The following is a 72,089-nucleotide window of genomic DNA, read 5'->3' as shown; positions in this document are numbered from 1 at the left end:
GGTTGAGGTACTCAGATTTGTTGTTAGAGGATCGGGAAGGTTTTAAATTAAAACCATTTGAACAAATTAAAGATAAAGTGAATTGGTTGCAATATTATCAAATTAATGAATTATATAAGATGGATAAGAGAAATGGTTTTGCAACAGAAAAAACCAATTTGGAAACGGAGTTGTTAGATACTAATGTTAAGAATATGTCTAAAATGTATAATTTGTTGTTGGAGTGGCATACAAAGGATGAACAAGTTAAATCGGTTATGATTGATTGGGCAAAAGATGTGGGACATAATATAATGATGGAGGATTGGGAGACGCTATGGAAGAAAGAGGTTAAGTTCACTGCATGTACGATGTTAAAGGAAAATATTATGAAGATGATGTATAGATGGTACTTGACCCCTGTAAAACTAGCAAAGATTTATCACAATAGTGACAACCTTTGTTGGAAATGTAAAGAAAAAGAAGGTACTTTTTTCCATATGTGGTGGACTTGTCCCAAGGTGAAAGACTTCTGGGAGAAGATTTATAATGACCTGAAAAAAAATGTTGAAATATACATTTATTAAGAAACCAGAGGCCTTTCTTCTTGGAATAACAGGTTTGGAATTGCCCAAGAAAGATGTTAAATTATTTTTGTATGCCACAACGGCCGCCCAAATATTACTTGCTAAAAATTGGAAAACACAAGAACTACCAACAGGGGAAGATTGGCAGATGAAGATGATGGAATTTTTGGAGCTAGCTGACCTGACTGGAAGAATCCGTGACCAGAAAGAAGAGGAGTTTCAAGAGGACTGGAGGAAATTTAAGGACTATTTGAATAAATATTGTAATATAAAAAATTAGAAATTACTTGAAAGAAACAAATAGGCCTAGGATTAAACTAAGTTATAATTAAATAAATGGGATTTAGAATGTTAAGAAAAGTGAATAAGATGGACTATAATTGGAAATTGTTTTAGTTTAATAATGATATTGGGAAGCTGTTACTTTAACTACAAGGGAACTCAGAAGGGAGGGACTAGAGGAAGTCAACCAAGATGTTTAAAAGGTTGGATTTGTAAAGAATTAAGTTTGTTGTTATTGTTTATCTGTTTATTGTTCCTTTTTTCTTCTTTCGTTCATTGATGTATTCTTCTTTTCTTCTTTTTCTTTTTTTCTGTTTTGTGTGTCATTCTGCTCTGTGGTTTTTGTTATAATTGTGGAAAATCTAATAACATTTTAAAAAAGAAAAGAATTTATTCCGCCAGAAGGGGATACGTCACAGGTTGATGGTTCTGAATTCTCCCCAGGAGAATGGCATTGCCGAACGCAGGAACAGAACGCTCCAAAAGGCTGTTGCAGCTATGCTTTGCCTGTCCAGAAGGCAATCAGTCCAGGCTTCTAGTCAGCAGGAGTGCTGAGTTCTGTGATCAAAGTGGGTGGACACGCATACATGGGAAACCAGATGTACTTTCAGAGAGTCTGCTTGACTCTGCTGATGAGGAAGAGGTAGAGACTGATCCTGCGGCTGAGGCACAGAGTCCAGAGCAGGAGCAGCCAAGAGCCTCTCCTAAAGCTGTCAAGTTAGAGCCAAGAAGTGCACTGTCCTCACCCACAAGTCCAGTTGAGAAGTCCAGAAGGCACAGCAAATCAGAGGGGGAGCTCTCTGATGCCAAGGACGTTCTGGCTGGCCCTAGTGGGTCAGAGGGGGTACCTGAACTTGCGCTGAGGAGTTCAACTGGGGCCACTAAAGGTAAACCACCCGACAGGTTTAAGGTCACAAGTGTATGTGTTGGTGTGGCTCAGTGTGAACCTGAAAGCTTTGAGGATGTTCAGAAACTGCCTCAGGAAGAAGCCAGGAAATGGCATGAGGCAATGCAGAAGGAGATGAGCTCTATGGAGTCTCTAGGTGTGTTCTCCCTCACAACGTTGCCGGCTGGCAAACAGGCTGTGAGCAGCCGCTGGGTTTACAGGCTTAAACCCACGGCAGCTGGAGAACCACAGTACAAGGCTAGGCTAGTAGCCAGAGGGTTCACGCAGCGAAAGGGGTTGCAGTACACCGAAGTGTATGCTCCTACTTCCTGAAGTGAAACCCTGCACATGCTCTTAGCCATTGCACAAAGAGGTTTTCTGGTGCATCATTTTAATGTGGATGTAGCCTACTTGAACTCAGATCTCCAGGAGGATCTGTACATGCTTCCTCCTCCAGGGTTTGAGGGCAATGGGCCAAATGTTGTGTGGAAACTGCACAAATCCATTTACGGGCTGAAACAACCAGCCAGGAATTGGAACTTGTGCCTGAATGAAGCCTTAGAGAAGTTAGGTTTCACGAGGAGTCTTGCTGACAGCTGCCTGTACCTGAAAGGGTCAGAAGAGTCACAAGAAATCTTTGTCTTTGTTGACGACATAATTCATGTTTCACAGTCAGACAAACAGGTGCAGAAGTTTATCAAAGAGCTTGGAAAGCGTTTCGAACTCAAGAACTTAGGTTCCGTGAAAGTTTACCTAGGGGTGCAGATAGAGAGGTCTGAAGACAGTAGCTTCTTGCTCAGTCAGAAAGGCAAGATTGAGCAGTTGCTTGAGAAGTTCAGAATGTCTGAATGTGCAGGGGTCAGGACACCCATGGAGACAAGCTACGTGAAAGACAGTCCGCAAGTAGAACCCGCTGAGTTTGAAAATGCTGAGCTCTTTCAGTCAGCTCTGGGTAGTCTGTTGTATCTGTCCCAGTGGAGCAGACCTGACATAGCGTTTGCTACCAATCTGCTTAGCCAGGAAGCTACAAACCCAAGTGTACAGGCCTGAAATGGTATTAAGCAGGTACTGCGTTACCTGCAAGATACCAAAGACTTCCATCTCAAGCTGTCAGCCAAGGGCGACATAAAACTGACGTGCTGGGCGAATCTGACAGTGATTGGGTGAATCTGGAGGACAGGAAGTCCGTCTCTGGTATGGTAGTGAAGTTTGGGGACTCTTTGGTTGGGTGGAAGAAAGCAAAGTCTCATAGCGCTCTCCTCTACTGAGGATGAGTTCAGTGCGCGGTCTGAGATTTTTTGGGAATTGGAGTTCTATGTTTGTTTGGTTCAAGAGATCTGTGGAGAGTGTTGCTTGCCTGTCACGGTGTGGGAGGACAATCAATCCTCTGACGTTGGCTGAGTCTGGGCAGTTTAAGGCCAGAACCAAACATCTAGACATCTGTTTCCAGAATGTGTGTCAGAGTATTCAGTTGGGATTGGTGCAACTGCAGTACTGTCCCAGTCATAAGAAGTTGGCAGATGGGTTCACTAAACCTTTGAGCTTCCAGCGTCATGGGGAGTTCTGTGAAGGTCTGTGTTTGGGGTAAGTGGTGAAACTTACATGCCTCCAGCAGTGCAGGACGAGAGGGGGTGTGAGGGGAATCAGAGCTTACAGGGTTAAACAGCTCAATTCCATTCGTCCTGCCTCTGAGGGGCAGAGAGATCCTATATCCGGGAAAGCTGTTTCTTTGTCTGTGAGTTACTTTCGTTTTCTGCCGAGAAGCCGAGACACCATGCCTGCTGTCTCGGATGGTCTGTTTGTTATTTTACTGTTCTCCTGTAAATAAAGCTGTTACCGTATTTTTTGCTCTATAACGCGCACCCGACCATAACACGCACGTAGTTTTTAGAGTTTGGATTTGATATCCCGCCTTTCACTCCCTTTAAGGAGTCTCAAAGCAGCTAACATTCTCCTTTCCCTTCCTCCCCCACAACAAACACTCTGTGAGGTGAGTGGGGCTGAGAGACTTCAAAGAAGTGTGACTGGCCCAAGGTCACCCAGCAGCTGCATGTGGAGGAGCGGAGATGCGAACCCGGTTCACCAGATTACGAGACTACCGCTCTTAACCACTACACCACACTGGCTCTTTTAGAGGAGGAAAACAAGAAAAAAAATATTCTAAACGAAACAGTGGATGTATGATTTTTGTGGTTTATGCTGTGGCCACAGACATGTGATCTGACGGTGAGTTTCGGGTAGCCCAATGCAAAAATCCTGAGGATCCATGTGGATCCATGTTTGTAACCACATTTTTGCACCACTGCGGCCCCAGGCAACAGTGGGTGCGTGATTTTTTTGGTGCAAACTGTAGCCATGGACATGCTATGTGATCTGATGGTGAATTTGGGGTGACCCAGTGCAAAAATCCTGAGGATCCATGTGGATCTGTGCTTTGTAACCACGTTTTAAGTGGGGAGGGAAGGAAAAGCACTCAAGGGACAAGGAGCACGCGTGGGGTGGGTGGAGAAGGATGCTGCTAATAATGCAGAAGAGGGGTATAAGGGGAGAAGGCTCCTCTCCTCTCCCGCTTTGCTCCTTTAAAGCAAGCAGGCTCTACTTCTCTCCCTCCTCCCCCCGGCTTAGCAAGCTGAAAATCTTTCCTGCTATTTAGCGAGCTGAGTGGGGAGGAGGGAGGGACAGAGAGCCTGCTTGCTTTAAAGGAGCCAACCAGACAGGAGCCGCTTACATGAGTGGATTTTATTACAGACTGGATAACTGCAGTTGAGTTAGAGTTCTCACTGCGTGTTAAGAGCTTTCAATCAGATCGTGGTGGAGAGTTCACCGGGTCTGCGCTGCAGACTTTCTTCTGCCAGAAAGGGATATGCCACAGGCTGACTGTCGCACATAGTCCCCAGGAGAATGGAATTGCAGAACGCAGGAACAGAACGCTTCAGGAGATGACGGAAGTGATGCTTTTTTATGCTGGGCTCCCCCAGAGGTTTTGGGGGGAAGCATGGCAGGCCGCTTTGTTCACTCTGAACCATTTGTACAGTGTTGGGTTGAAATAAACGACAGACGAATGACAAGTGTCATATGGGAGGCATCTCCCGAGCATGTCTCGGGGAGTCCCTTTTATTGAATATTACAGCATTGCCACATATTTGCTTGTTGCTGATTGGTTAACACAAATACAATGCAAGGGTTGCATATAGACATTAATCATCAATAGATTAAAGGTTGGGAAAGGGAACACAGAATTGGACAGGCATGAAAACCTCCTTATTAAACTATTACTAGTGATTGATATAGCAAAACATAAAAGAGCATATAAACTATTACTAGTGATTGATATAGCAAAACTTAACAGAGCATAACTATTGTATTCCGTAGATGTGGTCAACCATGCATTAAGAACAGGTCAGGGTACGATGTTTCATGAACTCAATGTGAACTGAACATTCTAGGGTGGGTGAGGAAGGAATGCTTCAGCTTAGATGTTTGCCAGAGTCATGTGCAGAAGCAAAACTTCCCATCAGTACAGTTCTGTTATAGGGGACACACCCTATTTTCTGCTGCACAGTAAGAAGCCCAAGGTGCATTTCTTCCTTGTATTTGGCTGTGAGGCTTGGGTCCTTGTGCCAAAGGCCAAACGCAGAAAGGGTGGAACCAGGTTCCGAAAGATGATCTTCTGTAGGTATGAGCCAGGAACCAAGGGGTGGAGATTTGCCTATCCAGAAGGCAATCAGTCCAGGGTTTTAGTCAGCAGGACTGCTGAGTTCTGTGAGCAGAGTGGGTGGACACACATACATGGGAACCCTGATGTTCTTTCAGAGAGTCTGCTTGACTCTGCTGATGAGGGAGAGCTGGAAACTTATACTGCTGCTGAGGCACAGAGTCCAGACCCAGAGCAGGAACAGCCAAGGGCATCTCCTAAAGCTATCAAGTAAGAGCAAAAGAGTGCACCGTCCTCACCCACAAGTCCAGTTGAGAAGTCCAGGAGGCGCAGCAAATCAGAGGGGGAGCTCTCTGACACCAAGGATGATCCAGCTGGCCCTAGTGGGTCAGAGGGAGTACCTCAAGTTGCGCTAAGGCATTCAACTCGTGCCTCTAAAGGTATACCACCCGACAGTTTTGAGGTCACAAATGTGTGGGTTGGTGTAGCTCAGTGTGAACCTGAGAGTTTTGAGGATGTTCAGAAACTGCCTGAAGCAGAAGCCAGGAAGAGGCAATGCAGAAGGAGATGAACTCAATGGAGTCTCTAGGTGTGTTCTCCATCATGATGCTGCCAGCTGGCAAGCAGGCCGTGAGCAGCCGCTGAGTTTATTGTCTTAAACCCGCAGCAACTGGAGAACCACAGTACAAGGCTAGGCTAGTAGCCAGAGGGTTCATGCAGCGGAACGGGTTGCATTACACCGAGGTGTATGCTCCTACTTCCCCTAGTGAAATTCTGTGCATGCTCTTAGCCATTGCTGCACAAAGAGGTTTGCTGGTGCATCACTTTGATGTGGATGTAGCCTACTTAAACTCAGACCTCCAGGAGGATCTGTACATGCTTCCTCCTCCAGGGTTTGAGGGCAATAGGCCAGATTCAGTGTGGAAACTTCACAAGCCCATTTATGGTCTGAAACAGTCGGCCAGGAATTGGAACTTGTGTCGGAATGAAGCCTTAGAGAGTTTAGGTTTCAAGAGGAGTCTTGCTGACAGCTGCCTGTACCTGAATGGGTCAGGGGAGTCACAAGAACTGGTCTTGATTTTTGTGGACGATATAATTTACATGGCAAGAACAGAGAAGCAGGTTCAAGGCTTTGCCACAAAGCTTGGAAAAAGGTTCCAATTCAAGAACCTAGGTTCAGTGAAAGTTTACCTAGGGGTGCAGATAAGGAGGTCTGAAGACGGGAGCTTCTTGCTCAGTCAGAAAGGCAAGATTGAGCAGTTGCTTGAGAAGTTCAGAATGTCTGAATGTGCAGGGGTCAGGACACCCATGGAGACAAGCTACGTGAAAGACAGTCCGCAAGTAGAACCCGCTGAGTTTGAAAATGCTGAGCTCTTTCAGTCAGCTCTGGGTAGTCTGTTTGATCTGTCCCTGTGGAGCAGACCTGACATAGCTTTTGCTACCAATCTGCTCAGCAGGGAAGCTACAAACCCAAGTGTGAGTGCCTGGAATGGTATCAAGAGGGTGCTGAGTTACCTATAGGATACCAAGGATTTCTGTCTCAAGCTGCCAGCTAAGGGTGACATCAAGCTGACGTGCTGGACAGGTAGTGATTGGGCGAATCTGGATGACAGGAAGTCCGTGTCTGGGATGATAATTAAGTTTGGGGACTCTCTGGTTGGGTGGAAGTCCCAGAAGCAAAGTTTTGTTGCGTTTTCCTCTACTGAAGCTGAATTCAGTGCGCTGTCTGAGCTTTGTCAGGAATTGGAGTTCTATGTTTGTTTGGTTCAGGAAATCTCCGAGGATTGTTGTTTGCCCGTCACGGGGTGGGAGGACAATCAACCCTGTCTGAAGTTGGCAGTCTGGGCAGTTTAAGGCCAGAACCAAACACCTAGACATCCGTTTCCAGAATGTGTGTCAGAGTATCCAGTTAGGCTTGGTGAAGTTGCAGTACTGTCCAAGCCAGAAGAACCTGGCAGATGGGTTCAAGAAACCTTTGAGCTTCCAGTGTCATGGGGAGTTCTGTAAAGGTCTGTGTTTGGGGTAAGTGATGAAACTTATGAGCCCCCAGCAGTGCAGGATGAGAGGGGGTGTGATGGGGAATCAGAGCTTACAGGGTTAACAGCTCAGAATCCATTGCCCTGCCTGCTGGGTGGAACTATCTCCACTTCCGGGGAAATGTTTCTTTGCCTATCTGACTTTCGCTTTGCTGCCGAGCAAGCAAGACACGATGTCTGCTGTGCCGGATGGTCTGTTTATTTTTGCTGTTTCGCTGTAAATACAATAAAGCTGTTAGTTTAGAACAACAGCGTGTGGACTCTGTTTTCTGCAAGCTTACGCACCAAACGGCTAGCGCTGTGCACGTTCTGCTACAAGTCCAGAAAGCTGAATGGAACACAGGGAAGTGTGCCGGACACAACATATACCATGTATAACACCAACCCACCACCACCAACTATAAGACGACTCCTATTTTGGGGGACTCAAAATTGAGGAAATGGAGGGAAATTGCCCAGAGTTGTTAAGCCTTTTTTAGGGGGCGTTGCCTCGTCTTATACATGGAAAAATACGGTAATACATTAAATTTTTTACTTTTTTTGTCTAACTTCTTGTTCCGTCTGTTTTATTATGAATCGTACTTATTTTAATTTTTGTAACCTGCCTATATAATATTCATATTGTAATGTAATATTTATGATCAGTTGTATTGGATTGTGGTAATTTTTCATGTCCTGAGCTCAGTAGATATGATACTGAGCAAATAGGCTGAAAAAGACCACCGATCTGCATCACTGTTAAGGTGTAGCAGCAGTGCTTTTTTTCTGAGGGTACTCAAGGGTATGCAGTGCTGGCACCTTTCCCCCAAAATGTTAAAAGTATAGCACCTAAAGTAACAACTTCATGGTGAATACTGGCACCTTTTAAATTTTTATTTTATAATAATAATAGTAATAATAGTAATAATAGTAATAATAATAATAATAATAATAATAATAATAATAATAATAATATTTAGTATTTATACCCTGCCCTTCTGGCTGAGTTTCCCCAGCCACTCTGGGCGGCTCCCAATCAAGTGTTATAAACAATACAGCGTTATATATTAAAAACTTCCCTGAACAGGGCTGCCTTAAGATATCTTCTGAATGTCAGGTAGTTGTTTATGTATTTGACATCTGATGGGAGGGCGTTCCACAGGGCGGGCGCCACTACCGAGAAGGCCCTCTGTCTGGTTCCCTGTAACCTCACTTCTCGCAATGAGGGAACTGCCAGAAGGCCCTTGGCACTGGATCTCAGTGTCCGGGCTGAACAATGGGGGTGGAGACGCTCCTTCAGGTATACAGGACCGAAGCCGTTTAGGGCTTTAAAGGTCAGCACCAACACTTTGAATCGTGCTCGGAAACATACTGGGAGCCAATGCAGATCTCTCAGAACCGGTGTTATGTGGTCCCGGCGGCCACTCCCAGTCACCAGTCTAGCTGCCGCATTCTGGATTAATTGCAGTTTCCGGGTCACCTTCAAAGGTAGCCCCACGTAGAGCGCGTTGCAGTAGTCCAAGCGGGAGATAACTAGAGCATGCACCACTCTGGTGAGACAGTCCGCGGGCAGTTAGGGTCTTAGCCTGCGTACCAGGTGGAGCTGGTAGGCAGCTGCCCTGGACACAGAGTTAACCTGCGCCTCCATGGACAGCTGTGAGTCCCAGGCTCTGCACCTGGTCCTTCAGGGGCACAGTTACCCCATTCAGGACCAGGGAATCCCCCACACCCACCCGCTCCCTGTCCCCCAAAAACAGTACTTCTGTCTTGTCAGGATTCAACCTCAATCTGTTAGCCGCCATCCATCCTCCAACCGCCTCCAGGACCTTCACCGCCTTCACTGGTTCTGATTTAAAGGAGAGGTAGAGCTGGGTGTCATCTGCAGACTGATGAATACCCAGTCCAAACCCCTTGATGATCTCTCCCAGCGGCTTCATATAGATATTAAAAAGCATCGGGGAGAGGACAGAACCCTGAGGCACCCCACAAGTGAGAGCCCAGGGGTCTGAACACTCATCACCCAAACCACTTTCTGGACACAGCCCAGGAGAAAGGAGCGGAACCACCGTATAACAGTGCCCCCAGCTCCCAGCCCCTCTAGATGGTCCAGAAGGATGTTATGGTCGATGGTGTCAAAGGCCACAGAGAGTGTTGAATGGTTTCTTTAAATGTAAAGGTTCATCATTGTTCCACCCGATGTGTATGTCTTTAAGGGGCCAGAGCAAGGGCCAGAGTAAGATAACGAGACCCAGCTTTACAGCTGTGAAACGTAGCAGGTGCTGCTGAGTTGTATTTGATTAAGGTGTGTCAGCATTTGGGTGTAGTATATAAGGAGCAGCACCTAGCTCTCCCATTACCCTGGGGGATGGGTTGGTGGTTGGGTCTGGTTTGTTGATGTATTAGTGTAAATTGAGTTTTTGTTTTTCTTATTAAAACCTTGTTTAAGTTATTTTTGAGTCCTTTCTTTTTAATGCATGGTCTCCCCAGCAAGCTCTCTGCAGCGTTACTAAACTGCAAACAGCCAACATCTTTGGTTATGGGCCCAGCTGCTGAGTGGATGACTGCATATTTTTGGACTCTGAGAAAGGTTTGAAAACTCCTTCTCCTGTTAGCGTAGTTCTGTGGGTCTGGAAGAGTTCCAGAATGGTTGACCGGGTTCCTGAAGCTGAGAAGGCTCTGGTCTTCCCACAGCTAACAGATGAGAACTATAGTTTATGGTCTTTTCGGGTGGAGGCGCTTTTGACCTCTAGAGAAGTATGGACCTGTGTAACTGATGACCCTCCTGACCCTGTGACTAATGCTTGGTTGAAAGGAGATGCAAAAGCCAGGGCGATAATTAATTTGGCAGTCAGCGACCAGCAAGTAGTCTTTATAAGAAATAAGAAAACTGCCAAAGAAATGTGGGACAGTCTTGCAGCAGTGCATGTTAGAAAAGAGTCAGCATCTGCATTGACGTTTTTCAAGCAGTTGTACCAGACGAAGTTGCAGCCTGGTGGTGATTTGGCAGCACACTTGAGACGTCTGGAGGCAATACGCGGCGAATTAATTCGAAGGGACATGGAGATACCTGATATTCAGTATGTTTTTATCATTCTATGTTCCCTTAATGAGGACTTAATGAGGACTTTGATGGTATAGCTAGCCAGATATCTGCCGTTCCACCAGCACAATTTTAACTGTGGAAGGGGTAACGGCAAGATTAATGGGCGAGTTGGATAGAAAGGAGGCTTGTGCCATAAGCACTCCTATTTCCAAAAAGAATGAGGAACACCATATGCAAACTTGTGGTGATACAACTGCATTTAAAGCTGCAAAGCGTTGTTGGTTCTGCAATAAGCAGGGACATTTTGCAAAGGACTGCAGATCCAAAAGAAAGCAAAGTACTCCCAAGTCTGTTTCTGTTCGTCAGTCACGGTCGTCAGCCCAGCAGCCGACATCGTATCGTAAAGACAGAAACGAGCCACGAGTTTTTCATGCTAGGACAACAGATTGTAAAAGACTTAAAGGTGCCAAGTGGAAGTCTTTTATTATCGACTCAGGAGCATCTCAGCATGTTTGCAATGATCGAAGCTTGTTTATTTCTTTCGAAGAGGAAATTGGTAATGTACATTTAGCCAATTCACAAGTCTTGCAGTCGCTTGGCAGGGGTACTGTTAAACATGACTCTTTAAACATTACAATAGCGAACTGCATTTACTGCCCGTCAGTGGACAATTTATTATCAGTAAGGTGCTTTGCTCGTCAAGGCATAACTGTGCGTTTCTTAAAGTCAATGTGTGAGTTTTTCGATGGGAACAAACGTCTATTATATGCCCGGGAATCTGATGGTTTATATAGACTGTATTTTCGCACCTACTCACAATCGCCTATAAATTGCAGAGCAGCACAGTCAAGCCAGGGGTTGAGGAATGTAAGGCCACATTCTGGGTGTGTCCATGAGGCGCACAGAATTCTGGGACACCTGAATTTTGCTGATGTAATTAAGACAAAGAATATTGTTAATGGCCTCAACTTAAAACCATGTAAATTCTTTATGCAATGTCTATCCTGTTGCAAGAACAAGATCAAGGTTGCACGCAAGGGTAGGTGCTCAGATAGGAAAGTAACTGAGCCATTTGAGCGTGTACATCGTGATTTAGTTGGGCCACTACCACCATCATTAGGAGGTTCTAAATACTGGCTTACTCTGATAGACCAGTATAGTAGATATTGTTGGACTTATGCAATAGCTGAAAAGTCACAAGCATTAGAGAAGTACAAAGTTTTTTGCAACTGGGTAAAAACGCATTTTAACAAACCAATTAAGAACCTGTTTTCTGACCGGGGCGGGGAATTTGTTTCTGAGGATTTTGAGAATTTCCTGGAAGCGCAGGGGACTACTCATGAGTTATCTTGCCCCCAAAGTCCCTGGCAAAATGGGCTTGTTGAAGTTGTGCAGCGTGACCTGCAGGCAGGGGTTAAAACGTATCTGCACGATGCTAATCTGCCCAAAGACTTTTGGGCTGAAGCGCTTAATGCTTTTTGTTATGTTAGAAATCGCAGTTATCATTCTGGTTTAGATGTCACCCCCTATGAGAAGTTGTTTAAAAAACGCCCTAATCTGAAATACCTACGCATTTGGGGTTCAGATGTAATTATGCATTATCCCGCTAAGCAGAAATTGGGTGAACGTAGTGTCCAGGGAAAATTAATGTGCTACCAGCAGGGGGCGTACAGGATTTACATACCAGCAACTGGCAAATTTCATATTACCAGAAGCATGATACAAACTGTAAATTGGAATGGAGTTGCTGTCTTCCAAGATACTGATGGTATAGATAATAAAGAGGAAGAAGAGGAAGCAGCAGCAGCAGCAGCAGGAAATGGTGCTTCTGAATTAATGGAAAAAGACAAAAAGTCTGTTGAATCTGATTTGTTTAATGATTTAAAGTCACAGGCACCCGAGGGGAGGTTAGATTCTCTTGAGTTTTCTGACCGTGAGCTTAGCTTACAGGCATCTCTTCAATCTGACAATGATTTACAACCTGAAACTAGTGGTTCACTTAGTCCCATTAAGTCTGAGGAGTCTGACTCTCCTTCCGGACTGAGACGTTCAGATAGAAAGAGACAGAAGCCACAATGTTTTGCAGATGAACATTTTAATACTGTGTATGCCAATAAGGCAGTTTTTGAGCCAAAAAGCTACAATGATGATCAGAATTTACCTAAGCACCCAGCTGCGAATTGGTATAAAGCTATGGACTCTGAGATAGCTTCTTTAAAAGAGCATAACACTTGGTCTCTTGTACCACAAACCCCAGATATGAGACTTATTGATTCAAAATGGGTTTATAGAGTTAAAATGAATGACAAAAATGAAGTTGTAAGGTACAAGGCTAGATTAGTTGCTAGGGGTTTTCAACAAGTTCCAGGCGAAGATTATGATTTGTGTTATTCACCAAGTGTAAAATATGAAACAGTTAAACTTTTGTTAAAAGATGCATCACAATGTGGAAAAGCCCACTAAGCAATGTTTCTCTGCTCTTAAGAGAGTGGTAATGTACCTTAAACATACCAAACATTATAGGTTGCAGTTTACAACATGTATTGACAAAGGTTTTGAAATTTTCTGCGATGCATCTCATGCAGTGGAACAAAATAATTGCAGGGGTGTGTCTGGTATGGTGTTTTGTTATAACGGTTGTCCATTTGAATGGAAGTCCCAGACACAAACCATTATTTGTCTCTCCACAACAGAGAGTGAATTATGTGCATGCGTTCAGGCCACTCGTGATGTAGAATGGTATCTGCAAGTATTTGCAGACCTACAGATGCAAGTAACACTACCAGTAAAAGTTTACCTTGATTCCCAGAGCGGACTTGCTATCCTGTGTTCAGAGACCAATACGCAGCGCACTAGAGTCTTACGGTTACGTTTACAGTTTGTAAAGAAACTAATTGCTGACGAAATGATTGTATTTGAATATGTTCCAGGTGACAATCAAATTGCGGACATTTTTACTAAAGCACTACCAAAGGTTACACATGAAAGACATGTACAAAGTATGCTTTATGTTTTTGTTCCACAATGATGAACCACAGGGGAAATGTTGAATGGTTTCTTTAAATGTAAAGGTTCATCATTGTTCCACCCGATGTGTATGTCTTTAAGGGGCCAGAGCAAGGGCCAGAGTAAGATAACGAGACCCAGCTTTACAGCTGTGAAACGTAGCAGGTGCTGCTGAGTTGTATTTGATTAAGGTGTGTCAGCATTTGGGTGTAGTATATAAGGAGCAGCACCTAGCTCTCCCATTACCCTGGGGGATGGGTTGGTGGTTGGGTCTGGTTTGTTGATGTATTAGTGTAAATGGAGTTTTTGTTTTTCTTATTAAAACCTTGTTTAAGTTATTTTTGAGTCCTTTCTTTTTAATGCATGGTCTCCCCAGCAAGTTCTCTGCAGCGTTACTAAACTGCAAACAGCCAACAGAGAGATCCAGCAGAACTAGGAAACAGCTCTCACCTTTGTCGCTAGCCCACCGGAGATCATCAACCAGCGCGACCAAGGCAGTTTCAGTCCCATGGTGAGGCCTGAATCCCGATTGGAAGGGATCCAAATGGTCCACATCCTCCAGGCGTGCTTGGAGTTGTTCGGCAACCACCCGCTCAATCACCTTGCCCAAGAATGGCAGATTTGAGACTGGGCGATAGTTGGCCAAATTGGCCGGGTCTAAAGATGTTTTTTTAAGAAGCGGTTTAATGACCACCTCTTTCAGCAGGTCTGGGAAGGCTCCCTCACAGAGGGAAGCATTCACCAGCCCGCAGAGCCCATCGCCCAGCCCTTCCTGGCTCGCTTTTATCAGCCAGGATGGGCAAGGATCAAGGAGACAGGTGGTCAGTTTCACTTGTCCAAGCAGCCTGTCCACATCCTTGGAGGTAACAGATTGGAATTGATCCCATGTAACAGGACTAGACAGAACTCTAGCACTCTCCCGCCCTGGCCCTGCTCCCACGGTGGAGTCTACCTCCTTCTGAATCTGAGCTATTTTATCTGCAAAAAACTTTGCAAAAGCATTGCAGGCGATCTTGGGGTCCCTACCAGGCCCCGGTGGTGCAGGTGGTTCCGATAGATTGCGAACCACCTGAAAAAGTCTCCTGCTGCTGTTTTCAGCAGATGCAATGGAGGTCCTCTTTGCCGTCGCCATTGCCACTTGGTAGGCTCGACGCTGAGCTCTAGCCGGTGTCCGGTCTGATTCAGAATGAGTTTTCCGCCACCGGCACTCTAGCTGTCTCAATAATTGTTTCATCGCCCTCAGCTCCGGGGAAAACCATGGGGTTGTCCGGGCTCCATGCAATCGGAGAGGGCGCTTCAGAGCCAGGCAGTCAATAGCCCTGGTTAACTCCGCATTCCAGCGTGCCACCAGGGAATCAGCTGAAAGGCCATCAACTTGGGATAAAACATCCCCTACCACTCTCTGGAAACCATTTGGATCCATTAAGTGGCGGGGGCGGACCATCCGAATCGGTCCCACCTCCCTGCAGAAGGGAAGGGTTGCGGAGAAGTCCAGTTGCACCAGGAAGTGATCTGACCATGGCACTTCTTTTGTTTCGCTTTCCAGAATCGCCCTCCCGATGAATAACGACCTGAGCTTTTGATGAGGCTCCAAGGCATGTTCCCCCATTCAGCAGAGAATCCAAAACAGCACGCGGAAGTGATGAGATTTATGGCTACATCGTTATGCTTTATTTCTTACTACGCAGACAGAAAAATACATCCTCTCCCTGTGAGAGCAGAGAGCAACAAAAAACAAAGGAACAAAGGAAACAGGAAACCACTAACATCACATCCCGTCTCCCATGAGACTTCCAACAGCCTGGAAGGTCTCTGGAATGTAAACAGAGTCCTGTGACTCCAAGCAGCTGCTCAGTGGCAAACAGAAACTAACATCCTCCCCCTTTCTATGAACACCACTGGGCAGTGTGTCAGTACAATCTCAGTACAAACCCAGTTTCTATACATAGGTACAGTGTTGATCTTTCAGAGCAACCTTGGACAATAAATCAGCAGAAATTTCATTACCTGGCATGTAGGACACAATTACGAGTCCTTTCTGAACACATTCTCTAGCATGTTGCAACTTCAACTGCAAGTGCTTTGTGCTTTGCTTACAACCTTCAGAAGTCAGCAAAGCCAAACATGCTTTGTTGTCCTGATAAACCTGGATTGGACATTTGACTGGAATTCTCATGTCTTTACACAATTGTAACAACCATTCACAATCCACAAGTGAATAAGACAGTACATTCAGTTCAGCTTCACAAGAACTTAAGCTTACTCTTGTTTGCTTCTTGCACGACCAATCAAATAGACCCTGATTGTACATATAGCAAACTCCAGACGTGCTTTTCCTGTCTGTAGTGTCACTTCCAAAACTCGCATCAGCAAATATCTCAAGACCACCAGACTTCTGATTGTTAAATCTCAGTCTGTAGCGCATAGTGCCTTTCAAATAGCTTGCTATGCGTTTGAGAGCTTTCCAATCCTTAACAGTAGGATTGTTGACGTGTCTGCTTAGCAAATTCATGCTAACTGCAATGTCCGGTCTTGAAAATCTGGCAATGAAGTTTAGTTTGCCTAGCACACTTCTGTATAGTGTGGTGTCAGAAAATGCTTCTTCAGTATCATCTACCTGATAACCTGTTGTCATTGGTGTGCCTACAGGGTTAGCATCCATCAGGTTTAGTTTGGTTAACACATCAGCGATTTTCTGTGACTGGTGTACTAAAATATTACCATCTTGGTCGAAATAAGACCCAAGATGGCGACGGCTTAGCAAGCAGGCTTCGGAGCTCCGCAGATAACAGGACTGTAATTAGCGTTGACTGCCACCCAGGGAAGTAATTTTTCCTTTTTTACTTCTCTACTTTTAAACTTACCAACCTACTGAGATTCTAACAGCACCTTCTTGTCTATGCTATGAGAAACATCTTGGGCAAGTTCTGTGAAGCATCCTGGGCAGGCCGCCAGCTGCTAGCTATTAACTGCCAACTCCCTTCTATATTTTGTTCCTGAAACTCCTGGCAGTCTCCACATGGAGAAGCTCTTAAATTGAACAAACTGAGCATTTTCTATTTTTTCTCTCTTTTTTTGGTTGGGGAAACCTCTCCTTGTTTACTCCCCATGGCAACGCTATGCCTGCTAGTAAACACTACAGGGACCCAGAGGATGTAGCTCTCTCACCGGCTTCCAAACAATCTAAAATAGAGGACTTTTTTAACAAAGAGTATTCAAGGTGAGAGCGTGGAACTGGATCCAGCAATGGGGCAAGTTGATCCTGTGCTGCTCAGAGAGGAAGGAATAACAAGTAGGGAGAGCACCCAATTAACTCTAATTGCAAAAACGGTTGAGCATATCTTCCAACAAATTAGAGGTATTGCCTCTCAAATAACCCAATTATCCAAAGAGGTCCACAGATTATCAGTTAATAACAAGCAGGCATTAACAGAACACCATAGTACCAAAGGGAATTGGCGACAACAAGAGCAGACCCCTAAGCCCAACACAGAACGCGCAGAGGCTCTTAAAACAAATTCTTCTTATTTAATCTTCCAACCAAAAAAAGATCTGCATGACAATTTGTGGGAGGCCAGATCAAACTCCTAGCTGGAAAGGTGCCCAGTGTTCCAAACAACATTTATCAGACTTACTTGGCATTGGACTTACAGAGATCGACCTCGTTAGGACTGAACTCTTGAATACCACAAATCAAATCCAAAAAATTACGTTAACTTTTTCCTCTACTAGACTGCCCTCACTGATTCACAAGCTGAAATTCAGATTGTCAAGCAGAGGAGTTTTTACAACCCGGGTATTTCGCAATTCTATTGTTGCACCCTTATGTAAGATGAGGACTGGTGCTTCAGAGGGGCCCACAAAACCAAAGCTTGGATCCCCAGTGGAAGCAATGACATCACAAAATGGAAGTAATGGATCCCCAATGGAAGTAATGACATCACAAAAAAACTTGACAGGTGGGGAGGAGACAGACATGCCTGAGTTGAATTCGCGGGATCATGCCCAACATCAAAATAACCAGGTGAGCCAAAAGAAACAGCCGATTCCTCTAGACAATCATCTTCAGGAATCTGAGCACTCTGTAAATCCTTTGGAAGAGGATTTTCTCAGCTCCTTTAGGAATCTCCCTCAGGAAGAGCAACAAACAGTTATCAAGAGGCTTGATCTTATGAGCCAGACATTGAAAGAGATTAAAAAACCGGAGGCAGTGACTGACAATAGACCCAATGGCCACAACAGAATGATAACTATAGAACCACTGGAGTATTGAACAAAGATGAGATATTTAGAAGAGGAGGAGTCAGGAAATATACCCAAGGAATCCCCGTTGGTGAGCAATTTGCAAAAAAAGGCCCAGTGATTACAAATGTGAGTACTTTATGTACGATGACTGAAATAATCGAACATCTGGATTATTCCACTAGCATTAGCAATACTCTGCCTCAAAAACTGGTAAACTCCGAGAGTACATAGGCCATCTTCGTCTCTCTCTATTTCCAGAGATAGATAGTTGGTTACCTCACCAAGATCTTTCATGTCAAAGTGCTCCTTCAGTTGAGCTAGGGCACTATTGTACATCTTGACATCCTTCCAAAAGAAAAGTATATCATCAACATAAAACAAGTAATACAGCTTCTTTTGCCCTTCCTTTTTGACAAATACACATGGATCAGCTTTACCTTGCTGAAAACCTAGAGAAAACAACACTTCAGTGAGTTTGGAGTGCCAGCATCGTGCACTTTGCTTAAGACCATATAGGGACTTCTTCAGAGAAAGCCACTTCCGGCCTGCCCAGGAGGTGGGGTTGCGGGCTTCACGCCCACCCCACATGAGCGGGGGCTGGTCGCAGCCCCCGCGAGAGCAGGGGAATCCTGGTCGGGTCTGCCCCCCCCAGCCAGCCAATCAGCTGGCTGGCTGGGGGGGGGGATGGCCTGCCCTATTTAGGGCCGGCACGGAGGGGGCTCACCCTCTTTTCGCCGGCTCGCCCCCACGTTTGTTTCCCGCATATCAGCTGTTCCTGTTTGTCCGAGATCTTATCTGCCTTGCCTGGAGCGTTCCTGCCTTGCTTCTTTGTTGCCTTTGTTCTTAGCGGCAGGGCACCTCGTGCAATATGCTGTAGCTTCACAGAAAAAGCTCCCTTTCTTTTACAGAGAATTTCCAGCATTCGCTGCTGGTGTTGCTTGATTTCTAAACTGCTTGATTTTCAGGAGTTGTTATCTCTAGTTTTGGAGCTGAAACCAATTTGGGGCTTTTCTCCTTCTGGGGGTTTCCCCTTTGCGCTCCATTCCAGCTGCTGCAGTTTAACACCTGAGCTGTAATTGAGCTAAAATCACTGTGTGTGTGTTTGTGTGCTTTCCTTCCAGCATCTCTTTCACGTCTACAGTTTTACAGGGATCTCTGTGTGTTTTGGTGCAAGTTCCCTGCCCTCAGGAATTTGCCGTGCCTGCTGCTGCATGCCCCCTGCAGAGGAATTTATTCAGCTTGGTGGAGCTTTTTCTGGTGATCCGTTGCCTGCCCTCGGCTGCTGACTGCCTGTTCTGCAAGGAGCTCAAGGAAGAACGTTTGGCTCCTCTTCGTTATTTCCACGGCCGTTCGGAGGACGCAGTGCACCCATCCAATCAGGTTTTGCTGTTGGGGCTTCAGGTTTTAGCTAGGGGTTTGTGCAGGGGAGCGCGGTGTGGGCTGCGTTTTGTGCCGGTTGTGTTTCAGTTTACTGCCGGGGTGAGGGGCAGAATTTCTTGTTAAATAAACATTTCAGCAGCATTCTTGAGGGGTGAGTGGCTTCTGCTGAGCAGGCTGTTTTATTTTCGCGCGGAAGTTTAGACCTGGAAAGCGTCGGAAGCAGCTGCGCCGTTGCCGGGCAACCAGCGCGCCCCGGCCGCCATTTCATCCGCCCACGTGGCCTTCCGGGCAGCCGCCATTTTACTATAGGCATTCCATGTGGGAAGTAATTTTACAAACCCTCCCTTTTAAGCCCAACCGGAAAACAAACAAACAAACAAACAAACAAAACCACCAGGTGGATAATTAGGAATCTTTCAGTGTTAAAGGGCTAGCGTTAAGTGTTTTCGCGCGTGTTCATTGTCGCTAGGCAACCGGAACGCATTATGGCCGCCATTTTGATTGCCCACGTGGCCTTGCGGCGGCAGCCATTTTAGGAGAGGCAAAACCACGTGGGAGCTATCTCCTTTTCGAGTGCCCCTCACTTCCTCGTTGGTTTTAAATTCAAAAGCAATATAAACAAAGGAAATAAACATAAGCAATATAAACAAAGGATGATAGCGCAATTGTTAAAAGAGCCTAGCTTAAATAAGAGCGCACAAGGGGCTGCAGGGAGCGCCTCCTCTTGGTGCATAAGCTTGTATAGAGCTGGCTACAGCGTCTCTGGCTAGGCTGATCTTAGAATTAATATCCTCTAATTAATTTGACTGCTTTTGTTTATACTTACATTTAAATTAAATTGAAGCATTAGTGCACAGTATATTGGAATTCAAATTATTTCTTTCAGCTTGCGGTGCTCTGTGGAGCTGTGTCATTTACTCTCTGCCTAGGCATTAAGTTTTATAATTTGGTATAGTCAATTCATAGTTATAAGGAAAAAGAGATCCGGGTTTGATATCATTTGATTTATTAAAGGGCTTCTTCGCCTGCAATCTCTTGCGAGCTTTGCATACAGATTTATAGGGAATCTAAAGTAAATAGCTCATGCCTCTTCTACGTTCATCTCTTTCTGGTACTTCATCTGTTGGTTTATAAGTATATATTTAATCTGGCAATTTAATTCATTTGGTTGATTTTTATAATAGTGCTTAAGGGCTCTTGGGAGCTTTGCTTTGCTTAGGTTTGTTGCATAAGTCAATTTATCATTTTCACTGGTGTATTGCTGGGTTACAATTTATAATTCTACCTCTAGCTTGCTGCATAGCTGCTTACATTATCAAAGGTTCTCTTCTGTTTATTATAAACTCAGTATTCCTCAAAATACATTGCTTTGAGGTGTGGGCTGGTATTTTGGACTGCTATCCAGTGCAGATAATACTGAGCTACGGTGATATTGTTTGCAGCTAAATACAATCTGTTGGAGATTAGTTAGGCATCTTTGGGTCCTTTAAACTTACCAGTGCAGACAATACTGAACTACCGTGATATTGATCGCTTTTCACGCATATAATCCAAGCTAGTTGGCATTGATTTTGCTGAACCAGGCTAATTAAGGGTATCAAACTATGTCTGCTCATGAGAACCAGCAAATTGCTGCTATATCTGGGGTGGCACAAGGGAACCAAGAGGGGCCTCAGGCCTTCGTAGTGCCTAGTAACCCACAGGCTTTGGCACAGTTTTTTTCAATGCGTTTTAGACATTTTATAGGCAATATAGGCCCGCAGACCAGGTGCCAGCAGCACCTCTGGTGCTCACCCAAGAATGCATCCCGGATACGCCACCTAACGTTGTGGACCGCCCCGGCACCTCCGCGGCCACCGCGGCAGTGCTGAGAGCAGCCAATGATTCAACAGTGGGTCCTGTGTCCAAGATGGGTCAGGGTAGCCTCCTGTGCCCTGCAACCCACAGGCCTAGTCAGTGTTTCCTCTGCTTTTGAAACCTTTTACCAACAATTCACTGCGGCCTCTTCCCTAATAGTGAGTTCTTCTGTCCAGCAATGAGGAGCTCCCTTGCACTTTGGCCTCCTTATTTAGGGTTCCACATTCGGGTAGCAATCCATGTATGCATCCTCACACATAATTACAGTCTACATGTCCCTGGGTTTCCAATGACAGATCCTCGGGAGGTAGGGCTCATGCTTGCAATTATAACCTTTCTGCCTCTCAGTATACCCCAGACTTTCCCAGTACTGCGGAAGGGGGCTCCTATTCTACAGGATTCACAACCTCAGCCTTTACTGCGGAAGGCTCCAAAACATCATCGGATGATGAGACGCAGGGGCAACAGGAAGTGCCAGCGGCTGCAGAACAGCACCAGTCTCCAATGATGGGCAAGGGAGAAAGAAGTCTAAGAAGAAGCATTCGGCCAAGAAGAGCAAAAGAAGTAAGCCTTCTGATGCCGAGGACGATTCAGAAAAGCTTCCTGCTGCCCACCACCTGCTGGGTTCCGAGCGACCAGAATTACAGGATGGAGCATATGGGTCCCTATGTGGAAAAAGGAAAGTTGGAAAATGTGAAGCTAAGCAAGTCCCTCACCATGAGGTTTGCTGGGAGTACAACACGGGTGTGTGCCAGGGGCCAAATTGTAAGTATGCGCATGAATGTGTGAAGTGCATAGGTAACCACCCAGCGTCTTCATGTTTTAAAGGTAAACAGCCCTTTCCGGGCAGCAGGGGGCATTTCCACCAGGGGTCTTAAAAGCTCACAGACCCGCCAAGAAGAACAGTCACAAACTGGTATGAATTTGCCCCTTGACTGTGATGTTCTCTTCTGTTAAGCTCTCACCTCTTAGAACCCCTCTCAATAAATACTCTAAAATAGAGGCAGCAAAGTACCCTGGGGAAAGAGTTTCTCTTATGGCTTCAGGATCCTCGTTTCATTACCCCCTAACTCAGGGAAATCCCCCCCCCCAAAAAAATCAAAGAATCATTTGGGGAAACACCAGAAATTAATGAAATTTCTGGCCAGGAGGGTGGCCGGCCCCTTCAGGGAGCCACCTATAGCGGGTTTACTCATTTCACCTTTAGGCATTGTCCCCCCATAGACTCCAGGAGAGTATCCTATGATCCACAACCTACCCTACCCTAGAGGTGGCTCAGTCAATGATGCAATACCACAGAAGCCTTGTTCTGTGAAATATGCCTCCTTTGATCAGGCTATAAAGCGTATGTGCAGGTTCAGCAGGGGCGCGCTCTTGGCTAAGTGCGACATTGAGTCGACTTTCTGTCTCCTGCCAATTCACGCTGAGGAATTTCTATGGCTAGGTTTTCAGATTTGAGGGGGCTCATCCCATAGACAAATCTATGCCGATAGGGTGCTCAGTAGCTTGTGCAGCCTTTGAGTCATTTAGTGCAATTTCGGACTGGGGTCTTCGCTTTAGAACTGGTTCGGAAGGGGTGACCCATTACCTCGATAACTCTTCCCCCTCCATCATTAGTAATAGCCCTGATTGCGCTTCTCCTTTAGAGGCTTTCACCTCCCTGGCTGAGGAGCTTGGGGTACCTTTGGTGGCAGACAAAACAGAGGGTCCAGTTTTGATCATAACCTATTTTGGATATTGAATTGGACACAATCGCACAGACATCCCGCCTACCTAGGGAGAGGCTAGCAGTACTTAAAAATTAATTCTGCAACTTCTTCCCCTCATGAAGGTCACCCTTGGCCAGAGTCAATTCACGCTTCGGTCACCTCAACTTTGCATGCCAGGTAGTGTCCCCTGGCCGCCCCTTTTATGGGCGATTGGCTAAGCTGTCAGCGGGACTGCGCGCCCCGCAACACTGAGTGCGCCTCTCTAAAGTGGTCAAGTCGGACCTGAAGGTTGGGTTAAAGTGCATGGAAAAGTACAGTGGCATTTGCGGGCTGAAGAGTTCAGGAATCACCAGGTATGCTTCTGGGCCGACAATCAAACGATTGTCAGTGTCCTGTCAAAGCAATTATTGCACTCTCCTAGAGTGGCAGATCTGCCCCGGACCTTTGTCCTTTTGTGCTTAGAATTAAACATCTATTTCTCTACCAAATTTACCTCTAGGGTTAACAATGACATCACGGATGCCCAGGCGCAGCAAATTGCCACAGCCATTCCGGGAGCACCTTTGGAGCCTTGGGAACCTGATGTCCTGAAGGGAGTATTAGCTTCAGGAGCCCCGTCCACGCTTAGATCTTACAAACAAACAAACAAACAAACAAACAAACAAACAAATAAATAAATAATAAATGCTAGGCTTGACACACCTCGAGGCAAATTAGAAAATCCTAGGCTTGACACACCTCCTACCAAGGCTGAAGCTCTGCAATACTTGGTACATTGGAGGGTGCTGGGTCGTGCAGCAAAGACTCTTAAACATCCAGTAGGCGGCAATCTCCCTTTTTCTGTAAGGTTGTTTAATCCATAGACCCTGGTGTGGACTTCTTAGTGTGAGGGGCACTGTAGGGCTGCTGTTCAGGGAAGTTTTTTAATGTGTGATATTTTAGGGTATTTTTGGTTTCTATGGAAGCCGCCCAGAGTGGCTGGGGGAAACACAGCCAGATGGGCGGGATACAAATAATAAATTATTATTATTATTATTGTATTATTGTAGGGCTGGCGCAGGCTGCAGCCTCCTAAAAGTGATGGTAGAAGGCCCTTATGACATTCTATGCCAATTCCAAAATAAATAATTAAATAAAAATAAAATAATAAAAATAAAAATAAAATAAAATGAGAAGTATCTGTTGGTCCGAGGACAAGGCCCAGTTATTTTCAGCTGCATACTCCATTGCCTTTGGCACTATGCGCATTGGCGAAGTGGTTTGTAAGGGCCAAAGACACTCCCGACATAAAGAGGGGGTGGGGTTGCGGGCTCACGCCCCCAACTACAATCTCGCGGGGCTGGCGTCAGCCCCGCGGGACTCAGGGATTCCCCTAGCTCATCAATATTCATCACCCTCATCGCCAGCCAATAGGCTGGCGCTGGGGGCGGGCTTACCAGGTGCACTTAAGGTCAGGGCAGCCCTGCCTCGCCCCCTTTTCTTTCTTGCAGCAGCTGCGGTTTGGATCTCCCTTTGCGTTGCTGCGATTTTGCTTCCTCTCAGTCCCTTTCTCCCTATTCTCCTTTCCTCTCCTATTATCCTCCTTCCTTGCGTGGTCTACAGTCGGATTACAATCAGCCTCCACCGATCGGACACCCTTTCGAGCGCTGAGCGCTGGGATCTCCGAGCCGCCGCCTTAGAAGCGGTTAGCCCGCGCGTGATCGGCGGAGCCTTGCTTCCGGCTACTGCAATTGGCTATGCGTGAGCTGCTTCAGCGCTCACGAAAGGTTTGATTTTACTGTAGCTGCTTCTGCGAGGGCAGGCTTGCTTCCTTATTGTTCATCAGCAGGCAGCGGGTAAGCTGCCTTCTTCATTGCGCCCGCCTTTTCAGGTTGCTGCTGGCCGCGACCGCTTTCCAGTGTCATCCTGGTCACAGGGTACGGGTAGATCGTATTTTGAATTAGTTCTAGCGTTTAGTTCCCTGGTCGCGTGGTATTTGGCTGATTTACTTTTAAGGGTCGCAGTTTGAGCGGTAATTTAATCGTTTATTTGGTTACCTTGGCAACGAGGCGGGCGGGCGCCATTTTGAGTGGACCACGTGGTCCCTGCAGCCGCCATCTTAGGTGAGGCATACCCAGGCCCGCCGGTTCCAGCTGCCACCTTTCAACTAAAATAAGACATAGGGTTACAGCGGTGGGTAAAAGTCTGTTCTTTTACTGTTACAGCTGGGGGCAGTCACTGTTTTTTAACATTTTCGCCACCACGCTTCCCCGCTGCCAGTGGCGGTCGCCATTTTGGGTGTCCTAGTGGGTCCCTCCGGCAGCCATCTTGAGTGAGGCATCTCTCCGCTGGTAGCTTATCGGAAAACGCTCTCAGCTAAAAGGGGGCTGCATTAACCGGAACGTTCAGCTTTATTCTTTGATTTGGTAGTTTTTATTGGTGCCGGTCACAACCACTCCTCTTAAATCGGCAGGCTTTCTCCCCCCCCTCCTTTTTCTTTCAATTCAGCTGGCTGCTGTATCTATATTTACTCAGGGCTACATCGAGCAGTCTCTCATATTTACCAAATAATTCCTTCGCTGCTTATAATTGTTAATTCATTTAGAGTTCCTTTTATGAGTCTGTCTTTCTCAACTTTTACGCTGAATCGTGTCATTGCTTCAGGCCCTTGTTAATTTAATTTAATTTTCAGGAAACTAACGCTAGACTTTTAGAAGGCTTGCCTTTTCCCCGAGATTGCAAAGGGTTCCTGTGAGTGAGTTGATAGTATATAATTACTAATAAGTACACATATACTTGACAAACAAATAACTCTTCATTGAATATTATTAATAATTATTAAATAAATAATTAAAATAAATATATAATTAAATAAATAAATAATATATATATATATTTAAAATAAGAATAATAATAAAAAAATAAAAAATAAGTATAAATAAATAAATAAATAAAATAACAATAATAATAATTAAAATAAATAAATAAATAAAATCAGAAATACATATATATACATATATAAATAGAATAGAATATTAATTAAAAAAAATAAAAAAAAATTATTAATATACATTTAGTAAATAATTAAAATTCATACTACCAATAACCGTAGTCGTATTTAGCATATAGAACACGCGCATTTAATTATATAGAACATACGCAATTTCAGATAATTAATTAGGCTCTCTTTGGCGGTCACACACATACATTCACGCGCAGCTCGAGATTGATAACATGGCTAACAGGGGCAATCCCCAGTTACCACAAGCGGGTAGTGCGCTGGTGCCCATGGCGCCCTGTAATCCCCAGGCCTTGGCTCAGTTTTTTGCGGCGATCCAAACCTTTTACGCACAATGCAGCCCTCCGGTTGCCCCAAATCCAAATATAGTGGAGGTTTCTCAGGATTGCATTCCTGACACACACCCCCCCGGCCAACAGGGCCAGGCAGGACCTTCGGCGGCCTTGGCGAGCACGTCGCATCAGGGCGCTGGTCAGATCAATCGGCCCCAAACACGTTCACAAACTGCACACGCGCAGAAGTCCAAGGGTACAGCGCAAAAGGCCAGGTCCGGGGCTCAAAAGTCCAAGGCTTCGGGGCATAAGCCCAAAGCACCGCGGGCAGCCCCCTCTAATTCTAGCCAACAGATAATTGGCGTGCCTAGTGTTTTTCAGGATTCTCCGGCCCAGCCAAGTCCTTCGGAGGGCTCCTCCTCGGATGAGGAGCTACCTCCTCAGCAAGCAACCACATCGGAAAATGATCCGGCACCGCAAGACAACAGCACCCGCGGAGGGAAGCGGAAGGCGAAGAAGAAACACGTATCCAAGAAGAGCAAGAGAAGCGACCCATCTGACTCTGACGATGACACAGGTACCTCTTCTTCGGAGGGAGATAGTGATGCTCCTATGGAGACTTATTGGGGGGAGGGCGAAGAGACCGGCGTTCCTTTGTGGGTTCATGAGAGGAGGGCCAATTCACACCGGAAAACCTTTAACGGTTCCCTTGAATGGAAAGATGGGGCGTTGGTGGAAGATGTTAAAGTTTCAACTCACCTTTCCACTGATTTTATCCTGGGTAATCACCTTTCTAAGAGAAAGAGGGATAAGATATTGAATGGGGACTATATAGACATGTTTACTTTGCTGCCGCCGGCACAAATAAAGGGAAAAGGGGAGAAAAAGCGGTATTATGGTAAGAAAAGATATAGGTCCCCTCGGGCTGAGCGGACATTTGAGAACTGGCTCAATGGCTACCAGGTATTCATGGGGATAGTGGTAGGTTGTTATCCAAAACGCGGGTTGCACCTTGCATCTTATCTGGCGCACGTGAGAAGGGCCCGGGAATTAGCTGGAGACGAGGCTGCCATCGCGTACGACGAGGACTTTCATAGGAATGCCTCGCTGTTGTCATCCACGTGCTGGGATCAGAGGGACAATAACTACTGGATGGAGCACGTGGGGCCTAACATCGAAAAGAAATCTCTCAACCAGGCCAAATCCGGTAAGGTGGACACTAAACAGCGTAAGCAATGCTGGGATTTCAATAAAGGGGCTTGCCAGCGCACCTCTTGTAAGTACTTGCATGAATGTGACAAGTGTTTTGGCAACCACCCGGCCGTTAACTGCTACAAGAGTAAACAACAGCCCTTTCGAGGCGGCAGGGGTCACCTCCACCAGGGAAACCGGGGTGCCCCCTCTGGCGCGACAGGACCCGCTCAGGGAGCAGCCGGGAATCGTTACTAATTTGTCCCTTGACCTAGCCCGCTCACCGATCAAGCTCCAACCTCTAAGAACCCTGTTAAAGCTATACCCTGATAGACAAGCCACTCTTCTCCTAGGTGAAGGGTTCTCCAAAGGTTTCAGAATTCCAGTAGCATTCACCCCCAATTCCGGCTGCCCCCCCAATCAGAAGTCGGTTTTGGAGAGACCTGACATTGCTATGAAGAAAATTCAGAAAGAGATTGTCGCTGGGAGGGTGGCTGGTCCATTCGCAGTACCGCCTATCGATCAGCTGCATATTTCACCGCTCGGCATTGTACCAAAAAAGGCACCCGGGGAATTCCGGCTAATTCACAATCTTTCTTACCCCAAGGGCGCTTCTGTTAACGATGCTATTCCCCAAGAACTGTGCACGGTGAAATATGCATCTTTTGATCAGGCGGTGAAGCTGGTCAGGGGTTTTGGTAGGGGCGCTTTCCTGGCCAAATGCGACATTGAATCCGCATTTCGCCTCCTTCCAGTTCATCCGGAGGACTATCGATGGCTAGGTTTCAAATTCCAGGGCTCCTACTTCATTGACAAAGCTATGCCCATGGGGTGCTCGATAGCCTGTGCCGCCTTCGAGACTTTCAGCACCTTCCTTGAATGGGCACTAAAATCTAAAACTGGTTCTGAAGGGGTGGGTCATTACTTGGATGATTTTATCTTGGTTGCGAGTAATGCAATTGACTGCACGGCCCTGCTGCAGGCCTTCAAGTCCTTAGCGGAGGAGCTGGGCGTCCCTTTAGCAAATGAGAAGACAGAGGGTCCGGTCACTACGATGACTTACCTGGGCATCGAGTTGGACACAGTTGCCCAAACTTCCCGCTTGCCTGCCGAGAAGTTGGTGGCCCTGAAAGACCTTATTTCACAGCTTTTACCCCTAAGGAAGGTCACACTGAGGCAAATTCAATCACTCTTGGGTCACCTCAACTTTGCGTGCCGAGTAGTTTCCCCGGGTCGCCCCTTTTGTGGACGGTTGGCTAAACTGTCAGCAGGTTTAAGGTCACCACATCATAGGGTACGCCTGTCGAAGGCTGTAAAATCGGATCTCCAGGTTTGGCTCCAATTCTTGGATGGCTACAACGGAATTTCTCTTTGGCAAGATAGCATGGCCCTTCAGGCCGACTTCCAAGTGCATTCAGACGCAGCAGGTTCCCTGGGTTTCGGTGTCTACTTTAGAGGGCAGTGGTGTGCACAGCGGTGGCCCCCTTCGTGGCAGGGAAAACCCATTCTTCGTGATTTAACATTCTTGGAATTCTTCCCTATAGTAGTTGCAATTCATCTCTGGGCTGAGCAATTTAAGGATCGCCGGGTCTGCTTCTGGACAGACAACCAAGCGGTGGTGTCTGTGTTGAATAAACAATCTTCTCGCTCCCCTAGAGTTGCATCACTGTTACGATATTTCGTCCTTTCCTGCCTTAAACTAAACTTATACGCTTCAGCCAAATTCGTGCCGGGGATTGATAACAACATTGCGGATGCTTTGTCTCGTTTCCAGATGGAGCGCTTTCGCTCATTGGCGCCGGATGCGCAGCAGCTGCCGCAGCCGTTTCCGGAGCACCTCTGGAGTATTGGCAACGAGAAGCAATAAAGGGAGTATTGTCAGCAGTGGCGCCCTCAACCCTTAGATCCTATAACAAGGCGTGGTTAGATTTCACATTATTCCGTCAGAAAAAAGGTCTGTTTAAACCAGGAAGACCCCCGACTAAGTCAGAGGTTATAGAATACCTCGTACGCCTTCGCGACCTAGGTCGGGCCCCCAAAACACTTAATATTCACTCCGCGGCTATATCGTTTTTCTCCAAAGCTCTGTTCTCAGTCGACCCCTGTGCACACTTCGTGGTGCGGAAGATGCTGGAGGGCTGGCGTAGATCGCAGCCTCGTAGTACTGACAGCAGGCGACCCATAACTTTTGACATACTGACGCAAATGCGTGCGAAGCTCAGGGTCATCTGCTGGTCCAGGTACGAGGCCAGGTTATTTTCCACAGCATTTTCCTTCGCTTTCTTTGGCGCCTTACGCATAGGCGAGGTGGTCTGTGACGACCAACCGTTCGGTATCGGCAGAGGGCTCCTCTCTGATGACGTGTCCTTGTCCAGCTCTGAGGTAGTCCTGAAAATCCGCAGTTCAAAAACCGACCAGCTCGGCAGAGGGGCTCTAGTCCGCCTGCAGGCTACTCAGAAGGCCGGCCCTTGCCCAGTTAAGGATGCTAGAAAGTTTCTGTGCTTAAGGCCAAAAACTAGTGGCCCTTTCTTCATACATGCAGATGGTTCTTGCTTGTCAAAACACCAATTCACGAGGGTCATGCGGAAGACGATCGCGGCCATCGGGCTCCCACCTGAGGAGTACGCCGCACACTCTTTCCGCATCGGGGCTGCCACCACCGCCGCCCACATGGGTTTACCAGCAGAGAGGATTATGGACATGGGGCGGTGGAAGTCGAATGCCTACAGGGGTTACATTCGTAAATCTCGCTAACCCCCCCCCCCAGGTTTCCTTTCCCCCATCTGCCCCCACCCTGACCCGGCTTTCTTGCTCTCTTGTTTTCAGATGTCGGGGCGGTGCGGATCTGGATCGTTGGCCACAGCATCGTCCACTGGGCAAGTCGGCGGGCGGTTTCTAGGGGATGTCGCGTCGATCTCCAGCTCCCCAGCAATGCTGAAGTTTACTGGATGGCACGTCGGGGAATGCGCTGGGAGGAATTCCGCCCAGCGGTAGCAAATAAAATTGCGGTGCAAGGCCCACCTGAGGCGCTGGTCATCCAACTGGGCGAGAACGACCTCGCTTACAGAAAGGGGGTGGACCTAATGTGGAATATTTTCAATGACCTCGAGGAGTTGAGGGCCTCCTATCCAAAGCTAACAATTATATGGTCATCGTTGCTTGAAAGGCGCTGCTGGCGGGACGCCAATAATCCCGTGGCTGTTAATAGAGCCAGGCGGATCCTAGAGCGCTCGGTGGCGCGTAGAGTGGCTGCAATGGGTGGGCAGGTCATTGAGCACCCAGGCATCCAATTTTGCAACGAGGCACTCTACCGCGGGGATGGCGTACATCTTACCGATGCTGGTAACGATATCTGGCTGGCGGACATTTTTCAGGGGATGAGGGATTGGTTACAGGTCTGAGGGTATTGGCGGCGAGCCTGGCTCGTGTGGCGGTTAGGCATTGGCAGGGGTATTGTTATGCAAATGAAGTCGGGGGGGGAGGAACGCCATCACCTCCCCCAAATCTTGATGGGTAGTTCGTTAAAGGACTCCGGGGGGTGTCGCCTCGTCCGAAACCTACGGAGGCTAGGGCCTAAAGCGCGCCCCCGAGCGGTAACCCCTTGGGGAGCGCCCAGGGATGTGCATCTCAGGGGCTCCCCCTGTTGGTGCTTAACCCTTCCCGGTTAGACCGGATAGTCTGTTAGGGCCAATGCCTAAAAGCCAATACCGCTCTTACCTGTAATCAATAAAGTTGTGGCCATTTTCGCCCATTAACCTTAATTCTGGTGTCCGGTGTCTTTATTTACTCCATCTGTGGGAGGGGGCGGGTATCGCCACGCAACCAGAATCCGCTGCCCAGGGTTAGTTTGAGAGACCTGACCTTGTTCAGATCCAATTTAGTCCTGCATGTCCAATGTTCCAAAACCGATCAGCAGTAAAGGACACTAAACATTTCATGTACGTGAGAACAACCATCTCAGGTCCATTCCTTATACATTTGGTTGGCTCCCGCCTTGCGCAGCATCAGTCCACGCGCGTTATGCGAAGGGAGATTGCTGCCTGCGGTTTATCCTCAGCTGAATTCGCGGCTATCTCCTTTAGGATTGGGGCCGCCACCACAGCACTGCATTTGGGACTCGCAGCTGAAAGGATAAAGGACTTGGGGGCAGTGGAAGTCTAATGCATTTAAGGGATATATACGTAAGACCTTGTGACTGTTCAAAGTATACCTGACCTGGCTTTGTTACCTTCTTTTGCTTTCAGGTGACGTTGTGCATATTTGGAGTATAGGCCCTGCACCGTCCACTGGGATAGAAACCAAGCTGTTAACGGGGACCTAGGGTGCAGGAGCTATGAGGGCGCACATCTGGATAATCGGGCACAGCATTGTGCATTGGGCCAGGGCCCGCGCCATCAATTCCAGTCTTAACTACATCAATATATCTTGGAGCTATCGGAGGGGAATGCGCTGGGCCGAAATGTTGCCCGCGATTAGGGCTAGAGCGGCAGCGGAGGGCCCCCCAGATGCTTTAGTTATCCACTTTGGCGAAAAGGATTTAGCTTACAGAAAGGTAGTCGACTTGATGTGGCATATCTTTAGTGACTTTGAGGAACTTAAGGCCTCTTATCCAAACATCACCATTCTTGGGGCCTTGTTGATGGAAAGCCGGGTTTGGAGAGAGAGCAGGTGCCCGATAGCCACAAATAGGGCTAGGAAAGCCTTGGATCGGGCGGTGGTGCGTAGAGTGGCAGCCCTGGGTGGGTGGGTCATTGACCACCCGGGCAACTGTGAGGCCCTCTACCGGCTTGATGGCGTGCATCTTTGGATGCGGGAAATGATATTTGGCTTGATGGCGTGCGTCTTTCAGATGCGGGAAATGACATGTGGCTGACTGATATAGCAAAGGGGGTAGGGGATTGGTTTCAGGCATGAGAGTATTGGCGGCGAGCGATTGCTCGTGTGGCGGTAGGCATTGGTAAGAAGGGGTTAAGAGGATGTGTGGGGGGGGAGGAACGCCATCACCTCCCCCCAGCGACCGAAGGGTGGTCCGTTAAAGGACTCCGGGGGGCGTGGCCCTGTCCAAAGCCTATGGAGGTGAGGGCCAAAGGCACGCCCCAGAGCGGTGACCCGGGGGAGCTCCTAGTCGACGTGCCTCGGCAGGAGACTCCCCCGATATAAGGTTAACCCTTCCCCGTGTCTCCAGCAAATGGGCTGGAGCCGGATAGTCGTTAGGACCAATGCCTAAGCCAATGCCTCTCATTCCTGAAATTCAATAAAGTTGTGGCCTAATTCGCCCAATTAACCTTAAATTATGGTGTCTCGTGTCTTTATTTATCCTGGTGGGGGGCGGGAACTCGCCACGCAACAAACAAATCCCTATTTTACCTGTACGCCATCAGGTGGAAGCATATAAAGTGATTCACCTAAGGTTCCGTACAAAAATGCTGTATTCACATCGTGATGAGAAACGTGTGGATTCTCTTCTGCAGCAAGTTTGAGCATAAGCCTAATGCTCTCATATCTCATGGTGGGTGAGTAGGTCTCGTGATAGTCTTCTCCTGGTACCTGTAAAAAACCTCTGGCTACCAATCTGGCTTTGTGTCTGACTACCTTGCCATTTTGATCTGTCTTTGCTTTGAATACCCATTTGCTGTCAATCAGTTTCATCCCTGGAACTGTTGGAACTAGCTCCCATGTTTTGTTCCTCTCTAAGGAATCAAGCTCAGCCTTCATGGCAGTTATCCATGGCTCAGCATCCTTCGAGTCCAAATCCTGGATTTCTTGGAAACTTGAAGGTTCAAATACCTTCTTGGAGCCATTAACAACAATTACAGCTTTAGCTGCTTTAGCAAATTCATCAGCAAATCTCTTTGGAGGTCTACCTTTTATGGCTCTTTCAGACCTGCGAATTAGACGTAAGTCTTCAACACTCTCCTCTTTTTTCTTAGGAGAAAAGTGGCCTATAGTGAACAGTGGTTGCTCCAATTCAAGATCAGATTCTTCAGAGGGTCGCAGAGAGGCCTTAGCACTCTTGAAATCCTCTGAACCATCTGAGTCAGTTTCAGATTCAGAATCAGAACCTTCATCAGTGGGTGTGGGGTTTTGCTGCTGTTTATCCTCAGACTCTTCACTGTCATCAGGTGTCAGGGATGATTGGTGGGTGCTAGAAGAGATAAGAGTCCGGGCCTCCAGGCAGTTTTACAGGTTTATTAGGTCCATTTTCCTATTTACACACAGAGCACTCAGAGCACGTCCGGTTCATTCAGTATCAGATGCAGAGACTGAATGTTGCTTTCATTTTCCCCAGCATAGCCACTTCCAGAGCCCTCCCCTTTTCCTTCCTCTTTTACGTGAAGACCTAAGCCCAGGAAATTGCTCCCCCCTCCCTGATTCATTGCTTCCTGACATCCCTTCGTCATCCTCCCCCTCTGATGAGGTGCAACTACTTACGATCGGAGGCTTATCTCTATATTTTCCCATCATTTCCCCCTTCTCAGCCCCCAGTTCCCTGACATCAGGATAACACTGGAAAATTCCCACATTCTCCCCCCACTTGGCATTGTACTCAACACTTCTAGTGAGCCTAACTGTATTAGTGTCAGTCATCATTACTCTGTAAGAACCTTTCTGATACCCTAGAAAGATACCATGGAAACCACGTTTGCCTAACTTGGAGCTTTGTGGTGTGTGAACCCACATGTCAGAAACAAAAATTCTCATGTGCTTGATGAATGGCACATTCTTATGTGCTTGATGAATAGCTGAATGAAGGAGACTGTGGACTTGAAAGGTCAGCTGGAATTCATTTCTCAGTCAGAAAAGCTTCAAACTACTGAGAAGTGAATTATCCCCCTTGATCTGTAAACAAACATTTCACTTGTTTACCATGCACATTTTGCAACCAAGCACAGAATTCCTTGAACCTAGGAAACGCTTCTGATTTCTGCTTGAGATTGAACCCATGAATATATCTGGAAAATGAATCAATGAGAACCATGAAGTACCTGGCTCCACCCAAAGAGGGTGCTAGTGGACCAACGAGATCAGCATGCACTACCTGGTATGGTTCTGTAGCTTGTCTACTAGACACCTTACCTTTTGCAGCCATTTTGACCTTGTTTGCTGTGCATGCATTACACTTCATGTGGTACCTGCAGGGTTTAATAGTCATACCTTCAACTAAGGCAGGCATTTTGGAAACTGCCTTGAAGTTTAAATGACCAAGTTTCCTGCATGCAAAACCTTGTTAGTATCTGCAATACAACAAGTTTCCTCCTGCACAACATCAACAGAATCATCATAATGCAATACAAACAAACGATCAATATAATCAGCATGCAATACAAAGTCCTCTTTCTTGGTGATGGTGCACTTCCTCTTCTTGAAGGAAACGTCTATGTCCTGCTGCGAGACGCTCAATAGGTTGTGTGCAGCATCTGGAACAAAAAGAACGTTGCGTATTGATGCATCCAAGCTGTGAAGAACAACCGTTCCATAGCCTTGACTGGAGATCGTATGGTCATCCGCTTGGTGAATCGCACCTTCCTGCAGAGTAAAGGACACAAACAGGTGTTTGTCTTTGCAGATGTCAAAGCGATAAACAATTACATTCAAGAGCCTCTGTCACTTTAGCAGCAGCCACGTCTGTGTCTTTAAAGCAGACTCTGTATTTTTACCAGGAGCTGCATTCCAAAAGCACCCTTCTTGAGGCCTTTGCATGCTCCTGAGCTTCTGCCACAACCGGTCAGAGCTTTGGCTAAAAGTCCAAAGTCCACCCCTTAATGCCATTAATTAGGGACTGTCAGGCTTCCCGGGGCTTGAGCACATACCTCTCATCAATCTTCTTGACACACAGAGAAGATAAGCTGCATTCCGTTCTTCCGTTCTTCTGGGCGCATAACCAAAAATGTCGGGATCTCCGCTCGGCCAAGCTGATAAAGCTCATCTTCCGGAATCGCCCTCCCGACAAATAATTAACGACCTGAGCCTTTGATGAAACTCCAAGGCACATTCCCCCATTCAGCAGAGAATCCAAAACAGCACGCGGAAGTGATGAGATTTATGTGAGAGCAGAGAGCAACAGAAAACAAAGGAACAAAGGAAACAGGAAACCACTAATGTCACATCCCGTCTCCCTTGAGACTGCCAACAGCCTGGAGGGTCTCTGGAATGTAAACAGAGTCCTGTGACTCCAAGCAGCTGCTCAGTGGCAAACAGAAACTAACACCACCCATAGAGGCTAGTGGCATGGGGTCCCAGGGCGCCAAGTTCTGGAGGGTGGCAGGAAAGAGGCGGAAGCTGGACGTGGCGCCTCCCAGCATCAGCTTGCCGCCCTCATCCACCTCCGCCATGCCGCGCCAAAGCAGCGCCACGCCTGGAGCCTCCGTCTGCTGTGGCCACCGCAGCACGAAGCGGCCAGCTGAGCTGAGAGGCACCATGTCCAGCCTCCACCTCTTCCCCGCCGGAGGAGCCGCCCTCCAGCCGCTGCCTGCCTCCTCCAGCCCCGCCGGCAGCGCCGTCCTCCCTAAAAAACTCTGGGAAATGGGGAGGCGCCGGAGGGAGCTTTGCACCACAGCGCCGGATATGCTTAAGGCGGCCCTGCATATGCTACCAAACAACATGCGGAAGAACTGCTTAGGTGCTGGACCTCTATCTCCAGCATTACCATTTAATGTCCAGCAGGGCAGCCATTTCCAGCCTTTGGATCTCAGTCAGTGGTGTGAAAATTTGTTCTCCAAAGTAATACAGGTAGAGGTGGCCCAGGCACATATGGGGTTCATTGTTCCCTTCAGGGCTCTCACCAGGCTGCAATGGGAAACAAAATCAAAAACTATCACTTTGAGACATTGCCTCACCCCATCTCTTCCTCTCTCCCACATTCAACTACCTGCCGTCCCTGAACTGCCCATCAATTGCACAGCTAGAGAACATAAGAGATTCCTGTACATCCATCCCTTCAGGAAGTTTGCCCCATTGCTCTTGTCACCTCTGCTAAAGAAAACATAGGCCACTGTCACACCCAGATGGGAAGGAGAGCTGAACAGCTCACTTAAACGGATTTGGGAGTTATTTGGGACAAGCCAAGAGATGGAAAACCAATTGAGATGGAAAACCGATTTTATTCTAGCCTGAATAAAAACTACTACTGCTATACACTTCCTGTCAAAATGATTAAAACTTATATTATCTCATTAATCCCTGTAACAGAAACTTCAATATCACACATACTCTTATTCAAGAGGGGATGAAAGAAGAATGGTTTACTTAAGAGCACCTTATGCTACAATCTTAATGTGTTTTGAGTGGTTGGTTATCTTCGACATTACAGTATTTTATCTAGTTGGATCCTGTTTAAAACAATACAGCAGCAGGTAAGTTAGTTTAATACTGTAATATCTGATGTTCTTGTTGGACTATTTAGTAGTGTTGGATTATAAATAAAGATATGTAAATGGGGTTTTGACCAAAGCAAGTTTTTCATCAGAAGAGCAGTATCCCAGACATAGGAAATATCTGGCCCACCAAATGTTGCTGAACTGCAGTTCCCATTATCCCTGGCCACACTTTTTAGGGCTGCTGGAATCTGTAGTTCAGCAACATATCAGAGAGCCAAAGATTCCCCAATACTGCTGTATGCAAGTAAAATCAGCTTTTCATCCTGCATGGAGTTGAGGTGGATAAGCCAAAAGTGGGAAGAATGAGAAAACAAGTTATAGACAATCCAGCCTAAGCCTTAACATCAAAGTACCTTGGACTTCTTTTTTCCGGTGGTGGGAAATGGTTGACTCCCATTAGACTGGACCCCGGCCGTGCTGATAATTCAGGGCTGATATGGGGGTAATTAGCCGTGGCAGCCTCCCCAGGGTAGGGGAGGACTGTCTCGAAGACCCGCAGATTGTCCGAGATTGCCAGCGTGCATTAAGGTGCAGCTGGCAGGACACTGGGTCAAAAGAGCCCGGTAATGGCTGGCACTCTCCGATGCCACTCCCATAGCTGGTCACATCTGTTTGGGAAAATATATAGATTTAGAAAACTGAATCGAAGAAGCTGGGGAAAAAACCCTGCAGAATATACAGTCTCTGGTGTATGAGCTTGGACTTCAAAGAGATCTTCATCATGGTGTGTTGAATGCGGAGGTGATTGGTATGCTTTTCTTCTTTTCCTTCTTTAAGATCAACAATTGGTTTTTCATGCCAAGCCTCATTAGGAACTGAAATTGCTTTTTTAAAAAAAAAAAATGAATGCAGATGGACTTTTATTTATAATTGGGACTCATGCTCAGCTCTTTTTATTTAAGACTTGAAATGCTTGTTAAAGAGGAGAACAAAGGACTAAGATGGCGCTTCCTTACTAAGCAGTTATGGAAAATTTGGAATCCCTCTCTGATTAAGATAAAAAGGAATTAATTGCTGGCTGACTACAACGGTTTGAGACAATGTTTTGGATAATATACAGTGCAGCTGTTTGCAAAACATCTTTGTTCATTATGAGCGAGAGAAAAGGCTAAATGGATGTCTAGCAGCCCCCCTCTAGGGCCTGGAGGGGGGACTGGGTGGCTTCCAGGAAGGCTGATCGATTGCCAAATGACTGATATATTACAACACAGCAAACAGTCTGCTTAGGGACAACTCAATAAGGTGTAACACACTGCATTTCTAAATCGTAAAAGGAAGGTTTTGACAACAGCCAGACCGGAAAGAATAATGATTTGGGAGCTGCCAAAATATCAAACTTCAGAGAACTGGACAAAGGCCCGGACTGGATGGAGTCAGATGAAGCGGCACAAGGAAGGGAAAAAAAACCAGCTGAAAGGGTACATTATACAAACAAGAATGCACTCAATGGATGAAAGGTTATCTGTGTTTCTTGACATGATTGAGGATCGTAGAGCCAGAGGCAAAGAAGCTTAGAGAGATAAAATCGGATATGGAAATATGGAAATATTGTGAGAGGCAGGATTGAGACTTGGAGTTTCTTTGACATTCAGAACGTGGGAAGTCGCAAAATCAGAATTAAATTCGGAAGACAATTGGATTTTTTTAAATTTTAGTTTCTTATTTTTATTGGATCATGATTTGATATGTTAATTGGATGTTTTTTTATTGGAAAATTAATAAACACTCTAACAAAAAAAAACATCAAAGCACCTTAACAACAACCCCCAAAATATGCTTCAAGGAACTAATAACTTGAAACTGCTGGAGCTCTTTTTACTGCATAGGCTGTGAGGAGAACCTGAGCTTATAAGGTTAAACAGCTCAGAGAGTGCGTTCTGCCTACTGAGGGGGCAGAGAGACCCTGCGTCATTTCTGATGGTCTGTTTCTTTGTTCATTCTAGTTTCGCTTTTGTCCGATGTAGTCATGCTTTGTGTGTTAGACAATGGCTGATCTACGCTGCTGTAAAATAAATTGCTTTTAGCTTAGTAAAGCTGTGTGAGGTCTTGATTTATGCACACTGCTGCACAGAAGACAGAAAGCCAAGGACCTGATCGCTGTGTGTTTACTCTGCTTTGCTCAGAGGTCTGGAAATGCGTGCTGCGTGCAGGGAAGCCTGCTGGACTTTATCTCTCTGAGCAATAAATCTTCAGATAGGCAACACCAGAAAGAAGTGCCACTCACACTGCTGTCAGGTGTCTTGAGTTGGAAGGTGACACATACCAGGATGCTGTGCCAGCCCTTCACAGGGCACCACTCTACAGCATCAGGACTGTATTATATGTCAACCACCTACAAGGTCTGAATCTTACACTGCAGAGCCATATTAGTGGACACTCATCCTGGTCTGGAAGGAAGGGAAGCACAAGAAAAGCAGAGTCAGCAACCCTGAGATTCTGAATTAAGACCCACACATCATGCATCAACTTCACACTTAATTCCATATAATCTATCTCCAGGTGGTTGGGAGAAGTCCCTCTTTTTAACTCATTCTATCCCCAACAGCAACAGGTTAAAAGAGGGAGCGCCCCCCCCTTGAGCCAGTGCCACTGACTGGACTCATCCACTTCAGCCCCGACTGGGCCAGGCGAGCTGGGGTAGCACTTCCAGAGACCACCTTCTGCACAGGAACAGGTCTAAGTGCTGTGGACTCACAACTCAGAGTTGTGAGCACCAGATTCACTCCGAAGACAGTCGTTGCACAGCAGAGTACAGCAGAGCATAAACCACTCGGAGAACAGCTCTGTAGAATAACTACTTTTATTTCTGGTAGTCCAGAAATCATCACAGACAGTCGTTGCACAGCAGAGTACAGCAGAGCATAAACCACTCGGAGAACAACTCTGTAGAATAACTACTTTATTCTATCTACAACTATCATGCAAACTATATACAGAGCTAAATGGAGAAGCTGAACTGCACTGAGTGTCTGCAGCTGCTCTTAGCAGCAACCTTATCAACACAGAGATAACACTCTCTCTCTCTAACACTCAGTGTCTCTCTCTTTGAGATGAGGCTGGAGCGGAATAAGTAGTGAGCAGAAACCGCCCCCCTCCTCTTTGGAGAATCAGCAGAGAACATCAGCAGATTCTTGGAATGGGAGGGGTGAAATCTCCTCACCCCCCACCTATGTATGCTCCACACCCTGCAGAAAATAGATTGAGGGCAACTGTGAAGTTATATGAGTATGTTTGGGAGAAGAGGCACTCAGAAGGAAGCTCTGTCCCCTTCTGAACATTCCTACCCCCCCCCCAACAAAAGAAAATTAAGACTCCCCCACCTCACAAACTACCTCACAGTCACCCTCAAAGCCATCTCCTGGAGGATGTGAGGATTTACAATCTCCCTATTTTAACCTACCTCAACACAGCAAAACCCCATCTGTTGGGCATAAAGAAGCTTGAAATATTGTGGGTGGGGAAGTTGTGTTTGGAAGGGGGGGTCCCCTTATTAATACCACACACACTCACGTAAACTACTTGACAGTCGCCCTCAAATCCACAAGGACTTGCAAAGTCCCTCTCCTAATCCACCCTGGCACAGCAGAACCCTATGCTATGAATAAATAAAGTCCCATGGATAATGTGAGGAGAATCAGAGCTTACATGGTTAATAGCTCTGTGTCGTCCTGCCCACTGGGTTGTGTGTGTTCACATACGAGGATTGTTCTTTGTGTGTGAGCCAAGTTACTTTCATTTTTGGTCCGAGGGAGTCAGTCATGCCAGCTTGTTCTCCCGGATGATTTATTTCTCTACTGTAAATAAAACGCTTCTTAGTTTAGGAAGAAGCTGTGTACGGACTATTATTCCTGCACCCACACAAGGCACACACCGCTGTTCGCGATACTCTGCTAGAAGCTGCAAAGTTCAGAGGTGCAAAGGAAGCGTGCCGGACGTCTAGAAATCATCACAGGTTATGGATTTCAGCCATGTTGTGCCTGTGTGTGTAGCAAGCCTGGCTGGAGGACCTGCCTGAAGGCAGTTGAATTCACCGGTGAAGGACTCATCTTCAGGACTGCGTGCCATGAGCTACTGGAACGTGAGTAAGCTAAGCCCCAGGGGAGGAAGATAGCAGAAGGCCAGGATTCCTACACTGTCCCTTTTGAGAGACTCAATGGACATAACTGGGAGGAATGGTCCCGAAGAGTTAAGGGAGAGCACCCAGGCAGCTCCTCTTCAGGCTGCAGACGGAGCTGGTGCAGCAGCAGTTGCAGCCGCCACTGCCTCACAGAGGAGAGATCAGAGAGCCATGGGATCTATAGTGCTCAGTGTGGATGGCTTACAGTTGCCAATTATTGAGGGTCTTGAGATGGCCCAGGCAGTCTGGCAGGTGCTGGAGAGGGTTCATCATGGAACCACAGCGGGAGCCAAGGGCCACGTCATCAGAAGCAGGACAGCCTTAAGGAGAGCTGCTTCCAAGAGTGGGGGGGGGGGCAATAAAGGCAGAAGACACAGTGAAAGCTTTTTCTACACGTCGTTGTTATCTTTGTGGCTCCAAAACCCACCTACATAAACAATGCCCGAAGGAAGCCAAGGAAGAGGATGGCTCCAAGACCGTTCCCCATGGCAACCAGATAAGAGGGGCAGCCCGGGGTGAGAATGCAAGGAGAGGTTCAAAAGGAAGTGACAGAGACAACACGTCGCACCATCTTGCTGCGCCCATGGCGTCGGTGAAAGACAACAGCGATGAGGTCAGCATGCTGCGTTGGATCATCAACAGTGGTGCCAGTCATCATCTGATTCCATCTAGTGGACAAATGCGGAACTGCAGAGCTGTTTGCGAAGGGAAAGCTGTGACACTTGCCGATGGGTCCAAGCGTCAACTGACCACTTCTGGCAATGTTTATGTTTCTTTTTTACAGGCTGAAATGGAAGGATTTGTTGTGCCAGGAATGCAATGTTGTTTACTGTCTGTATCTTCTCTTGTCAGAGATGGGTTTAAGGTTTGCTTTGAGAATAATGTGTGTTCTATTTCCAGGGGTGCGAAGCAACTGGTCAGTGTTGAATGTCAGAACAGGCTCTTTGTCCTGGAAACACCTCAAGCAGGTAAAGGTAACACTGAGACAGCACAAGCACACTGTGCTAATGTTCCCACTCACAATTTGTGTCAGCATCTGTGGCACAGGAGGATGTCCCACAGCAATTGGGGTTATGTGAAAAAGCTTCCAGAATGCACTGAGGGATGCAAAATAAAGGCATGTGACAAGTTCCTGGATTGCAGAGCCTGCGAGAAGGCAAAGGTAAAAACGTGCAGTTATCCTAGGTCTGACAGGGTAACCACGAAACCTTTTGAGTTGGTTCATGCAGACATATGTGGCCCTATGCCAGTTGCAAGTCTGGGTGGGGCTAGATATGTTCTGACTCTGATAGATGATTACTCTAGAAATGGTTGGGTGATAACTCTGAAAGATAAAGGAGAGGCTGCCAACATGGTAAAGGAGTGGGTTACTGCAGTGTAGCTGCAATTTTCACTGAAAGTTTGCAGTTTCCAATCACATTGCGGTGGGGAATTCACTGGGTCTGCATTGCAGGGTTACTTTTTCCAGAAGGGGATATGTCATAGGCTGACAGTTGCACACTCACTACAGGAAAATGGGGTGGCAGAAAGGAGGAACCGAACACTTCAAGAAGCCACGGAAGCCATGTTCTTTGACACAGGCTTACCACAGCACTTCTGGGCGGAAGCTTGGGAAACGGCAAATTTCACTCTGAACCGTTCATTCAATTCTGTTGTAGGGGACACACCCTATTTCCTGCTGCATGGTAAGAAGCCCAAGGTGCATTTCTTCCGTGTGTTTGGATGCGAGGCTTGGGTCCTTGTTCCAAAAGCCAAATGCAGGAAGGGTGGTCCCAGGTCCCGAAAAATGATGTTTTGTGGATATGAGCCAGGGACTAAGGGTTGGAGATTTGCCTATCCAGAAGGCAATCAGTCAAGGAGTCTAGTCAGCAGGAGTGCTGAGTTCTGTGAACAAAGTGGGTGGACACGCATTCCTGGGAATGCTGACATTCTCTCAGAGAGTTTGCTTGACTCTGCTGAGGAGGGAGAGGTAGAAACTGAACCTGCTGCTGAGGATCAGGTCCCTGACCAGGAGCAGGAACAGGAAAGGGCATCTCCAAAGGCAGTAAAGCTAGAGCAAAGGAGTGCACCTTCATCGCCCACCAGTCCAGTTGAGAAGTCCAGAAGATGCACTAAGCCAGAGGGGGAGTCTTCTGTTGACAAGGACACACTAGCTGGCCCCAGTGGGTCAGAGGGGGTTTCTGACGTGGTTCCAAGGTGTTCCGCACGCATCACGAATGGGAAACCACCCGGGAGGTTTGAAGTCACTAGTGTATGGGTTGGTTTGGCGCAATGCGAGCCAGAGAGTTTTGAGGAAGTTCAAGAGTTGCCTGAAGCAGAAGCCAGGAAGTGGCAAGGGGCAATGGAGAAAGAGTTGAACTCAATAAGGTCCTTAGGTGTGTTCTCCATCGCGACGCTGCCAGCAGGCAAGCAGGCTGTGAGCTGTCATTGGGTTTACAGGCTTAAACCCACAGCGACTGGAGAACCGCAATACAAGGATAGGCTAGTAGCCAGAGGTTTCACGCAGCGGAAGGGGCTGCATTACACTGAAGTGTATGCTCCTACTTCCAGAAATGAAACTCTGTGCATGCTCTTAGCCGTAGCTGCCCAAAGAGGTTATCAGGTGCGTCATTTTGATGCGGATGTTGCCTATTTGAAGTCAGACCTTAAGGAGGATCTGTACATGGTACCTCCTCCAGGGTTTGGGGGCAATAATCCAGATGCAGTCTGGAAGTTGCACAAGTCCATTTATAGCTTGAAGCAATCGGCCAGGAACTGGAACTTGTGTCTGAATGAAGCCTTGGAAAACATGGGTTTCAAGAGGAGTCTTGCTGATAGCTGCCTGTACCTGGTAGGGTCAGGAGAGACACAGGAGCTGGTGTTGGTGTTTGTTGATGACATCATACACGTGGCTAAGACAGGTAAACAGATGCAAGAGTTTGCCCAAGAGCTTGGAAAGAATTTTAAGCTCAAGAACCTAGGTCCGGTAAAGGGTTACCTAGGCGTCCAAGTTGATAGAACTGAGGACGGCAGTTTCTTGCTCAGTCAGAAAAGCAAGATTGAGCAGTTGCTTGAGAAGTTCAGAATGGCTGAGTGTGCAGGGGTCAGAACACCCATGGAGACAAGTTACGTGAAGGACAGTCAGCTCGGGGAACGTGCAGAGTTCTCAAACCCTGAGGTTTTTCAGTCCTCTCTAGGGAGTTTTTTGTATTTTTCCCAGTGGAGCAGACCAGACATAGCGTTTGCTGTAAATCTGCTCAGCAGGGAGGCTACAAAGCCCAGTGTGAATGCCTGGAATGGCATTAAGAGAGTGCTGAGGTATCTGCAGGATACCAAAGATTTTTGCCTTGAACTGTCAGCTGAGGGTGATGCACAGCTCACATGCTGGACTGATGACGATTGGTTGGGTGGGAGTCCCAAAAGCAAAGTCTCATTGCGCTTTCCTCTACTGAAGCTGAGTTCAGTGCGTTGTCAGAACTATGTAGAGAGCTAAAGTTCTACAGGTGTTTGGTCCAATAGATCTGTGGGGATTGTTGTTTGCCCATCACTGTGTGGGAAGACAATCAACCCTGTTTGAAGTTGGCAGAGTCTGGTCAGTTCAAGTCCAGAACCAAACATTTAGACATACGTTTCCAAATTGTGTGTCAGAGTGTCCAGACAGGCTTGGTGAATCTGAAGTACTGTCCCAGTCAGGAGAACCTAGCTGATGGGTTCACTGAACCTTTGAGCTTCCAAAGAAATGGGGAGTTCTGTGAAAGTTTGTGTTTGGGGTAAGTGGATATACTTACAGTTTCCCCAGTGTACAGGACACAGGGGATGTGAGGAGAATCAGAGCTTACAGGGCTAATAGCTCTATGTGTTGTCCTGCCCACTGTTCTTTGTGTGTGAGCCAAGTTACTTTTGTTTTTGGTCCAAGGGAGTCAGTCATCCCGGATGATTTATTTCTCTGCTGTAAATAAAACGCTTCTTAGTTTAGGAAGAAGCTGTGTATGGACTGTTATTTCTGCACCCACACAAGGCACACACTGCTGTTCCCAATACTCTGCTAGAAGCTGTGAAGTCCAGAGGCGCAAAGGAAGCATGCTGGTAGTCCAGAAATCATCACAGATAATGGGTGTGAAGCGGGGGGGGGGGACACACACACACACTCCTTAATCCTTCACACACAGAGACACACAACTACAGTATGGTTGTTGAATTTTGTGTTAAAGAGACTGAACAGAGGTCTGTATTAAGGGTGTGGCATTTCTGCATTTGTGAACTGGTGTATTTAATGCAACCTTTGCCAACCTGGGAGTTGTAGTCCAAAATGTACTTAGAGGGCACCAGGTTTGCAAAGGCTGATTGGTCTTTACCTGTGCTCCTTGCAGAACCTGTACATCACTGTATTTCTACCCCATGCCTGTTGTGGGTGGGTAGGGAATGGGTTTCCCCTTTTGCATGTGTATTTTAAAGCACCTACAACCACCACTGCTACAAATCTACTAAGCACTCACACTTGCCTTGTTTAGTTTTGACAGTTCTGCTGCCTGAATTCCTGAATTCTTCCGATCCAAAGAATGTTCCCATGGGACTGCTTCCTCACACAATAGATTTAGGAGGTTTTTTGCATGCATGTTCTAGTTAAGTGTGAAAGTAGCTCCACCTTGTAACATGTTTTTTATGGCTTTGGTTCATAGGATTGCTCTCCCCGTGCCCCCACGGCTCCTCTAAATTTTAAGGATTTGTGGCCAGTGTGGTATAGTGGGTAGAGTGTTGGGCTAGGACCTGGGAGACCAGGGTTGAAATCCCCACAGTGGATGTCACAGTCATTGCCTCTCAGCTAATCTACCTCACAGGGTGGTTGTGTGGTGATTAAAGGAAGAAAAGGAAAGCCATGTAATGCCACCCTTCGCTCCTTGGAGAAAAGGTGGGATATAAATGCAATACAATTATAGAAGCCACAGGTAAGCCACTGTGAGCAATTCAGGTGAACACAGTAAGTACAATATGGAAATAAATATGTGCATTTGCTCATGCAAAGAAGGCATTGTCCTGATCCACTTTTGATCTGATTTGCATCACACACAACAATGTGAATATTTACCTATTCACCATATTTACACAGTGCCAGTGTGGTTAGAGTGTCAGACTAAACCCGGACGAAGGTTCAAATCTCCACTCAGTCATAAAGCTCACACTGGGGTCACAGTCACTGCCTTTCAGCCTAATTTATCTCACAGGGTTGCTGCATGGGGATTAAATGAAGAAGGGGAAAACCATGTACACTACCTTGAGTTCCTTGGAGAAAGGGGGGGGAGTATAAATGCAATCAATGAAATTAAATTGTCTGCAACATTAGTTGAAATTAACAGGGAGTGGACTCCTCCTGAAACATTTTGCGGATGGGCTAAAGAAGCCGAGATGCTGAAACTGTCCAAAATAAACAAGACCCATTGAAACAAGTGGGACATGTGGCTCTAAAACATCAGCACATTGATTTCCACAAAAATGGAAAAATGAAGACACACCCCCCCACTATAACTTAAGGAAAACCATCTTAATGATAAAACTTACACAATAGAGAATAATAAAACAAATTTATTGAGAGGTTGCCTTTGTTTTTTACATTTTTTTCAAAAAAAAGTATTGGTTTTCCAAATTTATAATAAACATAGCAACAAACAAGAAAAACATAATAATATCAAAAAACAAACAAACATTTATCCTAACTGTTATAATCCCACTTTTGTTATCATTGTTGGGTGACGTCCTCAAATCCCCCTAGCTGAGTTTCCATATGGCTCATTGTAGCAGTTTTCCAACACTATTTTCATATAAAATTTACTTAGTCAATTTACATCTTTCTTTCTATTCATTTTGACTTCTATCCATAGTATTCTACAATATCACATATTTAAATCCTAGGCCAATCTGTTACTCACAAGTAATTCTATTTAAGTAATCTTAACTTATTTAACTAAATAATCTTTAAATTGCTTCCATTCATCTTGATAATCCTTCTCCTTCTGGTCGCAGACTCTTACGGTCAGGTCGGCTAGCTCCAAAAAGTCCATCATCTTCACCTGCCATTCCTCCACTGTTGGTACTTCTTGTAGTTTCCAATTTTTGGCCAGCAAAATTCTAGCTGCAGTTGTGGCATACAAAAACAATCTAACATCTTTCTTGGGCAATTCCAAACCTATTATTCTAAGTAGAAAGGCTTCTGGTTTCTTAATAAATGTATATTTCAACATTTTTTCCAATTCATTATAAATCTTTTCCCAGAAGTCTTTCACCTTGGGACACATCCACCACATATGGTAAAAGGTACCTTCTTTTTCTTTACATTTCCAACATAGATCACTCTTGTGGTAAATCTTTGCTAGTTTTACAGGGGTTAAGTACCATCTATACATCATTTTCATAATGTTTTCCTTTAACACCGTACATGCAGTAAACTTGACCCCTTTCTTCCACAACCTTTCCCAATCTTCAAACATTATATTGTGTCCAACATCTCTTGCCCAATCTATCATCACAAATTTAACTTGTTCATCCTTTGTATGCCACTCCAATAATAAATTTTACATTTTAGATAGGCTTTTAACAAATTCAAATTCAAAATCCTTTATTAGGCATATCACACCTCACATTAACAAACAAACATCATATACAGACTGTATAAAATACGGGCTCAGCGAACACAATTTATCCCAGTCCTATTCTTAACTCCAAAAAATAAATCGATGTACATAAATAATATAATACAACACAGCAACATCACCTACCATTAAAAACCATTAAGTCTCTTTATCATGGCCCATTCTTTCTTCATGGACAGCACTTAAAAATTCAGCCGCTATTAAGGTAATTTGATCATCGTTGTCCGCCAGCAGGTCCTGAACAGTTGGTTGTGTAAAAAACTGTCTATTAAATTTTAGGGCCTCAAATAATTGTCTTCTGGCATAGCTGCCAAAATCACAGGAAAAGAATATATGCTCTAGAGTATCGGGTTCCTGTTTTCTGCATTTACAGAGACGCTCTGATTCTGGGATAGCTAAGTATCTTCCTCTCACTACCGCCGAGGGAAACATGTTAAATCTGGCCAACATAAACAGCCTACACGATTCATGTTTCTTCAGATTTGTCATGTATCCCTTTTGGAAATCTCTACACAAAGGGAGATTTAGGTGGATAGGAGAGCAGGTGCTGTGCTTTGCAACCTCAAGCATGGCGAGAACACTTTTTTCTGTGAGGGTCTTCCTGATAATTTCCCATATATCTTTGGTATCAGAGATTTCAAAATCAGTTAGAGTGAGCCCTATCGAATCCAGTTTTCTCCTACAAATCAATGATAGATTGTAGATTGCACTATCACTTAAAAGATCATAAAGTATAGAAAGACTCTCCTCCCTGGAAGAGAGGGGAGTGGTTGTGGGCGGGAGCCCGAGCTCCGCCCCTGGCCGGGGGCCTTAGCCCCCGCCCCTCACCTGGCTGGCGCCCACGCCCACCGGAGGCAGCCAACCAGGTGACTCCGGGGGGCGTGTTTAGCAGCTTAATGCTGCGGCTCCAGCTCCGCCTCCTCCTCAGTCGTCGTCATCCCGCAGCGAGTCACCCACCCTCCACTCCCATTTAGCTCAGGGTCTAGGTTTTTTGGCCTTGCTATGGACCTTAGGTTGGTCGCCCCGGTTGTCTGGGAGGCCTGGTAGGAATTTTTCCATTTGGCATTAGGCTTTTTGGTTTTTTCGCCTACCTCGTAGCAATCGTCACAACTTTTGTGGTATTGGTGGGTAGGTTAGGCATTGGATTCATGTGTGTCAAGGGCTAGGTGTGGCCATCGCCTATGCTATCTACCGTGGGTTATTCCGTTAAAGGAATCTGGCGGTCGTGTATTCCGTCCGATGCCTGCTTGGCGGGAGGCCATGGCACGACCCTCGGTGACATCAGGGGTGAGCCTATAGTTGGATTAGCATCAACAGGCTCCACCTACTGTTGAATAAACCCACCTCCTATAGTCATCCAATGCCTAAGCCAATACCTTTTCACTGCTGTAATCAATAAAGTTGTGGCCTTTTCTTGCCCATTAACCTTATATCACGTGTCCTTGTGTGTTTATTTCACATAGCGGGGGTCGGGCCCTCGATCCACAATTAGGGGATAGGGCTCTATAATGGAGGAAGATCCAATATTTCAAGGTCCTCAGCCATGCTCTTACTGATAAAGGCAGTATTCCCAGCTCACAACATATTGTTTCATATTTTACAGAGTTTGCAAGTCCTAATAATGACCTCAAAAGGGATGCGTGAAATTTATTCAACCTCTTCAGGTCACCTGAAATCCACACTGGTGTGCCGTATAGAAGTTGGGCACAGAGTTTCATGTCAATCACTTGCAATACAGCTGGAATAAATCTGTTTCCTACTGGAGAAAAAAAATAGGATTTAATATGGTGGGCTGTCACTTTGGCCTTAACTATTGCAGCACATATATGTGTATTCCAATTCATATTATTTTTGAATGTGATTCCCAGATAATTGAAGTGCTTAACTTCCTGTATTAGATGTCCATTAATTATACAGCCTTTTGGGTTCCCTCTCTTTCTGAATTGCATAATCTTTGTCTTATCATAATTAATTTTGAGATTATTGAGAGAGCAGTAGTTTGAGAAACTCTTAAATAATTTTTTTAAACCCAAAACAGAGAGTGAAATAATTACAGCATCATCTGCATAAAGTAATAAAAAGAGTGGGCTATTGTTTAAATAAGGAGTATGAGTGGTTGCGTTTTGAAGAAATAATGGTAGGTCAGATAAAAATAGATTAAATAGGGTAGGTGCCAAGATACAGCCTTGCCTAACTCCTCGATTATTCAGAATAGGACCTGCAAGTCTACCATCTTTTGATATTTTAACATATATTTGGTTATTAGAATGTAAACTTTGAATCAGTGTAAGTAGATATGGGTCGATACCAAGGTGTTCTAGTTTAGTCCATAGTTTATTGCGGTCGACCGAATCAAAGGCACTTTTTAAATCCAGAAATGCCACAAAGAGTTTTCGTTTATTTCTCATGACATATTTATCCACAAGATGACTTAACACTAGACACTGGTCAAGAGTTGACGAGCCTGCCTTAAAACCAGCCTGCTCTTTACCAGGTAGACCTTTTGTCAGCATCCATTCTTCCAATTTAATAAGCAGAGATTTGGCATAGATTTTACTTATGCATGGTAACAAACTTATAGGCCTATAGTTCTCTTGGCAATTCCTATCACCTTTTTTAAAGATCGGTACCACTATTGAGTTGTTCCACGACTTAGGTACAAGGGCTGAGTGATAGATAGAATTAAAAAGTGGTACAAGTTTATTGGCCCACCATTCTACATCTAATCTCAACAGGTCTATTGGAATGCCATCCATACCAGGTGATTTCCCTTGCTTAAACAAAAAGATTATCCTTTTCATCTCCTCAACAGTAATTTGAAATTGTGTGGTTTTTGCCAGAGAAAATTTAAAATTTTCCTTTTTACAAACTTGGTGATCATAAAAAACAGCAGTAAAATGTGAAATCCAAGCCTCATCGCTTATATTAGGGAAATCAGTGATATCTTTTATTGAGAGAAGTGACCAAAAAGTTTTGGTATCTTTAATTTCTAATGCAGTAACAATTTTAGACCATTTGGCTAGTGCGAACTCAGATTTTTTTTCCAGGAGCATGTTCTTAAAAGCTTTTTTCATTTCAAAATAAGTCTTCCAGAGACCTTGAGAGTTGGTAATATAGGCTTCTTTTAGACAAGTTCTAAGTTCTTTCTTATAGTTAATACAATCTTTATCAAACCAGTTATACTTATTTGAAGGTTTGTTGCTGAACTGAGGGTCTAAAAAAGAAGAAAATAATTCCTGGATAGTCTTATAATAACAATCATTATCCTCCAAGGGCATCAAATTTTAGTTAGCCACAGGTTCGAGAATAACTGGGTTATTTTCAAATACTGCTAATAGATCCTCCCTATTTTTATCACTTATATAAACTCTTTTGGCATAGATAGTCATCAATACTAATAAGAGGACTAATATCATTATTTCTAGGATTCCTGTACATCTCTAAAACTATTGGGAAGTGGTCACTTTCTGAGCGAGGTACAACTGTAAAGGAGGCAACTTCATTTAACATTTCAACGGAAACTAGAGAATAGTCAATTACGCTCCTACCCCTTTTGGAGCTGAAGGTAAAATTTCCTGGAATATCCGGCCACATTGAGCCATTCAAAAATGAGAGGTTAAATTCTAAAACCAATTGTAAGAGTTTTCCTCCCGCTTTATTAATAATGATGTCCTTTGAATTCCTCCCTATTCTCAATGGAAGTGGGGCATCTTCAGCTAGATTTGAGACATAGTGTTTATAGAGAGCTGTATTATCTGATCCAATTCGAGCATTGGTGTCTCCCATTACAATCAGGGGGATATTTGGGGATTTACTATGTATTAAATACAACTCTTCAGAGACTATATTCCAACCATAATCTGGTCTAATTTCCAACTCTAAGGGAGGAAAATATATATTTAAAAGAAGAATTTCCCTGTAAACAATGGAAAATGATAACAGTTGTGCATACTGTCCAATATTTCTGATATAATTAATTTTAAGGTTAGAAGACTGTTTGATACCACAGATCAAACCAGCTTTAGGGCGACCTTTTGTTGACATTTTAGTAGCGGGTAAATTATAAGTAATAAAATTAGGAATATTTAAAGGTTTAAGAGACCAGGTTTCCTGCAGAAGTATTATATCATAAGACTCAAGAAAATTTATAAAATCAGAATCAGCTAATTTACATGAGAGTCCAGCTACATTCCAGGACATAATAGAAAGAGTTTGGAGAGATCTTTGATTTAAGGGTGCTAGTGAGGTATGCGTGGTGCATTCCGGATGTCACACCAAGTCCCTCTGGTTCTTACTATTAGCCCTTTCAGCGGGTTCAGATAGTTCAGATGCTAATTCGATGAGGTTTAAAGATGTATTCAGTATGCTCACATTTGAGGAGGGTGGAATGCTAAGATTGCAACCTGGCGCACCCATGCTGGGGACTTTATTTGGGGAGCCCAATTCAGTCTCATTTAATTCTCTCATTTTATCCCATGCTAATGTAGTGACCAGGTTTGCCTCTGAGATGGGTTGCATGCGAGCTGTGTTATAGGAGGGGCGTTTCGACTCCAAGATCTGAGAGGATGGATTCATCTCCGCAACAACCAATTGGCCTGGGGTGACGGAGGGTTTCCCGACCCATAAATCCAGCTCGTAACGATAGAAGCATGAAGCCTGATCTGGGACATAATCAGATATGCTTTGGTCGTGTGGTCCCTGTTGGTCCTTCGTCAGATTTGTCAGACAAGAACGAAGGTTATTCAGTCTATAGAGTATTTTGTTCTGAGTTTCATGGGGGAGAGCGCAGTAGGAGTTAATTAAGTTATTTTCAAAACTTTTGAACCCGTTACCTTGGCTCGCCTCATATAAAGTCCCAGGAGAGTCTGGTCTTTGAAGATCATTAGTAAGTAACTCTGGGTGGTGATTAGGCGAGTCCTCAGTGGCTTTTATATCAATTAAAGTGTGGTATTCAGCCTTTTGATGAGGTGCTGCAGTCGAGGTTGCAGGACTGGGGAATAGTGGGATAGGAGAGGCCTCATTTTTAAAGTATCTTGATATTTTTACACCACTTGTCTTTAGGTGTTCTCTGTGTTTATATATCAGTTTTGCCAATCTCCGATCATGGAATGTAGCCACCGCCCTGGCAAGCAAGCCATCAAAATATAGATATTCCACTTTGTCCAACTCCGAGGGATTACTCAAAGTACCTGGCATGTATGCCTTAAGGAAGTTCAGTAAATGGACTTTGCGATCCTCTTGTGATATAAATCCTGGAGGCTTAGGATAGCTTGAAAAAACAAGCTTGTTTTGAAGCAACACCAGCTTCCAGTTCTTATTTGTTGGAATGCTCTCCTTATTGGATTTGGAGTTGTCTATGGTTAAAACGTAGGACCATGGATCTTGGGGCAATAAGTCTTGCTTAGAGCTTGGTGGTGGAGCATGCGCTGAAGGTTTTAGACAATCCAGAGCTTTATCAGCACAGACGTTTGGGGGCAAATCCTGTTTAACTGACTTCTTGGCTAAAGACTTCACCAGGTTCCCTCTAGTCCCAGAGGCTGTTGTGCTCTCAAGTAGGTTAAAAAGCTTTTTAAAAACCATTTTTTTATAATGCACTTTCTTAAAAAATTTTATGTTTTTACTTTTTTTAAGATTCTTTACAACTATGGATCTCCTTTTACAAGCATTAGCTCTGCAGGCTTTCTTACCCTTTCTTAATGGGCCACTCCTACAGAGGGTGGAGGCGAGGCCATGATTACTTTCTGATTCTGCAGGCATTCCGACGGGTTTTCTCCAGAGAGTTTTACAGGAGTCAGCCATGATGGTAAGAATTTTTGTGCAAATGTCCAGGTAGGACTTTATGGATTCAACGTCCTCAGTAAGGAGCACTAGCCATTTGATGATTGAGAGACCCTCTTCATTTGTCTCATGGGAATGAGGATAAGAGTCTTTCGAAGGTTTAATATTTCCCGAGGCCAATTCCGAAATTTGTTTTAACATTAGTTCCTCCATTTTTTGATCTAACGATGGTTCGGGGGGAACTTGGGATTTGGCTTTCAGTTTCGGGGATGCCTCATCGGCTGTATCGAGGATATTTTGTGTTGCTTCCAATATATTCAGGCTTTTATCACTGCTTTTAGTACACTCCTTTCTTTGCATAACCAGTCCTTCACTATGGCTGTAAGAGAGATTGGTAGGAGAGAGTAGAATTTCTCTTCCCTTCTTATTCTTGTTCTCACTCATTTCAGTCGTTTCCTCATTTGTTCCACATTTTGCTTTGTTCGTGTAGAAGCGAGTGATTTTTGTTTGCGCATTCTTTAGAGTGGTTCTTTTAAAGGTGGGTCTTACAGCCTTCAGAGAAAAGCCTGAGGTTTTGCAGCCACTCCTGGTCGTCACCATTGTTTCTTTAAAGTTGTAAATTATTTCTTTATTGTTGTAATAAACACGCTACAATGCTCAGCTGCAGTAAAAGTTCACAGCAGGTTTCCTTCAGCTATTAGTCTTCCTTATCACTTAAAACAATGATAAACACTCAGTATATCTTCTTAAAAAGTTACTTTTTAAAAAGTTAGTAGGAGGAAAGAAACAATAGCCGCTAGGGCAACTCACTTTCCTTTTTCCGCTCTGCATATAGCTTTGCATCTGTGCTGATTTTGGCTGTCAGCTGAACTCCACGAAATTTTTTCTCTCCGGGTTCTCCTTGTTGCTCCCAGACTTCAGTTTATGCTCCAGATTTCTTTAACTTGAGAGTGAGGTGCTTTCTCTGCAAGCTTGGGGCATCACTATTCGGAGGTAGAAAGTGGCTTCCCTCGACCCACTGCTCCGCCCCGCCGTTCTCCAGTAAAACAATAAAACAATAAAACAATAAAACAATAAACTAGAAACAAAGCGAGGAGGTAGTAAAACAGCTAGTAAGACGTTAAAACTGAGAGTTTAAAACCAGGAAGTGGCTAAAAACTACTTAAAAGCTTAGTTAAAAGCAGAGGAGTCAGACTAGGCTGCTGTCTCCGTCGCCATCTTGGTTGTAGTTCCTCAGCAGCCATAGGTTTTTAACATTAGTATCTAACAACTCTGTTTCCAATTTGGTTTTTTCCAATGCAAAACCATTTTTCTTATCTAACTTATACAATTCATTAATCTGGTGGTAATGTAGCCAGTTTAATTTTTCTTTGATTTGATCAAATGGTCTTAATTTAAATCCTTCTTTATCTTCCAGCAATAAATCAGAATATCTCAACCATTTACTCTCCATATTTAACTTTTTCTGGGCCTTTGCCTCCATTGGCGAGAGCCACCTGGGTGTTTTCCTTTCTAAGAGATCTTTGTATTTTACCCAAACATTATATAAAGATTTTCTGATTACATGATTTTAAAAACCATTATGTGCCTTTATCTTGTCATACCATAAATAAGCATGCCAACCAAATACATTGTCAAATCCATCCAAATCAAGAATATCAGCATTATCTAATTGAATCCGTTCCTTAAACCAACAAAGGGCTGCGGCTTCAAAATATATCTTCAAATCTGGCAGGGAAAATCCCCCTCTTTCTCTTGAATCTGTTAATAATTTATATTTAATTCTGGGGGTTTCCCCTGCCAGATAAATTTAGATAAAGCTTTCTGCCATTCTTTAAAACATTTCACATTATCAATAATAATTGGGAGGGCTTGGAACAGAAACAACATCTTTGGCAATACATTCATCTTAACCACAGATATCCGGCCCATTAGTGACAATTTTAGATTTGACCATTTCTCAAGATCTCTCTTAATTACATTCCATAGCTTCTCATAGTTTTCTTTATATAAATTCAAATTTTTCACCGACAAATTTACACCCAGGTGCTTAACTTTTTTCATTAACACTAGGCCTGTTTTTTCTTGAAATATTTTCCTCTCCTCATTATCCAAATCTTTCTCCAATACATTTGTTTTGCTCTTGTTTAACTTAAATCCTGCTACCTGTCTGAACTCCTGTATCAACTCCAGTGCTTTTACTGCACTGGAGTCTGGGTCTTGGAGTGTTAACACCAAGTCATCAGCAAAAGCTTTTAATTTATATTGTTTGGATCCTACTGTTATACCTTTAACTTGTTCATCCTTCCTTATCATACTTAACAAAACCTCCAGAGCTGATATAAAAAGCAGAGGGGAAAGTGGGCACCCTTGCCTGGTACCCTTCTCAATTCTAATTTCCTCTGACACCACATTATTAATTATATTTTTTTCTTTTTGTTCATGATAGATCACATTAATACCATTTTAAAACTCCTGTCCAACCCCAATACTTTCTAAGTTTTGTATCATGAATCTCCAAGACACATCATCAAAGGCCGTCTCCGCATCAATAAACATTAACATTGCTTTACAAATTTTTTTTGCTTCGAACCTTTCCAAAATGACGATTATATTCCTAATATTATATTTCATATGTTTCCCAGGCAGCAATCCTGCCTGGTCCTTATGAATATAATCAGACAACACCTTCTTCAATCTATTGGCCAAAATATTAGCAAAGATTTTGTAATCCACATTGAGTAATGAGATTGGTCTATAATTTTTTACATTGGATCTATCTTGGTCTTGTTTTGGAATCAGAGTAATGTAAGCTTCCTTCCAGGTTTCAGGTGCTCTACCCCCTCCTATGATCTTGTTGCAAACTTCTAGCAGTGGCTAAATAAGCCAATCCTTCAGTGTCTTTTAGTATTTTGCTGATAATCCATCTGGTCCCAGGGCTTTGCCAAGTTGCATTGAATTTATTGCATTATCAACCTCCTGTCGTAATTAAACAATTTAGTAGGATCCTTTTACCTTTGGGAATTTCCTGCAAACCGTTAGTTTTAATAAATTGCTCAATTTTATCCTTGTCTTTACCATTTTTGTACAGTTGTTTATAGTACTTCTGGAAACATCTTCTTATCTCCACAGGGTTCTCTACAGACTTTCCTTCTGATACAATATTTGTGATAGTACTTTGTTTCTGCCTCTTTTTTAACTGCCAAGCTAGGAGTTTCCCACGTTTATTTGCAGATTCAAAATTCCTCTGTCTCATCATTCTTAATTTCCATTCTATTTCTTGATTTATAATCTGTGAATACTGAATCTGTAAAGCTTTAATTTCCTTTTGTATCTGCAAATTCTTTGGATTACTTCTCAAATTCTTCTCCTTGTCTTTTAATTGGTCCAAAATTTTATCTTTCTTTTCATTCTGTATCTTCCTCTTAAATGAATTTTGTTGAATGAGAAATCCTCTCATCACTGCCTTACTTGTGTCCCAAATAACTCTTGTTTCCATTCCAGAATTCATGTTAATCCACTCTGAAATTATCTGTGTCACATATGTCTCTAGGACTGGCTCAGAGTCAGAGTCTGGTAGCCCTCTGATTCTGATCGTCCTGTCCCGTTCTCGTAATTGCAGAAGTAAAACCTGATCTTCTAAATCACTCTGTTTCTCTTGAACCCCTTTGTACCAATCCTAACATCCCTTTTTGTTCCTCCCTTACTCCTGTGACCTCCTCTCTTAATTTTTCTAATTTATCTACTTTTGTCTCCAAGTTACTAACCTTGTCTCCCAATATCCCAAACTGTTCTTTTAGAACTTTGTTTGAGTTCTCAATATGTCTATGTACTTGTTCCTTCAATGATAAATTAGATTTTTCTATGTCACTACGGACCAGTTGTGTAAATTCTTGCCTTGATTTCATCATCTCTTTCCTGAATTCTAAAAGCTGCAGTGCAAAAGGGTCTGTCTGTTCTTTGTCGCCTTTCCCCCCATTATCACTCTGTACACTGGCCCGTCTTGCAGCTGCTGCAGCAACCGAAGCTGCTGTTTTCCGTGTTGTTATTCTGTCTGGCCCCGACATTTCTTATCTGTTGGTTCCCAGTATTATATGAGTTGTTCAAGGTCGCACCTGCCAGCTCTGAGTCTGTTCGGCCGTACATCTACCCCCCCCCCCACTTTCTCCCGGTTTCCCTTTCCCTTTTGTCAGCTATCTCTCTCCCCGTCACACTTTCACATTCACTTTTATCCCCTAGGCAAAGGAAGATATAAAAAGAAAAAGAAACAAAAAGGGGGAAACTTTCAATAAAGCATGTAACATAGAGTATATAAATATACAATACAATATTTAAAAATAAGGGGGGGGAACCAGTTAATATTCCAAGAACAAGGGAGGTACAATTAAAAAATATATTAGGTCAGTCCAATTTCCAATTTCCGATATTGTCTTGGAGCAAAAGGAATGCACAAAACAAATTTAAAAAAAAAACCAGCAGAGAAGAGATTATTCTTTAAATTATACTTATCTACTTATAACCTCTCAAATGGTGGTGATTTGCAATATTTCCAGAACTTGTAGGTCCTTTTAGTTGGTTCTTATTTTTAATCCCATGACCGTAGTCTTGTTTTCCAAATCGTAAATTCACAGGCAACTAAAGTTCCAATTCACAAGCAGCTGAGGCTTTGATTAACAAATCTTATTTGGAGAGCTCTCCATTTTCTTTTTGGGGTACTTTAGAATACTTGGGAAGCTGTTCCAGGCTCTTTTCCACTTTTATTTTGGAGGTTGCCCCCCCAAATATGCAAGAGTTCCCTGCAGGCTTCCTGTCTTTACTTCCCCCTTTCTTCTTTAGCTCCTCCAAATTTTTATAAAGTTGGTTAAACCTCCAGCTGTGTAGATTTTCACTTATATCTCACTGGGTAACTGGATACAATTAAAGTTGCAAGCCATTAGAATGTAGAAGAAGAAGAAGAGTTTGGATTTGATATCCTGCCTTTCACTCCCCTTCAGGAGTCTCAAAGCGGCTAACATTCTCCTTTCCCTTCCTCCCCCACAACAAACACTCTGTGAGGTGAGTGGGACTGAGAGACTTCAAAGAAGTGTGACTGGCCCAAGGTCACCCAGCAGCTGCATGTGGAGGAGCAGAGACACGAACCCGGTTCCCCAGATTACAAGACTACGGCTCTTAACCACTACACCACACTTCCAGTCAAAGTTAGCTGTAGCAATTCTCCACAGCAATAAACAAAGTCTGAGTCCCATTCACAAAGAAGTTCCCTTGCAGAGCCTGTCCACAAAGATCGGAAACTGAATTCCTCTTTTGTTTCCATTTCGCCAAATTGAAGTTTTATTGTCTAATTATGCCTTTAAATTGTTTTATTGGCTTTTACCTCCAATTAGGAAGGTCTGCTGCTTCTGGTGTCGGATCGTAGCTTTGGCAGGAGGCTGTGATGTTGCCTGGAGCGTCCCCAAGCCTCTCCCCCTTTCCTCCCGTGTGCTAAACAGCAGCCGCGGGGGGGGGGTTCCGGGGGGGGCAAGAATTTTTGCTCTGCAGGAAGGCTTGGGTCCCCACACTCCTGTGAGGGTTTTTTTGGGGGTGTGCTGAGCTCTGGCGCTGCCCTCAAAGCCTCTCTGCCGGCTCCGTGTCACAGACAACACTTAGCACACTGACATTTTCCTCCGCAGCAGTCCGGAAGTCGGGCGAGTCATCTGTTTTTCATTCTGTACACTTAATTTTGTTAGTTTCTGTTTCTCACTGAGCAGCTGCTTGGAGTCACAGGACTGTGTTTACGTTCCAGAGACAGTCCAGGCTATTGGAAGTCTCACGGGAGACTAGAGACGGATGTGACGTTACTGGTTTCCTGTTTCCTTTGTTCCTTTGTTCCTTTGTTCAGTTGCTCTCTGCTCTCACAGGGAGAGGATGTATATTTCTTTGCTCTCTGCGTAGCTAAAAAATAAAGCATAGCAATGTAGCCATAAATCTCATCACTTCCACATGCTGTTTTGATGCTCTGCTGGGATGACGTGCCTGAGGCCTTATCAAAGGATCAAGTCGTGACTTAACTGTCGGGAAGCGATTCTGAAGATGAGCCTTATCAGCTCGGTTGAACGGAGTTCCGAGAAATTTGACATCCTGCCATATGACAAAAAAAAAAAATTGTCCTTTTGTCCTCCTACTACTCTTTAAACAGGCAAGTATTCTTCCAATAGGGTTATTCCCCACACTTCTCTGTGCCATGTTTGAGGGTTGTCTCAATAAAAGGGCCGCTCTCTGACCAAGCTGACTGGCAGTGCTCCAGGTGCCACATCATACCCATTTCCCACATTTGCTTAGTACTTGATCGCTTCAGGCGGGCAGCGCCATCACTTGGGGAACTTTCTGCCTTTTGAGATCAGGCAACCTTCACTCTTCCCTTTTCTTTGGCGCCTCTCCCTGTTGAGGCAATACCTTCCCCAGTCTCTTAAAAAGTTGGTGGGAGTTTTTAACATGTTGCACTGTTGTCTGCGTTAACTAGGATTGTGATTTTTTTTAAAGTGTTTATTAATTTTCCAATAAAAACATCCAATTAACATATCAAATCAAATCCAATAAAAATAAAAAAATAAAATAAAAAAGGCCAATTGTCTTCCAAATTGTAATAATTTTTGTTTTGGCTTCCCATGGTCTTGAATTCCGAAGCGCTTTCAACATCATAGTCCTGCCTCTCATCATCCTCAATGTTTTTCATAATTCCATATCCGATTTTTTCCTCCACATTTTGACTCTGGTTCTGTGATCCTCATTCATGTCAGAAAACAAGATACTTTTTTTCCTATGGAGTGCAGATTTGTCCGTATATTGTACTCTTTCAGCTGTTTTTGTTTTTTCATCGCACCGCTTCATTTAATTGCATCCAATTTCAAAGTTCTGTCCAGCTCTTTGAGAATTGTTATTTTGGCAGCTCCCAAATTGTTGATCTTTCCCGTCCAGGTGTTATCAAAGAAACAGAGAGAAACCTCCTTCTTTATTCTTAAGCAGACTTTTTGCAATGTAGCCATATATCAGACAGTTAACAATTGGCCTTTGGAATCCCCCCAATCCCCCCTCCGGGCCCTAGAGGGGGGCTGCCAGACATCCATTTAGCCCTCTCTCTCACTCATAATAAAAAACTTCTTTTTGCAAACAGTTGTATATATAATATTGTTTCCAGTCTTTATGACCAACCACCAGTTAGCTCCTGTTTCTCTTAATCAGGGAAGTATTTCAGATATTCCATAAGTGTGTGGTGGGTAGAAGCCATTTTGTCCTTTGTTCTTTGTTTTCGTCTTTAACAGGCATTTCAAATCTTAGAAGGAAAGCGGCTGCGAATAGGTCCCAATTATATACGAAAGTCCATCTGTACTCACTTTTTGAAGAGCAATTTAGGTTCTTAATGAGGCTTGGCATGCAATACGAATTGTTAATGTTAGAGGAAGGAAAAAAAAAACATACCAAGCCCCTCCAGATTCCAAACATCATGATGAGGATCTCCTTGAAGTTCAATCTTTTGCACCAGAGACTGTACATACTGCAGGTTTTTCCCCAGCTTCGTCAGTTCAGAGCGTGTCTGTTTGTTTTTCAAATCTTTATATTTTCCCAAACAGATGCGCCCGGCTATGGGGTGGCGTCACAGGAGTGTCAGTCCGTTCCTTGCTCCGTGACTCAGTGCCCCTGCCGTCTGCCACATCGGCAATCTGGGGCAAACCGCGGGTCATCGAGACAGTCCTCCCCTGCCCTGGGAAGTCTGCCAGGGCTAATTACCCCAATATCAGCCCTGAATTATCGGAATGGCTGAGGTCCGATCGTGTGGGATCCGCCATTTTCCACCGCCGGAAACAGGAAGCCAGGGATTGTTTTTCTCGATTCTCTGCCGTTTCACCTTTTTGCAAACTGCTTTGAGGGATTATTTTTGTGTAAAAAAACGACAACACAATCAGGTGGTGCATTCAATTTTATTTAAAAAAGAAACAAACAATAAAACAAAACAAAAGATATAAAAAAATATTGTTTTAAATGTTGAAACCTGCCCTAGGGACCTTAGGGTTAAGGACGGAAAATAACAACAACAACAACAACAACAACAACAACTGTGGGGGTGCAAATATCCAGAGTGTGGGGGTCAGGTGGGATTGCTATGAGGAATTATGAAATATGGAGCAAGCCATTGTGTCCGCAATGAAAGCATTGCGTTGACTGGGCTTGATTGACAATAATTTCTGATCAAATTCCACAAGCCTCTGCACCTCTGCCATTTGCTTTCTCTACGCCTGACAGGCACGTATAAGCATTCTAAATACACAGGCCAGTTGCTTCACCAAGCATCCTGGGTCATAAAGATAGAAGGTAGCTTTGATGTAGTTTGTTAATCTTTAGGTAGATCTTAAGGGCCAGGAAGAGAGTTCACAAGGAGATGGTAAATACCCTTTCCTTGCCATCCTTCCTTCCTTTCCTGCCTGTTTATGACCTCCGGGGTTTTGCTGAATGCATTCCTCCTTTAGTCCTGTTTTCTTTACTCTCAGATATGTATGCATGCTCAATGTAGTATTTTGTAGTTAAAAGGTTTTCTTCTGATCTGACTTTGTCCCACGTGGGGTTTTTTTAATTGCTCAGAGGATATCTGATTGGTTCTTACGAGGACTTCCGGTTAGCGCCAGCGATTAATGGCGGATTTCCCTCGGAGCTCCGAGGGAGGTCTGCTCCGCGGGTTCGGGTCCTGCCGCTACGGCGAAGCGGGGACCCTTAAAAATCACAGGAGCGGAATCCTGTGAGCAAGAAGACCCGGTGGGTACCTTTTGCGCCCCCCCTGAACCGCAAAGGAGCCTTTTTAAAGGCTTCGGAGCGGCAACGGGAGAGCGGCGCGGTGCTGAAGGTCGGATACAGCCTGTGAAGCCGCATCGCCATGATCGGAGAGCGCTAATTTCTTCTATGGAATTCGGACTAAAAGCAACTACTCGTGAGTAGGATTAACAGATTGAATCTACGAAAATTTTGTTATTAAAAAAATCGGAACTAACACGGGAAAGGTACAAAAAGGAAGTCTGCCTCTCCCTGCTGTAAAGTTGTTAAACAAAGGAACTGTAAGCTGCAACTAATGATAAGATCTTTTATAAAGTTGAAAATCTACCGTATGAAGAATACCCCCCCCTGTTGGGCAGGTGCGAAGGGGGGGGGGAATTGAACTTTTGTGTACCTGCAAGAAAGGTACGACCTTAAAGGGAAAAAGCTACCGTTGTCTTGATTTTCTGGAGTCGGACTGCCTAGACAAGGGAATTAATGAAGGGCTGTCAGTGCACTAGAAACAACTGCTACATTAACTCTGCATAAGATACATTGCTTCAGGAGAGACTTTAATACAAAATAGCATTCTAAACAGCTTGAAATTGTGGCAAACTGGAAAGGGGACTTTAACAGGATACAAATTATAAAAATATAAAGGGAAGCTGAAGTTTTCTACCCCCTAGTGGACGTTTGACAGTAACATTAGCAATTGAGCCACTATAGTAAATCTGAGTGGAAATTTCCCTCAAGAAACGAAAGTATAAGCGTGGGAAGTGACCTTGGCTTTGAATGAGAGTGTTATGGATAAAGAGAAGGGGAAATTTGAAGAGAAAGCAAGTCTAAGATCTGGTAGACAATACAAAACTGACAGTTCCCATCAACGAAGGGCCTCAACGTCTGGAGGCACAGGAGCAGCTGTTGCCTCTCAAATAAAAGCCAGAGCAATGTCTGCAGAAGATCCCCTGGCCCAGGCACTTAATAAAATAAATGCATCTTTGGAAAATTTGACCAGGCAGGGGATTGAGACTAGTAAACAAGTGGTGGAAACTAATAAACAAGTTGCAGAAACTAATAAACAAGTGCCTGAGCTAGCAAAAAAAATTGATTTGAATACGAAAAGTATTGATGACCTTGGAAGGAAAGTGAATTCAAATACTGAGACTATTACAAGACTTTTAGAAGATTCAGCCACAACTAGAAAGATTGCAGAAGCAGCAAAGGAAATTGCTGTGGCAACTCAGGAGAGGATACCACCGGTTGTCAAGAGATTGGAGGAGCATGACCTGACTTTATCTATGATCGAGTTACAAAGGAAAGAAAGGAATTTAAGGTTAAGATTTATTCCAGAAAATGAGAAGGACAACCTGGTGGAGTTTATAACAAAAGAATTTGTGGACTTCTGGCAACAGGATTTGGAGCAGGAAGAATTTAAAATAGTGAGTGCATTCAGACTTGGTACAAGACAAAGGAAAAATAGAGCAAGAGACTGTTTGATAACATTAAGAACTAAAGAAGAAAGAGACAAGATTTTGAATCTACATTACCAAAGATCTTTGGAGATTGAGGATTCCCACGTGGAGATTTACAAAGACATTCCGAAACATATCTTGGACGTAAGGGCGAACTACAAGGACCTGACTATTTTATTGAAAAAAAACAAGATATTCTTTAGGTGGGAATACCCACAAGGCCTATCTTTTAAGTACAAAGGAAGGAAGATAAGAATAAGATCTTTGAGTGAGAAAGACCTATTTTTGAGAGACCATGAAGAAGATCTACAAAAGGAGGTGGAATTTGGAGGAGGGTTGGTGGCATCAGAGAAAGAAATACTGGACATTGCAAATTTATCATTTGGACTGCCGCCACCGACAGAGGAAGAACAACATCTTGGAGCAGTAGGAGGAACTAAGTAGTCTCATCATGGCTCTGCAACTTCTAAGTTGGAATTGTAATGGTCTCAACATGCCCCGAAAGAGGAAAGCTGTTTTTCATATTTTGAAGAAAGAACAATTGGATTGGATTTGTCTACAAGAAACGCATGTGACAAGGTTACACAGGAAATTATTAGTGAATAAGAGATTGGGACAAGAATTTATTTCATCTGATAGAGTTAAAAAAAGAGGAATTGTGATATATGCAAAAGAAAAGCTGACACCAAAATTTATGTTTAAGGATGAACAAGGAAGATTCTTAGCAATTGAAATTCAAGCCCAAGGAGAAAAATTTTTGATTGTTGGAGTATATGCACCTAATGAGGGGAAATCAGAATTTTTTAAGAAGTTGCATGAGACTTTGTTGGACTATTTGGACTATAACTTAATATTGATGGGAGACATGAATGGAGTAGTCTCTACGAACATGGATAAAGCTCAAAGACAAATACTGACTAAGGATGGAAGATTACCAAAAACTTTTTTTGAAATGACTGACAATATGGACTTGATTGATATATGGAGAACAAAGAACCCCCTTGAAAGAGAGGGAACCTTCTTTTCTGAAGCCAAATTGACATGGACTAGAATTGACCAAATTTGGGTCACTAGAGGAATGGCATCAAAGATAAAAAAAGTGGAAATCTGCCCAAAAACCTGCTCCGACCATAACCCAGTAAAAATGGAAATGAAGCAAATAATAACTGGCACTTTTAGATGGAGGATGAATGACACCTTGTTTAGAGATGAAGAGGTATACAAAAAGGCCCAAAAAACCCTGAGAGATTATTTTGAAATAAATATGAACACTAATGTGGAGAAAAGAGTAATTTGGGACGCAAGCAAAGCCGTAATGAGAGGATTTTTGATACAACAAAATGCAATTAAAAAGAGAATGCAGAATGAGAAAAAAGATAAGATTTTGGAGAAGATAAAGGATGGAGAAAGAAGATTAAGATTAAAACCAAAGTCCCAAGAGATTTTGAGAGAAATTAAGTTCTACCAAACACAATATATGGAATTGACGAACCAGGAAATAGAGTGGAAAATTAAACAAATGAAACAAAAGACATTTGAATCAGCTGATAAATGTGGTAAACTTCTGGCTTGGCAACTAGGTAAAAGACAAAAATTAAACATGGTTTCAAGTCTAGAAGTGGAAGGAAAGAACATTCATAAGCCCAATAAGATTAGAAATTGTTTTCAAAGATATTTTAAACAACTATACTCACAAGGGCCGCAGAAAGAAGAGGACATAGACCAATTTCTTGAAATGTACGGATTACAAAAAATCTCTCAGGAACATAAAATTGTGTTGAATCAGAAAATAACTGAACAAGAAATAGAAGGAGCCATTCAAAAGATGCAACTGGGCAAATCTCCAGGACCAGACGGACTCACTTCCAAGTACTACAAGATGTTGAAGGAGTGGATTATACAACCAATGAAGGAAGTTTGTAACGAAATTTTGGAGGGGAAAAGGGCACCGGATTCGTGGAAAGAGGCTTACATTACACTAATACCAAAGACGGAGACAGAAAAGACTCAGCTTAAGAACTATCGTCCCATCTCGCTATTGAATGTGGATTACAAAATATTTGCTGATATTTTAGCTAACAGACTGAAGAAGGTTTTGACAGAGGTGATTCATGGGGACCAAGCGGGCTTTCTCCCGAGAAGACATTTGTCAGCTAATGTAAGGAACATAATTGACATTTTGGAAATGTTAGAAGTGAACATAAACACTAAAGCTGTCCTTATATTTGTTGATGCGGAGAAAGCTTTTGACAATATTTCTTGGAGTTTCATGAAGAAAAATCTTCAGGGGATGGGGGTAGGCCAAGGATTTGAAAATGGTATTAGTGCAATATATTCAGAACGGAAAGCTAAACTAATTGTGAACAATGTGGTTACAGAAGAATTTAAGATAGAAAAAGGAACACGTCAGGGGTGCCCAATCTCTCCATTACTTTTTATATCGGTCCTGGAGGTTTTGCTAAATAGGATTAGAAGTGATCAGTTGGTTAGGGGGATTCAGGTCGGAGTTAAACAATATAAATTGAGAGCATTTGCAGATGACTTGGTACTTACTTTACAAGAGCCAGAACTAATCCAAGAGTTTGGTCAAGTAGCAGGATTTAAATTGAATAAAACTAAAACTAAGGTTTTGGAGAAAAACTTAACATCTATGGAAAGGGAGAGGTTTCAGAACGAGACAGGTTTAACGGTGGCTAAGAAAGTGAAATATCTGGGGATAAATATGACAGCTAAAAATCTGAATTTGTTTAAAGATAATTATGAAAAATGCTGGATAGAAGTGAAAAAAGACTTGGAAATTTGGATGAAATTGAAGCTTTCCTTGTTGGGTCGAATTGCAGTTATAAAGATGAATGTATTGCCTAGAATGTTATTTTTGTTCCAAACTTTGCAGATTGTGGACAAGATGGACTGTTTCAAGAAGTGGCAAAAAGATATTTCCAAATTTGTCTGGCAGGGCAAAAAGCCCAGAATAAAATTTAAGATATTAACTGATGCAAAAGAAAGGGGGGGATTTGCCCTGCCAGACTTAAAACTTTATTATGAATCAGCAGCTTTCTGTTGGTTGAAGGAATGGCTACTACTTGAGAACACAGATATTTTGGATTTAGAAGGGTTTAATAACATTTTTGGGTGGCATGCATATCTGTGGTACGACAAGGTTAAAGCTCACAAAGCTTTTAAAATCCATATTGTCAGGAAAGCATTATATAATGTCTGGATAAAATATAAGGATTTGTTGGAAAATAAAACTCCTAGGTGGTTATCTCCAATGGAGGCGAAGGCCGTGAAAAAACTCAATATGGGGTTGAAATGGCCGAAATATTGGGAAATTGTGGAACAGGAGGGGGACAAATGGAAATTGCAGAGTTATGAGAAATTAAAAGATAAAGTGCGTGACTGGCTTCATTATTATCAAATAATGGAGGTCTTTAAGTCAGACAGGAAAAATGGCTTCCAGGTGGAAAAATCAAAACTGGAGACAGAATTGTTAAGAGTCCAAAACTAAGAATTTGTCAAAAATGTATAACTTGCTGCTGAAATGGAATACACAGGATGAAACAGTTAAATCAGCCATGATTAAGTGGGCACAAGACATTGGTCATAACATTATGTTTGAAGACTGGGAACGGTTGTGGACCACCGGCATAAAGTTCACGGCGTGTAACGCCTTAAAAGAAAATATTATGAAAATGATTTATAGGTGGTACTGTAGCACCCTGCTTGTGGTTAACGCTTAGCTGGAATGAAATATTCAACGCAGCAATAGAGAAATTAAAATAATAATTTATTTGTCGGACAAATAAATAAGAGGCACAGTGGTATATGGTTACCAAGCTCTGGCCTGGCCTCCTGCCATTATGGCCAGCACTTATATTCCCTCAGCTCAGCCCCCTTGCTCCTCCTTTGGCTGCCTCTGTCCAATCAGCCTGGTTAAAATTCCTATTGGCTGTTTGCTAGAACCAATCATAAAAGATACACCCATTTCCTATTACCTTTTATGGGAGACAAAGAGCTATATATTCTTCTATTTATAATTGGCAAATAAGTAGTCATATATCTTACATTTACCTCGACCAGGCACCTTAATTACCAAATAACCTTTTGCCCTAGACTAGGCGCCTTAACTAACATTTCATCTTTTGCCCTATTGCCCTATTCACTCCAAAACAGATGGTGGCTAATGGTTCTAATTTTTATCTTAAACAGATATTTTGGGTTCACCTCCTCACACATTATCAATGAAAGATCTCCTTCTTTGGAGGTCATTAAGCAGAGGCCCGACAACCATATGTCAGGAGTGCTCTGATGGCGTCTCTCTGTCTGGCAGGGGTCCGGACCCAATGGCCCTCATGGTCTATTCCAACTCTTCTATGATTCTATTTAACATTTCTTCTAAATCCTTTGCATAATTACATTTAAGCCAATATATTTCATAACATAACATATATAGATTTTTAGAAGCAAAGATCTTGTCTAAGTAAAAAGGAACTTAGTAAAAGCTAGGTTCTCTAAATTCTCTGAAGCTTCAAAGATTCAAAGCAGTTTCAGAGAGCTGCTTTGCCTAGTCTAGCTGCTGTTTATTTGCCCTTTTAACCTTAGGAAGATGTGGCTCAAGTTTAATGGGAGGCACCATAATTATTACTATTTTTGCAACCTTGATTGTATTCTATAATTTGTATGGTCAGTGTGACCTTTTGCTCCCAGCCTGTTTTATGACCGCAATAAACCAAAGGGGCCTCTGACAAAGACCTTGCCTGCGACAAAGACCTTGCCTGCTGGTTTCCTGTCTCGAAAAGAAACATTTGTGAATTTAAGCTCATTTTTAGAATACAGGAATCTGATCAAAATATAAGCCTTGATTAAAATGCAGGCTATGATCAGATGCCGCAGTACATGACCCCAGTCAAACTTGCTAAGATTTACCACTTGTCTGACAATAAGTGTTGGAAATGTAAAGAGAATGAAGGTACATTCTTTCACCTCTGGTGGACGTGCCCAAAGATTAAGGCTTTCTGGGAGAAGATGTATAATGAAATAAAAAAGGTATTTAAATATACCTTTCTGAAGAAACCAGAGGCCTTTCTCTTGGGGATGGTCGGCCAGTTGGTGCTAAAGGACAGGACATTCTTTATGTATGCTACAACAGCAGCAAGAATACTCATCGCGAAGTATTGGAAGACAGAAGAACTACCCACCGTGGAAGAATGGCAGATGAAAGTTATAGACTATATGAGACTGGCAGAGATGACCGGCAGAATCCGAGACCAGGGAAAAGAGACAGCGGAAGAAGATTGGAAGAAATTTAAAGACTATCTTAAGAAACATTGTAAAATTGTGGAATGCTAAGACGTTGTGGATTTGGAAAATATGAGGTTGTATGCTGTAACCATTATGCAATATGAAAAGAAAGGTTAAAATTATTTATTAGAAATTAGGGAGGGATTTGTTGATCAAAATTAATTAGGGATTGGAATGCAGTAAGGGGAGGTATGAGGAGGTCGGGAAAATAAGTTTTATGAAAAAAAGGGTTTGAAATTATACATGTGGTGTTTTTTGTGTTTTGTGTGTGTTTATGTTTTTGTTTTTTGTTGTGATTTGTGTCTTTATAATGTGTGAAAAGCTAATAAATATCTTTTTTTAAAAAAAAAAAAGATTGGTTCTTACGAACACTGTATAAAAAGTTCTTTTTTGAATAAAATGACCTGGGCCAAGGGGTGGACAGGATTATTATTGGCACTTCCTCCCAGAGTCTTGCTGGTCAAGCCTTGTGTGTATTTTTATTAATCAGAGTCCAATCCTTCCTTGCTTTTGGGACGCAACAAACAACGGTGGTGGTGGTGAAGATGGTGGAGAGAAAGGTGGCCCAAGTAGCCAGGCGAGTGAGCCCTCCCCACAATGGCCATCTTCCTAGACCGAGGGAGAGGAGAAGGAGACGCTTCAGGTAGTCTCAGGCCTGGAGAGGAGGAGGGAAAGACCGAGGGGGGGCAGCGGTAGCGAGCGAGCGATCGTCCTGACCCAGCCTCGTCTTCCCTTCCCAGCCGCCACCTTGCCTCATTCACTCCCCTCAGAGGCGGGGAGAAGATTGTGGGGTGGCTGCCGCGTTTCCGCCTCGCCTCCGTCGGGAATCGGGACAGCCGTGGGGGGCCTGAGGTGGGGCGTGCTGTGGTGCTGATGGGGAGGCTGAGAGGGGCTTCTTCACCCTTGACCCACGGATAGCCTGCATGATGTTTCTTTGTGTGTGGGGGGGAAACGGGGTGGAGGATTAAGAGACGCCCCCCCCCACCTTATGTGGGGCTTTCTTGATGTCTAGTGTGTGGGGTGTGGGTGTGTTAAAGTTTCTGTTTGTTACCATGTTATGTATTTTTGTGTTTTAATATTGCAAAAGCGCTGTGTGTTCCTCAGATGAAGGGCAGTCTAGAAATGTCATAAGTAAAAATAAAATTGTGTTAGGCTCTGCTGTGTGAGGAGTGCATTGAAAGAAGGGGAGTTTTAAAGTCTCTTTCTCATGGATTTCAGGGTGACTGAAGTACAGTAAGTTGGTCAATCAATAAAGATTGACTTATGTACATATGAGGTGGAGCACCTACTGCTGCTTGGAAGTGTAGATATGAAGGCATCTGCGGGGGAAGGCACAAAGCCTATGTGGAACAATTTTAAAATGAGATGGAAGAGACCACGATGTTTACAAACTATGGGAGGATGCACTGAAAACAAAAAGGTATTGACTTCAGAACTCTCTTGTACGTATTTTGAGTTTTGATAGCTGCAGCTATTCTTTTCTCTGCTTATCCTGCTCTTCCTGTTAGCCACTCAAGTATCCCTTTGGTAAAGGGTGGGAGAGAAAAGTGACACATTTCCCTTGTTCAATATAGCTACAGGCAAAACACAGAAATAAGTGGCCAGATTCAAGTATACCCAAGAAGCAATGATTTCCTTTGACTGATAAGTCTTGAAAAACAGGCTCAAATTGGGGGCACTTCAGGGTAGAGAAACATTGGCCACTGTCAGGAGAGCCTAAACTAGCATTCCACAACATTGCTTCTGCAGAAGACAGCGATGGCCACCAATTTAATGTGTAAAAAAAAAAAAAAAAGGATTAGAGACAAATTCACAGAGGCAGCCATTGATGGCTACTAGCCACAATGCCTCTATGCTCTGCCTGCTGTCAAAGGTGGGAAGGCTTCTGAATACCAGCGGGTGGAAACCAAAGGTGGGTAGAGTGCTTTTGTATTTGAGTCCGGCTTGCATCAGGTTGGCCACTGTGAGAACAGGATGATGGAGCAGATGGGTCATTGGCCTGATCCAGCAGTCTCTTCCTATGCTCTTAATCTCGTGCCCTCCAGCTGCTTTGGACTACAACACTCATCAGCCCCAGCTGGCAGGGCTGTTGATTTAAGCTCTAGTCCAAAACAGCTAGAAGATGAATAATCATGGAAAGCTGCCTATAAACCACTCTGCTAAGGTTGCAGTACAGGCCTGCCCAGCAACTACAGTGGTACCTTGGGTTACAGACGCTTCAGGTTACAGACTCCGCTAACCCAGAAATAGCTTCAGGATGAGAACAGAAATTGGGCCACGGCGGCAGCGGGAGGCCCCATTAGCTAAAGTGGTACCTCAGGTTAAGAACAGTTTCAGGTTAAGAACAGACCTCCGGAACGAATTAAGTTCTTAACCCAAGGTACCACTGTACTTTGGTGGGTCACACGTCTATGCCACCACTACCCCAGCCCACAGTGAAATGCCAAAAACCCTCCTAGTTGTTACTGCATCCACGTCTGTGACCCACGTCACACGTGGGTCACACGTCTATGCCACCACCTGCATCCACGTCTAACATCCATGTTGCTGCTAGGAGGGCCACAAGGTACTGTTCATAGAGACTGAATTGGTGACAGGCTTTTCAGTTACTGATCCCCACACTATAGATAGATGAAAAGGATAGGTTCCTACTCTGGACTTAGAAACTGGCCTACCTGGACTTACCTGCCTTGGATCCAGATATCAATCAGCAACACATGGGCTCATTGTGACTGGGTAGAGGTAGTCTCAACAGGAACCATGCTCTCCCCATGATTTGCATGGATGGGGTCTTCTATGTTTGCACACAAGAAATCAAGCCCACCTTACACTAAGGGTCAAATATCAGGTCTGTTTCCACTTACTGCTGATGGTGGTAAACAATTACATTCTTCCACCCATCTCCAATTCTGAGCCATATATTGGTATGGGCATAAATAGAACCTGTCACACAGACACCTGGTTTTAAGTCAAGTGTCTCATGGAGTTCCACACATAGATACGTGCAGAGTCACTTAGTTTTTGCAACTTTAAAATACCTTGCTTTGAGAAATGTAGTGGCATCCCTTCACTGGACCACTGGCCTGTCTCAGAGAATACACAACTTATTATTCTACCTACTTAAACTACTCAAAGCAAGTTTGCCTTTTAAAAAAAAGTCTTACACTACTTTTAAAAGGTTTAGGTCTCCAGAGGCAGGAATGAGGAATCTGTTGCCTTCCAAACGTTGTTGGGCTACAACTCCCATCATCCCCAACCATGCTGATTGAAGCTGATGAGTCCAACTACATCTGGAAGGGCAGATTCCCTATCCCTAAACTCGGGGTAGGTGGGGGGACAGAGGAGAGATGTGGAGGGGCAGCCACCAAGTAGGTATGCAAGAGTACGGCAGAGAGTCATGGTTTGGCACATAGATGCTACAGTAAGAAACTATTCCCTGTTCATCTTAAAATATTACAGCAGGACAAAAGGGCAGGGGAGGACTAACGATAATGCTGTACTGGCCTAAATTCAACAGTGACATGCCAATATAGAATTT

The sequence above is a fragment of the Podarcis raffonei genome, chromosome W (assembly GCF_027172205.1).
Source record: "Podarcis raffonei isolate rPodRaf1 chromosome W, rPodRaf1.pri, whole genome shotgun sequence".
Lineage (NCBI taxonomy): Eukaryota > Metazoa > Chordata > Lepidosauria > Squamata > Lacertidae > Podarcis > Podarcis raffonei.
This window is presented reverse-complemented; position numbering follows the sequence as displayed.